The 72,089-nt window shown below is 28.2% G+C and overlaps 1 protein-coding gene across 3 annotated transcripts; it reads right to left on the minus strand.

Moving 5' to 3' along the window:
- Nucleotides 1–3,165: 3,165 nt before the first annotated feature.
- On the minus strand, nucleotides 3,166–7,854 carry LOC113863071 (nudix hydrolase 12, mitochondrial). 3 transcript variants are annotated; one of them, XM_027496475.1, is made up of 6 exons: nucleotides 7,445–7,854; nucleotides 7,203–7,297; nucleotides 5,343–5,457; nucleotides 4,974–5,057; nucleotides 4,243–4,392; nucleotides 3,166–3,759 (listed from the first exon to the last, which is right to left on the minus strand). In XM_027496475.1, the coding sequence occupies exons 2-6, from the start codon at nucleotides 7,271–7,273 to the stop codon at nucleotides 3,484–3,486; spliced, it is 696 nt and encodes a 231-aa protein (XP_027352276.1). In that variant the 5' UTR covers nucleotides 7,274–7,297; nucleotides 7,445–7,854; the 3' UTR covers nucleotides 3,166–3,483. The 3 variants fall into 3 exon arrangements, with proteins under 3 accessions (XP_027352276.1, XP_027352275.1, XP_027352277.1); XM_027496474.1 differs by having other exon boundaries at nucleotides 3,261–3,759; nucleotides 7,438–7,802; XM_027496476.1 differs by having other exon boundaries at nucleotides 3,261–3,759; nucleotides 7,203–7,278; nucleotides 7,445–7,487.
- Between the last annotated feature and the right edge of the window lie 64,235 nt (nucleotides 7,855–72,089).

A 72,089-nucleotide genomic window follows, 5' to 3' on the forward strand; every position in this document is an offset into this window, starting at 1 on the left:
TAGTAATAGGGCTTGAAATAAAATATAAGCAACCAAATACTTTTAGGTTTATGATTTTAGGAATTTTATTATGTAAGATATGAAAAGGTGATTTGTTTGTTAAGAACCTAGTTTGGTAATTTGTTTACGATGTAGATAGCATGAGAGACAACAAAAGTCCAAAAAATCTGATGAAGATTTGTTTGGAACATTAAAAACATTGGCAACATTGAGTATATGTTGATGCTTTCTTTACACTATCATAGTTTGTTGTGGTATAAAAACACATGATGTTGGATGTTGAATTCTTTTTTCTGCATACTAATATTTAAGCAAAAATTCTACCCCATTATCTGACCTTATTATTTTAATAATTTTGTTAGATTGGGTTTCAAACAGAAAAATAAAATTCTTACACAAGTTAGAGGTCAAGCAAACGGGAGAGTGATCTACACACAAAAAAGAGAAAGAAATAATAAATTTTTATTAGAAATAAAAAACATAAACCTAATTAATACATGCTAACAAGTCAAAAGAAAAGAAACTAAATCCTAATTAATCATGAACAAAATACTAACTGTATAAATAACTAACTATGATATTAAATTTAACTGTAACCGTAATCTCCAATACTATAGACGAATATGGTTAAATCAGAATTGCTAAAACGCACAATTCTTCCGTTTGCCATTTTGACACATTATCTCGTCCTAGAAGGTAGTTTGCAAATGTTTTGGGGAATTTGCTTCCAATGGTTGGTAATTGGCTTCAAGATATATAACAGTCTTCTCTTATATAATAATGTATATAATGTAACTACTAATTCATATTTCATAAATTAACTTTATTTTAATGTAATATGTTCTTCTCAATATATAAATAAATATTACTTATAAAACTTATACTTGTGAATAATTAATTTATTTAAAAATTATATATATTTTACATAAAGTTATTCAACAAAGTAAGTATCTAGGCTTGAGAAAAAAAAGACTTACAGAAGAAAGTGAATCCCTTTATTATATTTACATATATATAAACACTTTTCTTGCTATTGTTTGCATTGGTGCCATCATCTATCTTCCTTCCATCGCCGCAACTTCATTAGAAACAATGTGTTGTACTCATAGAACAAAGTAAACAAAGGTGAGGAATAGTGCCTAATATACCAAACAAACGAGGACCAGTTTTCAAATGTTAATGTCGAGGAACTTTGCTCTCTCTTAGTTATTAAGCAAAACGACAATCCAATCCGATTCATGCTTTTTGTCCTTGAGTGAGGATTTAGGAGGGATATGTTCATGGTGTCGTTTTCTGTGAAACACCCACCTCTTTGAACACGAATCTGTGCTCGTGGAATTTGCCTTTTCTTCATGTGCAGCATTTTATGGTTCCAGTTTCTTATGTTGCGAAGAATGAAAAAGCAAGAAGCTATTTAAATCTTTAAATATATATACTTTTTAAATTTCTTTTTTTTATCAAATCACGAGCAGTGAAGCTTAATTTTTCATTGTTTTGAAAAAACGTGAATCAGAGAAATAGGAAGTGCTGAATTGAATAGTTTGATTTGGATATTCAACTTAAGTGATCATTTCGAGGGATGGGGACCTGCCTACTACAACTACAAGCCACCAATGGCTCTCTCTAGTCATTATAGTCCAGTTTACTGGAAAATGTGAATCTTATTGGAATGTTAAAACTTCTAATCATTCTGCTTCATTAATTTCAACTTTTACTGAAAGATCACGATCACATGTGTCCAACTTACAGTATTAGATATTCCAAGAAAATAATAGATCATTCCCTTTCAATTAAATGTAAAATAATACTCCTTTTGCTAAATATTTTTGTTTTGTTGATCCTTCGAATAATAGACCATTCCCTTTCAATTATTTTTTCCACATATTTTTCCTTTATTATTGAGTTTTTTAATTTCTTAATAATTAATATAATAATAGAATTTGACTTTCACTGAAAGTAAGTTTGGAATGTTATAATTAATTTTTATAAGACAAACACAATAGCTACTTCTAAATGTGATTTAGATTTCGTTTATTTAAGATTTTTGCGGGAAAATATCACTTTTTTTTAAAAAAAAATCACTTTTTAGTTTTTTGAATTGTTTGGTTAAGATTTTGTCAAAAGTTGAAAATAATATGATTTTAGTTTTTTTAGAGAAGCTGTTTCAAATAGCTTCAAGAAATAAACCTAAAACTACAACAATTTATGGGTATAAGAATTACTTTTTATAATTATAATCAAATAAAAAATAACTTCTAATTTTTATAAAATCATTAAAAATAAATATTAGATAAGAAGAGTGAATTGTATAACTTTTAATTAAAGAAAAATCTAAAAAAATATTAAATGAAGTTATTAGAAGACATCTTTTGATTTATTAAATTTTTAAAAATTTAATTTTTAATCGGAATTAATTGTGTTGTATGCCTTTTAGTCCATTACTTTCGCCTAACATTTCAAGCTTTTGAGATGGTTTCATGGTATCACAATTTTTATGATTTGATTCTATGACTTAGGACTCTAGAGTTTGATCCAAATTGGCTCTTGCATCAAAGGGTGTGTCTTTGTAAAATAAAATCATTCATGTGTTTGAATTTAACAACTCAGCCTTTTGAGAAAGCTAATGACAACTAATATATGAGAAAAAGCTCTCTTGTCGTCTTAAATTGTTTTGGATGTATTTCAACAGGACACGTCTATTCATTTTAGGTGTGTGATTCTAAGCTTGTTTGCTCTAGAATTTGTTCTTTGCCTGTTGTGGAAGTTGATCCTTTGCAAATTTTTTATTGTTCACCATGTTCCAAGGTCCACCCTGGAAATTTTGTGAAAATTTTTAAGAACCTGCTTTACTCAACGAATCAATCGTTTTCATGTAATAGAGACAAATTTCTTGGAAAACACAGCCACTGAAACAGATACCCAAGGATAGTGACACTTGCCAACCATAGGTGTTGTTAAGAATGAAATCGATGGTGCTGAGTGAAAAGTGTTAAGTATCCTATGTTGGCTAGAAAAATAATTAGAATATTTCTTATAAAGTTTGGATTATTCTTCTTTTAAGCTGGTTTTTGGAAATTAAGTTCGATCCATTTCTATTAAAAATGACACGTTTGAAGAATATGAATTTCGACAAAAAAAAATAATAAAAAAGAAGAATATGAATTGAAGGTTGTCAAAAGTAGCACACAGTCTTTGCCTTTATGACACTACTCAATTTTCACAAATGGTGCTATTTTACAAGCATTTCAGTAACAGGGGAGAAGCAAATAACTGCTAAGTCTAGATACACTTGAGACATTCACCATCACATTTTACATCATTATCTCATAGGAAAGAAAGGGAAAGAACCTACAACAATGAAGTCCATGGCATTGGCATGTGCATTCAATCCATTACTTCATAGTTTGTTCTTTATAAATTTGCAGCAGTTAGTGCACAATATTATCCATTACAAGAACACATTGCAGAAGTGTACAGATAATCTCAATAACCAAAGTGGATGGCTATCTCTTGAGAGGCACGTGACAGGAGATTGGCTTTAGGAGGCATACCATGGTGCTGCATTGTAGAGGATCTTTTATAGCAGTTGTGAGGCATACTTTGACATTCTGACACATCTGCTACTATAATTGAAGGGGGTTCGACATTCTGGTCTTTCTTCTCAAGTTTTCTATCCTCTTCCATAACTCTCAAAAACTCCTCGAGTGCATTAGACATCCAGTCATATCGGCTGAGTCTGAATGCCTCTTCTATGTTTAACTAGGAAAAGCAAAATATGCATTTTGACTCAGTTAAAGATGTTCCATGAATGTAAATGTATTAGTATGCTTCATGTGATGTCAAAAATTATACATTGCAATCATGTTGAATTCTAGATCTAGTAATTGTTGGACTTTTAACATTTTAAACCCTTTATTTATGTAATTCCCCCAAGGATTTTTATTCATAGCACTTAATCGTTAATAATGTGATGATCTGAATCACGCAATCTTTTTTTAGGCTTTGTTTGGAAATTTGAAGGGAGGAGAAGGAAAGTTTGAAAGGTAAGAGAGAAGAAGGAAAGGGAAGAGGAGGATTAACACAAAACCCCCAAACTGGGAGAACTTAAAAATATGTGATCATGAAGGTTTTGGAAGGTTATAAATCTTCCCCTTCTCATCTAAAAACTTTCAAACAAAGATAATCATTACATAAGTCTTCTTCTCTCAAACAAAGCTTAAAGGATTTATTCATAACACTTACCCACTGGCGAGTACGGTTTTTCTGCTCCGGCCAAGTCTCAAGTTCTTCAGTCACCTCCAAGGCGAACATGTACCCTTTGCAACCTCCTTCCATGCTACACAAGTCCTGACTACTTTTGCTTCTGAACTCCCATATTCCTAAAGGAATTTCCTGAAAATGAAAAAAAACATGGAATTACTCCCATATGGCAAGGAAGAACATCATGTTTGCATTACCACAATCCCAATAGGAAATTGTTACATGGAAGAACAATTTCCATTTTTAACCAGTAATTTTTTAGTTACTAGCAGAAAATGAGAGGCGCAGGTAATGTGGTGTTAACTTGATTTTCAATCAGGTATATCTGCAGTTAACACTTCGTTACATAGCAGAAGGTTTCATACTTGACATATGATGTTTATTTACAAGTCTAATCCTTCTCATATCTTTGCTCCACTGGAAGGGTGGATTTGGGAGTAACTACATTCTATTACTAGTTTGGAGCTCAAATGCTCAACCAGGTGACTGTAATGAAACTTCATGTAAATCTATGTTACCAGAGATGTTTATTCATTAAGTTCAAGACCAAAACTTACTCAAAATATTTGAATGATATCTGGATCATCATTTCATATATGGATTATGGAATAAGGTACGGTTATTTCCTTTGTTCAGTAATTCTAATTGGTATGCTTAAACATTCCATGATGGACTATAACTACTTCAATAACCTACAGGGAAATTGAACCTACTCTCAGTACACCTTTAACTCCTGCTTCCTCTAGGGCTTCACGGCAAGCAGCTTCCGTAACAGTCTCATCATCCTCCCATCCACCCTGTCAAGAGAAGAAAGTGAAACCTTTTCAATATAGAGGGGTTTAGTAGACAAATTATATAAACAACTTATGATTCTCATAGGCTTTTTTTATCTTATTTTAACAAGTTTCTTGATATAACTTCTCAAAATAAGCTCTTTTGAGCGTTATTCTAATAAGTTTTATAGTCAAATTTGTGGTAAGCTCTCGTGAAAATAACTTATCAAATAAGTGCTTAATTAAATTGTATATACAAACGCACTCATTGTCTGCACCAATGAACTTCATTTAAAGTATATCAAGTACCTTTGGGAATACAAGATCATCGCGTTTTGGTGAAGAAACCATAAGTACTTCAATTATCTCCTCAGTTTCTCCCATTTGATCTGTGTTGTCCTTTGTCCATCTATAGGGAATACATCTGTTAAAATACATAAAAAGAATTAATTAAATCATGTGACTGATAAGATTCTGTAGCAAGTAGCAATTCTCATCAGATGTTAGTCCTCAAAACTCTACTAGCAAATATTATTATATAGCTTGAAAGGGCTTCAGCAGTCTCAACTCAAATTAATAAAAAATCTGTAGCCACAACAGTTACTCTTCAAAATGAGCCCTGAATATTTATCTAAGTATGATTATGTCAACATTCAGAACTCCAAAACATAGATTAACACTGGTGGTGGGCTCCTGTAGCTTCAAATTTTATTTCTTTAACAAATCACTCATAGTTCTATTGTTTTCAGGAAAGATATCCCTACATTGGTAGGCATTTGATTGTGAACTTGTGATCTTCGATTTTGAAAATATATCATTTGACATAAACTCAAGCTTACATATTTTTCTTTAGTGGCATATAATCATGGTGTACAATAATTTGTGCTAATGGTCCTGCTAGACGTTCAAGACATGATTCTTAACTTGAAAGAATAAATTATCTTATGATGTAATAAATAGGTCTGGTGTTCTTCTTGCTTTCTATTTTTCGCAATATGGTCTTTGAACTTTTAGGATCCACGCAATGTTTAGCTTTAAAATAAAATAAAATTAAATAAACAAAAGTAAAAGTAAAATGTTAAATTTGCCTACCTAGGCAAGACTATAAATTATTTCTTTTCCCAAATCCCACTTACCCGTTTCTTTTTTTTGTATAGCTAATAAAAGTTATAAAAATTTTTAAGTCTGTCTTTCCCATTCCTTAGTTTAATCTCTTATTTTCTGTTTACTTTATGGTCCACTTGGGCATAAGGGAATGCCGGAAATGAGAAACAATGATTCAAGCCTGATAAAAAAAGGAACAGATCCGAAATTTCCCTGCAACTGCTAATGGCAAGCTGAATCTAATCCCAGGACTTGCATGGAAACTGGCAAAGACAACACTTTAATAATTTTATAAACAATAATACTTCCCCAGTTAACTACTCTGCATGCCAATCAATGGTGTTACCGATAACTCTCGAAATTGTCCTAGTTTTATATTATGATAAAAGCCAAAACAGATCACGCAATTTGAAGTATTTTATTATACAGACGTTAAGTCAATGACATGGCCCACTATTTTGATATATGATTGCAATGGACACATCCTCATGAAATATACTTAACAATAATTATTTTCATATATTCATACAATATTTTTACCTCACTTTTATCTCAATTTTTTTATTATTAAATTTTTTACTACATCATATCATCTATTATATATATGTTCTTTTATTTTTCTCTTCTTTCTATATCATAGAACCAAAAATAGGGTGCATGAGAAACATTGTTCTATGATTAAATAGTTGAAAATCAAACAGAGAAGATAATCATGTACAAACAGTTTTTAAGAAGGCGCTTCTATTCCATAAGCAAAAATCATTTAGATTTCTGCTACTGAATACGACTTTAATAATTTTCTATTTGCATATATGAGACAAAAACATAGAAAGAGAAACAAGGGGGCAAAAACAAAACAGGAAATAGCAAAGAAGATAAATGTAACCCAGCAAAGACACAGATGTATCAATATCCAGAATTGGAACCATATCTTGAATAAGGATTATAAAATGCCTGGATGTAACAAAAACTAGTGATAAGTCAAAAGGGGGTGGTAAGGAACAAAAAGTGAAAAGGTGAGATTTTGAAGGTAGAGAAGCCATGGCCTTGAAACAAAAACCTTACCCAGAGACAAGGCGCAAGTTGTCTTCATAACGCTGTCTTTGTCGCCCCGTTCGTGCTGGCACAGAAGACATAGATTCTAGAAAAGACAAATCGAACTTGAAGAACACAAAGAAAAACAGGGGAGAATCAGAACAAAGGTTGTCAATTGAGAATCTTGGGGTATCTCAAAAAAAAAAAAAAAAAAAAAAAAAACAAAGAAACAAAAACTGTGGAAACATTAATGGGTCATGCTCACATCGTACCCAAACTCTAAATCTTGAGCACAACAGACATAGAACAAGCTTTCATAAGCATTGGTTGAGCATAAAGGAGCATCTAAAAGCTCTTGCATGAGAGAGGTGATGTTTTGGCCAACACGTGTTTTGTTTTGGGTAGTTCAATTGCTTAGATGAGGATTGTTTTGTTGTTATAGTTTCAAGACAAACCTTCCAAGATAATTAGTATTATTTTTTTTATAGCATGAGGTGCCTCCAAATGGTAGAATGAAACTAGAAATGGTAGCAACCCTTTATCCTTTTTGCAAGGATGGAAAGATAGAAGAAGAGATGCTTGTTTTAGCAAAACGAAAACAAAGGAAGAAAGGCTTCTACGGGAACAAAGAAAGAGGGGGGATAGAGCTTTCAGCGGGTGTAGCAATGGCATCCATTTATATAGTAACTAAATGTTCCAAATCTACTAGTTTTCAATACAGCTTGTATTATTCTCTTAACTTTTTTTTTGTTGGTCCTTATTTAAATGTTCTTTATTCTCGGAGAGGTTTTATTAAAAAATTTATTTACGTGCAGCTGGAATTTCTTGAGCATAATATTCACTATGACTTAAAAAAAGAATTGTGCTTGTTTTCTTTTTAGATGCAGTGATATGTTACTTAATGAAATGATATTCAATTTAGTTTTATTTTAGTAGATTCATTAAGATGTTAAAAATAAAATCGTATAATAACATAAATATATACTAATGCATTGAAATTAAATTCAATAATTCATAACATTATCATAAGCTTAAATTTTAACTTGAATTATCTCACCTAATTATTTTTTTACTTATAATAATTATGTGATTTTTTTTTGTTCGGATTAAGTTCTTCATTGGTAGGCAATAAGTAATTTCATTATATATTTTTGTTAAAATTAATGGTGTTTTATTTGATTCTAAAATATGTCGCACTTCTTTTATTTCTAACATTTTTTTTAACAGAAACAAGAGTTTTAAACTTGGTTTACCTAAAAGTTTTACAATATTAACCAATTATTATCCGAAGACAAGTTAAGAGTTTGCGAGGTCAATCAACTATTTGTAAGCGCTGAGTCAAGTATTACTAACAATTAAAGGCCTTTACAACTTCAAGAGTTAAGATTCACAGCAGTATATATACATACATACATTATATATTTGTTTCAGATAATAAAACACTTTTAGTGACAAGGTAGGGAGTTTTTCTCTTTAAATTGATAAAAATTACTCCTTCCGTTCTGTAACTTCTGTCTATTAAATTCGATGAATATAAATTAAAAAATTATTAATTAATTTATAATTTATTATATCATAACAAAAACACTTTTATCTAATTTCTTCTTATTCGTTTAATTAATTGAGATATATAATTTGAATAAATTATTTACATCATTATTACATGAAAAATAATGATTTATTATACTTTATTTTTTTTACGAAACAAATACTTATTTTTGAAAATACAATTATTATTTTCTAATATTTTAAAATAGTTGTAAAGATCCATATTAGTATTTTTAATGAACATTATATGTATGTATGTATATTACGTTGAAGTATAATTAATATATGCTGAAACGAAAGGCAATAAGTCAACTAATTAAATGGGTGTAATCCGGTGGTTGGAGAGACCTTTTTGATTTACTTCCTTCATTATAAGCGGTCCCTACACTTTTGATCCTTTCCAAGATAGCCTGCTTCTTCTAAGATAAAATAATAGAAGTAATAATTAAGGAAGCTATGTCCTTCAGTTCTTTTATATATATAAAATAGTAAATCTAAAACTTTTTATATTTAATCTAAATATTTTATTTAATTTATATTTAATATATTATAGTTTATTATTTTATTAATTATTAAATAAAAATTAAATAAAAAATTCAGATTAAATATAAAATTTTTTATACTTATACTAGTGTAAAAAGATTTTTTCCTCTGATTTATTATTAAAGTATTTTAACTTTAATTAGAGATAAATTTAAAATATAATTAAATTAATTTTGATAATTTTTTATTAATACGTGTAATTCAATTAAAATGTTCTTATAAAAAAAAGTTAAAAGAAATATTTATTTGATGATAAAAATGATATAACTAATTATTTTATTAGAATTTAGTAGATTTTTTAAGTTTTTATCAATAAATAATTTAAAGATTTGTTTGCTTAATTAAATAAGATAAAAAATAATAGAATATAAAAATTAGATAAAAACCACACATAATAAAAGTTTATAAATAGTATGTTCTAAAATTTGTTTTAATTTTCTATTGAATATTTCAATTTAACCACTAATCTATGAGTGATAAAGTGTGATTATCTAACGTATAATTTTATATTTTGTTAAAAATATATTAAATTATTTATTTACAAAATGAGTTCCATCTTCATTGATAATTTTTTTAGGAGTCTAAAATTTATAAAATTATTCTTTTTAAAAAATTTAATAACTTTTTTAGTATCATTAGTAGTTAAAGTTACAACTCACAACCTCAACTTAACTCACTTAGACACATAGTCAATAACAACTAATATATATTCATTATTTAAAAATTTAGGAAATAACTCTAAAATATTTGCATCCAACATACAAATTTCGCACATTCATATATTATTTAGAGGCATATCATGATTTTTTGAAATATTGTCACTTTTTTTACACTTATTACAGGATTTTATAAAATTATAAACATCTTTAAAAAGTGTGGGTCAATAAAAATTACTTTAGAGAACCTTTTGAACATTTCTAGAAGTGTCAAAGTGGTCACCCATCTCCTTGAAGTGACAATGTTTCAAAATAACATACATTTCTTTCTTAAGGAGACATCTTTTGATTGTTTTGTCTCCACAAATTTTAAATAAATAAGTTTCTCTCATAAATAATGTCTAATGTCATAAATGAACTTATTTTTCTATACTAACGAGAGGTTAGAGGAATGATATTACTTGCCAAATAATTTACCAAATCAACATACCATAGAACTTAAGTAATAGCCAACAAGTACTCATTGGAAAGAGGGGGTTCTTTTATGTTTCCTTCTTCTTCTTTAGAAGTGAAAGACTTAATATAAGATAGATGATTTATAACTTGACTTTTGTTTCTTTCTTGTCTTGTCCTTCCTTTATGAATCAAACTCTTGAAAAATGAGTACTCGCCTAATTAATTTAGGCTTAACATCTTGTTTAACAAACAAATACTTAATGAGGGAATGGTTTGTAGATACAATAACTTTAGACATTATCAAGTATGATATAAATTTTATCAAATGTATACACCACAACCAACAATTCCTTTTTTGTGGTGGTGGAATTCTTCTGAGTTTCATGTAAGGTTTTCCCAGTTATAGTGAATTTCCTAAATATATTATTGTTTTCTTTACCTAAGTATTGCCAAACAACAACTAGATTAATAGCATAACGCATTAATTGAGGCATAATAAACCAGTTAAGAGCAATCATAAGTATAGTTGTTAATTTGTCCTTAAGCGTCAAGAATGCATTTAAATAGGTATAAAAATAAATAAAATGAACATCTTTAGCAAGCAAGATAAAAAGGAGTCTTGCAATTTTAAAGAAATCTTTAATAAACATCTTATAAAAATTTGCATGCCCTATAAACTCTCAACATCCTTAACACATTTATAAAGGAGAAGGTTCATAATTAATTTAACTTAAATAGGATCTACTTCAATTTCCCTCTTAGAAATTTTGTGCCTCAAGACATTACTCTTATTCATCATTATTCACACTTTTCCTAATTCAAAACTAATTTTGTGTCTTTGCATCTTTTAAGTATTACCTCAAGGTTACTTAAACATTTGTCAAAAGATTGCTCATGAACAAAAAAAATGTCCACAAAAATCTCTAAACAATTTTCTAATAAATTACTTAAACATTTGTCAAACGATTGCTCATGAACAAAAAAAATGTCCATGAAAATCTCTAAATAATTTTCTAACAAATTACTTAAAAATTTATCAAAAGATTGCTCATGAACAAAAAAAAAATGTCCATGAAAACCTCTAAACAATTTTCTAACAAGACAAAAAGATAATTGTCATGCAATATTGAAATGTATCATGTGTATTACACAATCCAAAAGGCATCACCTATATGCAAAAGTACAAAAATGGGAAATAATTGTTTTCTCTTGATCTTCAATAGCTAAATTTACATATAGCCACAATACTCATCAAGACAATAATAATGTTCATGACTAAATAATATTTCAAGCATTTGATTAATAAAAAGAAGAAAGAAGTTATCTTTTTGGTGACATAATTTAATTGTTTATAATCAATGAATACATGTCACTTTGTTATTTTTTTTACTGCAATTAACTCTTTCTGGTCATTCCTTATCATTGTAGTACCTTCTTTCTTAGGTACCATTTATACTAGGTTTACCTATAAGCAGTCTAAAATTGGATAAATAATCTAGCATCAAAAAGTTTGTTACCTCTTTCTTCACATCCTCGGTTAGGCTTGTGTTTAGTCTTTGTTGTGGTTGGACCTTTGGTTTGTTCTCTTTTTCTACGTAAATCTTATGGGTGAAAATTAAGGAATGATCTCCTTAATGTCAGGAACAGTTCCCCCTTCTCCCAAAGGCTTCTTTAAGGTCTCAAAGAACTCTTAGTAGTTTTTCATCTATAGCTCATATTGAAGAAGTAGAAATAATAACAATTAGGAGTTAGGAGAAAAAAAAAAAAAAAGACATACTTAAGATTAAAAGGGGGAGGTTTATTTAGAAGGTTACTCTATTGATGGTTTAGGTTTTTGATTTTTTGAGCTTCTCCATTACTTCAAATTACTTAGTCCCTTCCTAAGCTCCCTTGTTTTGTTTAACATCTAAGGCCATGGACTCTTCTTTTACACCATAGATGATGTAGGCAATTTTCTCCAAGTTCTAATAATCTTCTCAATTTATCCTACATACACATATCTTGCATATAAAAAAGAGTTAAGACCACATAAGATATCAAGAGTAGAAATATAGTTACAATTGTCAAAAGAAGATGTATTTTAAAGAAGCATATGCTCTAAATATTACTTCATCATTAACCCTTAATGTCAATTTTCCTTGTTGTTCATCAATGAGGGCTCTTGTGATAGCTAAGAATCATTTCCCCAAGATGACTAGTATTTCTTCATCTTTCTCTATATCAAGAACCACAAAATCTGCAATAAATATAAATTTATTCACTTTTACATGTACATCTACACTATGCTCCTTGGATATGTGATTGATCTATCTTCTAGTTGTATAAAGATAATTGTTGGCTTGAATTAAAAAAGAGATATAAGGTTAATATTAACCCTTAGGTCACATAGGGCTGTAAAATTGTCTCCAATTAACACTTTTTCATATTTAGAATGGAATTGACAAAAAGGTGGGTCAAAAGTAAAATCATTGCAGCGAGAAAGAATGTAATTCACATATAATTATCAAATAATTTGAATTTTAAAATGTACATGTGACAAATTATGAAGGAAAGTAGCTTCAATGAATGCTTCACTTCCTATATAGTAAACTCTCATATATATGATGGAGGTTAATTGCACGAGAGTGTAAGTCAGATATCATTCTCAAATAATTTGAATACTAAAATGTATACATGACAATCTTTGAAAGAGAATAGCTTCAATAAATTTCAAATAATAAACTTTTATTTACACTATAAAGGTTGGATTGTAATAAAAGAGAGTATAATTCATATATCATTTTTAAATTATTTAAATCTTAAAATGTACAGTGAAAAAGTGTGAAGAGCAGTAGTTTCAATAAATGTTTCACTTTCAAAAACTCTCATTTATATCATAAAAGTTAATTAATGTTTGTACATAAATATTGATTCATCAATAGAAGAGAGAAGGAGGATAACAAATACAAAGAAGCAAATTATTATTATTATTTAATTAATTTTTCACCTAATAATTGGGTATTCTCATCCCTTGATGGTTGAAAAATCACTTTAGAATAATATCAAGAATCGTTAGTGAATTCTTATAAGAAGTTTTCCCTTAATTTCATTCGCAATGTTGATATCTTTATATATAAAAAAGTATTGATAACTTTTAGTTTGTGACTACGATATGTCAATTGGTCACGTTATGTAGTGTGCGGTTCCTCAGTGTGCATAATTGTAGAGTTCAAAAGTTTTGCTCATTATATCTTAAAGTTTTAACTTTAGATATTGCATGTAACTTTGAATTTTATAATCCTTACATTTTAAAATATTATGTTTCTTAGTCAATATAATTTTACATACCTAATTTAAATATTGTCATGTTAATTTTTATAGTACTTGTTAATTTTTTTTATGAAGTCAGTTATATAGAAAGGGATAAAATTTAATTATTTTTTAAAATATATAAACTAAAACAAAACATTAATTTATAAAGATCATAAAAAAAACTTTGGTATAATTTTTTAAAAAAATAATTAAGCAAAACTTAGATAAATGTAAAAAAAGTAATTGTAAAAATATAACCATTGGAATTGGAATAGTCAAACGACGTCGATTTACATTCAATTCTTTTTGGCTACAACACTGAATCTAAATCCGACAAACTTTCTTATAATGCGGCAAAATATTGCCGAGTGTATATATGAACGCTTATCCGACTTTTATGAAATGGGTATGTGACTCGCCAAATCACAAACTGTGTTCTTCTCAACCCTTTCTACCCATCCCAATCTCATTAAAATTATTATTACAAATATCACCGAAATTAGTGCCTTCACTGACCTTATTTTTCAGCATCTTTAAGGTTGGGAATGAATTAAATTTGTAAAAAACTAATTTAAATTTATTTTCAATTTAAATTAAATTTAAAATTAATCTATTTTTTTAAACTTAGATTTAATATGGTAAAATATACTAAAAATATTTTTATATTATTATTAAATTATTATATTCAAAATAATTAATATAAACTTATATTTGCATATATTTTAATCAGTAAATAATATAATTTTTTACATTCATGTTGAATTAAATTAAATCTATATTTTTTATTTTGCATTATCTATCCACTACATAAACTAATTATATTAACTAAATTTTAAACTAATATATTTTATTTTAAAAAATAAAAAAATTATATTTATATTTAAATTTGACTTTTGTTGAAATTAATTTTAAATTAAATATTTTATTTTAAGTTAGTTTTAATTTTAGTTTTACATTAAATTAATTTTAAATTCAAATTTAAAAGGTAAAAGTAATTTAGTGAATTGTACCATTTTGTAAATTTAATTTTTAAGGTAAAATTAATTTTTTATATTACACTATTGCATTAAATTAGTTTATTTTAAAATAATTTTAACAATTTTAAGAATTATATTATACTTTATAAAAATTTTATAAAATATTTATTATTATTTTTAACTTATTTTTAATAAATAGAGTTGATGATAAAAGTTTAAATTAAAATTGATAAATATTGAAAATAATAAAAATTGAGTGTTATAATATTTTTGAAAATAAAATTAAATATAAAAATAATAATAGTAGTCAATTTTAAAATATTTATTATATTTTTATATCTTTAATATATAATTATATTTAAAAAATATTTTAAATGTTTACTTTTATTTATAAGAATTAAGATTAATAAAAAAATTAAAAATAAAATATAGTCATAAATTGCTTTTATAAATTAATATAATAGAGAAAAGGTCTAATAAATTAATATGTAAAATAATATTTCCATTTGCCAATATGAATTTGAATGAATTAAAAAAATTAGTTTTAAAAAGTATACTTAAAATACTAAATCAATTATGAAAATATAAGAAATAAAAAAAATTAATTTTATATGCATCTAATTTTTTAAAAACAATTTAACGTTTTAATTGAATTTTTTCTTAATTCAAGTGATTTTCAAGTTGAGTAATTATATAATGGGAAATATTAATAATATACTCTTTAATATATTTTTTATTTTTTGTTAAAATTAAGTATAAAATAAAAATATATAATTTTTATATTTTTTAATAAACTTTAGTTAATAATAAAAGTGTTTCACATATAATTATTAAACAAATATGTTAATAATGTATGTATATTAAGACCATGTATAGGTATGTTTTATCTTTATATTTTTTTAATTAAGTATTAGTTTTTTTTTTCTGTGTATATAGGTTTTGAAATTTTCTTGAACTCTCTCTAATAATATATGTTTTATCTATAAAAAAAATATTAAAAAAATGTTGTAAAAGCTAAGGATCAACCCTTGTTAACCTCTATTTTTCTTCAATCTTCAAGTGATTCTCCTTGTCTGTGAATGTGATTATCTTTGTTGTATGACCATGACAACATATTACTAAAATTCATCGATTTAAACACCTCTCGCGACTTAACTATATTATTAATATTAATTATTATTGTTTGAGCAATTATACTTTTACTCTAAAGGAGTGTTATGTTCACCATCGTGTGTGAAAAATAAAAAAGCCAAAACATAAATAACATATTATTAGAGACACATAAAGTAGGAGGGTGTGAAATGTAACACCTTGATTTTACTTTCCAAAATAATGAATTTCACAAAAATAGGAAGAATAAACTTTTTTATTCAAATAAAATCCTCATTAAAATGTTTCAAATTTAACAAAAGGGTTACAAAATTCATACCAAATCACTGCTATAGGATTAATTCCAATACATTAATTTCAAAATGATATCCTAAGTCCTATAGCAGTTCCATCCACCCCTTCACTGAGACCGGTGCTGATCGTCTTGATTACCTGAAAAATGAATGTAAGGGTGAATACTTTATACTACTCATTACACAAACAAACACAGGCAGCAATACTATTCCATTCAATTTAATTCAAACACCGACACACTCACGACATCAAACAGTTTACACACAAAATTAACAAACACTAATCCCGTGCACTCGCTGCACGTCAGCCACGCTCACGGTGGTACTGTAATCACAGATTTTCACTATGAATGGTCACTGGTTAACCCCGCCTCACAGATACCACGTGGACAATCACGGGTCGCTCAGCAAAAGTAGTGGTCAGAGGTCTAGTTAGGAAGAGAGTGTGTGGCCCGTGGTGCACCCATGCTCACTGTTGGTATCACCACCACTCTCTCTTCCCTAAGGTATTTCTATTGTCCCTATCTTCCACACTCTCAGTGTATTGCTGAACCACTCACAACATAATATAACGGCGTTAACACGCCTCATCCACACACATTTCAGCATTTAGTCACAATTCACGGCACAAAGCCCACAATCATTTATTTTACACGACTCTTAGGCCCACATTTGTTTGCAATAATCGTTCTCAATACATGGCACAAGTGCCCACATGCATCTACAACATTCAACCACACACACAATACTCACCATTGTACAAAGCTCTCGGCCTACACTTATTCACATTGCGTGGTACACACATAACCCTTATTTACTCACACAATATTTTCAATCATAGTTCACATTTACATTCCTCATTCATCAAGTATTAGCATACTCACACAATCACCCATCACGGGTTTCCACATGCTATCACACCTCACAATATAGCAAATTTCATCAAATACAGATATCCTATCCTCTATCTCAAACACATTGCAATATTCATCAAAATATACGACAATCAAACCTAAAAAGATAGGATAGAGTCCTCCCTTATCTTGGATTGAAGACCCACACTCGAATTCAACCACAGAAGTGCTCTCTACATGAATTTCGACCTAAATGCATGGAAGAACTCCATGAGAATCTAAGGAAACTGAGAAACAGAGAAAAGGAATGAAAAACGAAAACCTTAACCATTAAAACTCACCTCCAAGCGTTCCCAACACAAATCCAACCTTCAATCAAGCTCCCGAACGACTTTAGAGGCAATTTAATCGGTGGGATAGGGTTTTGGGTTGAGAGAATCAAAGAAATTTTGAAGGGAAGGTGAGAAATAACCTTTCTCGAACCCTAACCCCCTTTAAATCCTCTCTGGTCGCGACACTCTCACTACAACGAGATATTCTCGCTGCAGCGAGGGGACTCCTTCTCTCGCTACAAAGAAAAACTCAGATAAAACTGCACTCTGATTTCTGCAGAATCTCGCTACAGCGAGACCCTCTCGTTATAGTGAGACTACATCCAGAAATGCAGCCCAAACTGTGGCTTTGTCGCTACAGCAGCGACAAAGCAACAGTTTCATCCTTCTTTCCTAGTGCTCTCTCGCTACAGCGAGAATGCCTAGCAACAACATCCATACTTAGCTTGTTTTCAGCCTAATCAATTCAATCCAATTATATATATATATATACACACACACACACATCCATATACATTATACCCACAAACATCATCATTATAAATTCAAATGCAAATTACATCTTTCACATTTACACGTACATATAAACAAATATACATATATCGATAATAATTAATATTACAAAATTTGGGGCGTTACATGAAAATATGAATGTAAAAAAAAAGAAGCTTTGTTTCATTTAATTTATAACTTATATATTTTTATTTATTTTAGTATTTTTTTCTTTAATCACATCATTTATTATTATTTTTTTTTATTTCTCTTCATCTTTTTTTTTTCACTCATTCTACGTTTCAAAATGGATATCAACGTATAAATTAATTAAAATGATGCTTTTATATCTAGATACGCTTTTGAGAGAAAAAAATGTGAAGGAGTTGTTTAGAAAAGACAAAGGAAATGATAAATTTTTTAATTTTAAATAAATATATTTAAAATTAATATTTTTAAAATAAAATATATAAATTTATATGTTAATATAAATTTAATATATTAATTATGAATATATAGTTATAAATAATACATAATTCTCATAATTTAAAACTAAAAAAAATTGATTTCCCTTCCTTTTATTGTAACATCCTCAATTTCGTATAGAAGTAAATAAATAAATTTTTATAATAAAAAAAAAGATTATTTTATTTTATTTCGTGGATTTAAGAATTGAATAAAAATAAAACTTACATTCTTTCTATGAAAATTTTATAAAATTTCACCATATTTAAAACTTCCAAAGAAATAATTTCAAGATTTTAAAGTAATAAATAAAACTTAAATTTACATTCAGCAAATTATTTGGTTCACATTGGATACATATAAGTTTAGAATACTACTAAGAACATTTCCAAATTATTCATTACAACAAAATTTACCCAAGTATTATAAATTCTAAAATCTGTCATTGAAAAATATTTACAGAACCTGATCAACATAAAATATACTATGAGTAAAATATTACAATTTCTCAAGATATTCTAGTTCTTACAGAGCATTCTTTCTTCCAATCTCACTGGACTATGATCTTAGAACGAATCAATCATCTTTATTTCTTCACTTTCACTACCTGAAAACATTAGTAAGGGTGAGTATCTCCCGCCTCATTAAATCTTTTTTTTTTTTTTACAGAAGAAAGGTGTATATACATACAAATATAATATTGAAAATATTATCTCATATATATATATATATATATATATATATATATATATATTAGATTAATAATAACATTCAAAGCATATAAATCATTATCACAACGGAGCATATACATGATAACTACTCAATAATCTTTATAAATATGTATGACATGCATTTTCACACTAATATGTATGTCATGATACATATATTATATAACATCAATTAATATGTCATGATACATGTATCTTAATCGCACCCGTCGATGTATTACAACATATATATTATCACAATATCAACCGATATATTACAATGCATATATAATAATAATACACTTTCTATACTACATATTTATCACACTTTCATATTCATTACACTTTCATATTTATTACCCGTTGCAATCCCTTAAGGACTTCATAACATAGATAGCTGCTGGTTAGCCACAGCAACACGGATATACACGTAGACCGACCCAGCCCCTTTTAGCAAAGGTGTAGTCAGGGGTTTAGGTCAGGAAATGAGTGTGAGGCTTGTGGTGTCTTTCTCTCTATTTTTATTAATTTTTGCACAATTATGGAAAGACATCCACCACCCTCATTTCCCTTACATTTCTCAATCGCCCCCGTCTTCCACACCCCCAGTGTATCTCTGTGACTATCTATACTTATTCCATTTCTCATTTCATTCTCATTCTTCTTTATGTCCTTTTCATAAGTCAACATGTCATAATACGTTAGTCTTGAGTTAGTATTTATAGCTACAAACAACAAAGCATCTATAACTTAATGTATTACAATACATGTATTATGAGTACACCTTTTGATGTACCACAACACCTGTATCCTAATAACATCCACCAATCTATCTGACTCATATACTATGATCACATCTCTCATAATTCCTTCATCATGTCATATCATTTACTTTTATACATAAAACTCTTTCTTCGTTTGAGAATAGTATAACACTTTTCATTAACAACATAATTTCACCTATTCTAACATGCATCAGTCATCAACAAACATTCATATTTATAATATCATATCCATATCCATCTAACACAAAAGGTCCTCAAACAATTTCACACTATACAGATCAATATAATGTATCGGAGATCGGACACCTCTGGACTCAATCCAATCATACACATTTTCTTAGCATTAATAAGATCGTCTATCCTAAAGTTCAATATTACTTATTCATATATAAATAATAGTAAAATCTTAAAAATTTCTCAGAAGCTTAGTTACTCATCTTTTCACTATAAAATTTTATCTAAATAATTTTTGGATTAAATTATTAGTTCCTCGTACCCAAAATTTAATTTTTAGTAATATAATTTAAAGAATCATTGGAGTTCTATTATCCAAAACGAAATACCAAAGTTAGGGTTCAAAATGGGGGTTTTCACATAGGAAATCTGTTTTCTACGCCATGATTTTACGAAAAAACCATACAGTTTTGCCACTTAGAATCAAGTAGTTGAGTTTTCTATGTTAAACTACATTAATAAGACTTAGGGTTTAGGATTAACTCCCCTTATCTGAAAATGAGTCTCTCAAATCGAGCTTTCTTAGAGATTCAAAAGAGAGACACAATATCCTGGTAGAGAATATCGCCTTAAGGGTTAAGGTTTTCTTGAGTATCATAAAGTACAAACCTTTAGATCAGATAAGATAGAGAAATAAGAATGAAGTTAAAAAATCAAACTCAAAGAAACTTATTTAGATATGAATGATTGAGTTCCCAAGCCCAAATTAGAAAGAAGATTGAAGTTTAAAGAAGGAAGTTAGAGAAAAGAGGGTGAGAGATCTGAGAAAACAGAAAAAAGGTAGAGATTTTGGATTGTAATTCAAGTTTTATATTGCTGTCTTGATACTTAATATAGTATATATTCAAGGTTTACATTACATGACTAGTCAAATAAAAATGAAAGAAACAAACAAGAATAAAAAATATAGTAAAAGTATTTTTTTGTATACATTCAAATTTATCTCTTATCTTTTAATAATACTTGCTTTTATTGATGTCATACTTAAATACTTAAATACTTAAATGAACTTTTAATTACATAGATTTTAACTCCTAATAAAATATTTTGATAAAAAAATTTATTTTATTATAATTAGTAATTTTATTAAAAATTATATATTATTATAATTATTTAAATGACAGACTCAGATGAAGTATAACCTTTCTAACTTTGAATCTGGCGAAATGACGGTGAGACATGCATGGACACATTTTTTAAAGGAACACTACCACAGTGACCATGGTTGGATTATGATATGCGCTCGCGCAGATATTGTAAAAATAATGATAAAAATGGCAACATGTGATTGATAATTTCAAGAATTAAATTAATAATTAACCTTCGTACCATTCACATAGAAAATTGAGGGGATGATAATAATAGATATTTATAAGGAACACAATTAAAATCAAGGAAGAATATATAAGTACTATTTACGTATATGAACCTTTAATTAAATATTTAAACACAATTTATAATAATAGATATTGTTTTTATTATAATAGTCATCAAATAATTATCCTTTATTTTGAGGAATGTTGATGTCCTTCGTCATAACGTCAAATAAAATCAAACGCTAAGTTGGTGTTTAACTTTTAGATTTGTTTTAATTTAATTTTTAATTAATTTATTTATTTGATTTTAGTCCTTTATCTTACAAAAATATTTTAAATAGTTTTTTTGGTCAAAAATATTAATTTTATTAAAAGGTTACTATTTATATTTTAATAAATATAAATTATTATCTTCATACCTAAAATTAAAAGATAAATGAACATAATTTTATATTAATAATGTTTATCATTATAAATAAAAATGTGCGCTAATTAAATAAACTCTCCCACACATACATAGGTGACACATTAAACAAGATACTTTTTTATTTGAAAGTGAAAAGAATAAATTTTGATTACTGAATTTAATCATGAATAATTGAAATTAAAACAATAAACTATATAATATTTTAAAATAATCATGCCATAGTTTAACGTCTTTTAATTGTATGATTCATATATATTTGTAAATTTTACCTATCATATTATAAATCTCCTTTTACTGAATATGTCACACGCTAAAAACTAAAAGTGGAAAGATATTTTAAAAACTAAAATATTTTATTTAATTATTTGCAATCACTAAGCAAATACAACATTCTGATCACATTGAATTCGAAATTTCTCATGAATACAAAAACAAAGACTATTTCCTCTGAAATGTCAATATTCAATATCAGTTTGATGAAAATAATAATAATTAAATGGGCCGAAAGTGGATAGTTTTAAATTGCCAAGTAATAATAGAAAAATACATTAAACAATTTTTTTTATTATTTACGTTCGTGGAGCACAGTTTAATTGGCATAAAATTACTAAAATTCGTTGCATTTTATTGGATACCATATACTTTCTGGAGTTTTATAGCTGGTAACAAAAGAAAATATTTAACTTTAGTTATTTAGAATATCAATTGTGATAAAAAGAATAATACTAAAAGAAAAACTTAACTATTGCAAATTGAAGCAAGATTTATTAACAAGAAATAAAATATGTATAGAGTCTAGCTTTGTGTGATAATTGGTTTTTGAGCACGTTTGGACTGTTATTGGTTACATGTTAGTTGGAGGGGTCAATTGTGGCATCATCAAAGTCATATCAAATATTTATTTAGGGTTAGTTTGATGTCCGGATAAAAGTGGATAGACAGAATATTTGTTTTTAATTAAATAATTTGATAAATTATAAGAATAAGATTAATTTATTTTATTACTTATCTTATATTATTAGAATGAATAATTATGTAATGAAAATATGATTGGATTAAAAGAAAAGAAATGATAATAATTTTTTTAAATATTTTTTATTTTTTATTATTTCTCTCTCCTCTCTCTCCTCTCTCTATTTTTATATATTTTAAAATTTAAAAATATTTTAAATTATTTATATATTTTTATAAATTAAAAATAATAACTTATAAAACGTTAAAAATTAAAATTTAATTTAGTACATAAAGACAAAAGGGTAATTTTGTTATTTTTTACATATATATGTCATATTATTTTTTCCAACTTTAGATATAATAAAAAGTTATCATACTTTTATCATATCTACCCTTATCCAACCTTTTTATCTTATTCATGTTGACTACCAAACATACCCTTAAGTTCTCTGATTGCATGATTAAAATGAATTACGATTTTCTTCTATTTGCATTATTTAATATTTGTAGGTAGAATGCTCTAAATTATGTTAGGTTTTACAAGATTTATGTCTATTTTAAAAAAAAAAAATTTAATAGGAGAAAAGTTATGTTAAACTAGAAAAAAAAGTTATGTTAATTTTTTAAAAATAATAATGTTTGTAAATGGAATGGTCAAGTGTGGAAGACTAGTTTGGAATTGCAACTCTCTTTCTAAGCAATTAATGATTTTTATAAGTTAAATCTTGTAAAAAAAATGTCATTATGGAAGGTGGGGTCTAATACTTATGTTTGGTTTCATTGTGCTTTAGTTTTTGCACTAACATTTATTTTGAGTAAATTTTATAGAGAAGTTCTTAGAGAAAAAAATTAATATAAAAAAAATCAAATTTTTCTTATAAGTTATAAATAATTTATCTTCTAAAATTTCTAAGAAGTTTAATGAAAGAATTTCTCAAAAATTAATAGAGTTGTGTAAATCATTTCTAACTTATGTGTCGCAATCAAAGTTACAATAAGGTGACAACCACGTAAGAAAAAAAGTAAAAAAAGATTGCAATGCTAATAAAAAAAAGTAGTCATTAAAATTTAAGCATTAATTGTATTATTTTTTTTTATCATTCTCTAAATTGTTTTTTTAAGGATGTATATCCTTAAAAATGAAATTTTTTTTTCAAAAAATTTTCTTTTTCTTTTTCTTTCACTTTCTCCTCAATTTTTTTCTTTTTCTCTTTTTGTTTGCTTTTTTTTTGTCTTTCTTTTTTATATTTTTCTCCTCATTTTCTTTTTTCAGAGGACACCTCCCTTTTAATTATATATATCTTCTTGATTTTTATTTTTTTAAATAAAACCACCATTATCTCTTCATTTGTTTTATTTTTTATAATAATCACTGATTAATTATTTCTCCATCATTCTAAAAACCTATCCAGCATCTTTGACTAGCTTAAAATTTTTCAAATCAACTTTTGTAACACCCTCAATTTTGCTGCTATTGTATGGAAAAATAAGAATTTTGATACAAGGTATCTTGCTATAGCGAGAAAGAGCGTCCAGAATCAGGCTTTCTGATACTCTTTCATTGCAGTCAAAATTTTCTTGCTGCAGCAAGGAGATCTTGCTATAGCTAGAATTGTAACGCCCTGAACTTTATAATATTAATTATTGATAATTATATAAATATAAATATATATTCATGTGTGTATTTTTAGATATATGTTGTGAATATGTATGTGTGTATATATGTGTATGTATGACTGGATAGACTGAAGATGGGCTAAGTGCCTAAATGCAGGGGGAGCACTTCTTGGTGAATTTAGCGTATGAGACGTCAATTCGAGGTAAGGGGAACTCTACCTTACTCTTTGTATGCGATTTACCATTATTTAGTTGAATATTGTGATGTGGCTGACTAGAGGATAGGAAATTACTGTGAAATATGATGTGGGCCATGTGCCGTGATATATGAATATTATGTGTATGGATGAGAGAATATGTGGTTGATGAAATTTTGCTATGTATTGCGGTGTGTGAACAAATATGGGCCCGAGGACTGTGTAATATAGATGAATGTTGGCTATGTGCCATGTAATGTGAAATGAATGTGGGCCTAGTGCTGTGCATTTGAATGCAATGTGAGCTGTGTGCTGTGTGTAAGCATGATTATTGCATGCGGAATGGAATATGTGTGAATAGGTGTGTTAGCGCCGTTGTAATGTGCTGTGAATGGTTCAGCGATACACTAGGGGTGTGGGAGATGAGGGCGGTAGAAATACCTTGGGAAAGAGGGAGTGGTGGTGACACCGACTGCGGAACGGGTGCACCACGGGCCACACACTCTCTTTCTGACTAGACCTCTCACCATTACCTTTGCTGAGCTACCCGTGACTGCCCACACGATATCCGTGAGGCGGGGGTAACCGGCGACCATTCATGGTATAAATTTGTGATCACAGTGCTGCAGTGAGTGTGGCTATTGTGCGTATGCATGAGTTTGTGTATTGTGTTTGTGGGTGTGATAATGTTACTTGTACTTACATCTGTATAAATGTATTAGAAATGAGTTAGAGGTGAGACTTTATGCTTGATTGTGGTTTGGTACTGTAGAGTACTCACCCTTACATTCATTTTTTAGGTAATCAAGACGATCAGCACCGGACTTAGTGAAGGGGTGGATGGAACTGCTATAGGACTTAGGATATTGTTTTGGAAAACTGTTGTATTTGAATAAGTTCTGTAGCAACTGTTTTATATAATTTGTAACTCCTTTTTTATTTGAAATGGTTGATGAAACTTGAATTAAGAATAAAAATTTTATTATTTCAAAAATTTACGAAATTTCTTATTTATTAAAATTAAATTTAAGGTGTTACAAGAATGACAGATAATAAGAGAGAATTTTGTCTGGTTTTCTCTCTGCAGCGAGAGAGAGGCTCACTGTAACAAGAGATAGCTCATTGTAGTGGAAATATTGCGATTTAAAAGGTATTTAAGGGTCTTTAACCTAGAAAATTTATATTTCAATCCAAAGTTTCAACCTCTCCTCTGTTCTCTCTAATCTCTCACCATCTTTTCTCAGAAATCCTCCTTTAAACTTCAATCTCCTTCGAATCTGGGCATGGAAGTTTAATCATTCAGATCCAAGTAAGTTTTTTGGTGCTTAGTTCCCCAACTTCATTCTTATTTCTCAGTTTATCTGATCTAAAATTGTACGCTTTGTAATACGTAAGGGAAACTTAACCGTCAAGCTGATATTCTCTCAGAATGTTGTGCCTCTCCCTTAGATCTCTAAAAAAATTGATCTCAGAGACCCATTTGAAGGTAAGGAGAGTTGATCTCAAACCCTAACTCCTCTTTGGTATTTTGATTTGAAAACACTAAGTTTTTCTATTAGAACCAAAGAACTATAATATTGTTTTTAAAATCTAAAGAGTAGGAATAGAGAGGTGGACATGAAAAATCCTTGATTACTTTTAGGCTAAATGTAAATTGTAGTAAAAGCGCTAAATAAAACTATTTTTGAGGAATATTATGATTTTTCTAACCAAACATTGTTCAGGAGTGGTCAAGATTTGCTATTTTATATTTTTGAAATAATAGACATATTATGAATTTTGGATTATGTCAAACTTTAGGATAGATAACTTCATTAATACTGAGAAAGTTTTATATTAGAGTGTACGATTGAGCTGAGTCCGAAGATGTCCATCCTTTGGCATATTGTGTTGGTTTGTATGGTATGAAATTGATTGATGATTCTTCTGTGATGAACTAATATAATATGATAACTATGAATGTTTGTCTGATGATTGATGTATGTTAAAGTTAGTGGATTTGAGTTATTGAGCTAAAAGTATGTAATATGACATGATTGTGGAATTATAAGATGTGTGATTGTAATACGTGAGTCTTAACTGACTAATAAGTGTGATTATAATACATGTATTGTAATATATCTAAAGGTATACTTATAATACATATATTGTAATACATGGATTTATATAAAGCATAACTCATGCTGATTGGTGAAAAGGATATGGAAATGAAATGAGAAATGCTGAGAATAAGTATAGATAGTCACAAAGATACACTAGGGTATAGAGTTTAGAGAAGATTTAAAAAATCTTGGAGAAATGAAGGTGGTGAATGCTATTTGTAAATGAGTGCACAATGATTTGCTAAAAGTAAAAACATTTACAGGCCACACACTCATTTCCTAACGAGACTCCTGACTATACCTTTGCTAAAAAGGGTCGGGTTGACACATATGTATCCGTGTTACTACGGCTAAGCAGCAGCTATCTATGCTATGAATTCTCAAGGGATTCTAGGGATAATGAATATAAAAGTATAATGAATGTGAAAATGTGATGAATATGAAGTAGTATAGATATTGTATGATTATAATATAAGCATTGTAACATATCGATTAATGTTGTTATGATATATGTGTTGTAATACATCGACGGATGCGATTAGGACACATGTTTTGTGACATATTGATTGATTTGATAGAGTACATGTATTATGACATGTAGATTAGTGTAGAAAGGTGTGTTATAAATATTTCAAAGGTGATTGAATTATTTATATGCTCTATTGAAATAACGACTTATCTGATTTAAGTATTATTGTTAACCAATGTATGTTAGAAATTCGTTAGCCAATATTTTTAGTATTAGATAAATTTTATGTCAAATAATAGGTTTAGTGGGGTAAGAAATACTCACCCTTACTAATATTTTTCAAGTAATTAAAGTGAAGAGGTAAAGGTGGTTCGTCTGTTCTAGGTCCATAATCCAATGACCTTGTGAAAGAAGACAACTTTGTAGGGTTTAGAATAATTTGAAAGATTGTAATGTTTTATTAGATTTACATTTTAAGTTGACAAAGTTCTATAAATACTTTAAATGTCTGTTTTAGAATTTTAAAATACTTGATAAATTTTGTTGTAATTAATAATTTTTGAAGTGTCATTGATTATGTCTTAGAATTATATGCATGCATTATGAACTAAATAATTTACTAGACGTAAATTTAAGTTTTATTTATCACTTTAAAGTCTCAAAATTATTCCTTTGAAAGTTTTAAATACTTTTGAATTTGGTAAGATTTTCATAAAAGGAATGTAAATTTTGTTTTTATTCAATTCTTAAATTTATAAAATAGAATAATTTTTTTTTCCTTTTTGCTGTAATTTTTTTTATTTTTAAATAAGAAATTGAAGATGTTACAACTTTTATCCACTAGTCCATTCACATGAAAACTCTGCCTATTTTTATATTTTTTTTAAATTTAAAAATTGAGTTAAAGTTTTTTAAATTGATTTTTATCCACTGTTTTACCCTCTTATAAAATTTAATCACCATCTTTAATTTTTTTATTTTTTTATTTGGAATGGAACCTACTAAAATTAGTTATTCATTCTAAGAATGAAATTTAATTATTTTTTATACTAATCTTTTCTACGAAGATTTCTTTAAAAATTAATCTAAACTATGACTTAGATTATTATGATAATTGAAATCATCATTTCTAATAATTATTTTGTGCTAGTGATAGGAAAGAAAATGACGAAGCTAGAAATGATTACACTGTTCTAAGGAATATAACTTAAGTCTTACTTGGTTTATATCACTTCTTCTTTTTGGCCATGATTTATGTTATCGATATTTTTTCATATACCGATCTAGTTCTAATTAATTGTCTTTAGTGATGAACCAGTGAACTTGCTTTGCAAAACACAAATATGGATGTGTTAGGTAGACCTAGCAACCTTTTACCTTTCAAATTCATTTAAGATTCGTGTTCAGGAGTTTTAAGAATATTTTATTATATATATATATTCTTTAATGTTGGAAGATATGACCATTATTTTTCTTAATTGAAAAATAAAATTGTGCAGATTTTGAATTGACGTGCACAAGCTTTGTGACCAATGGCTACTGTCCAAAAACTTAATTATAAAACCCTGAAAGACACACATCTGATTATAGAGAAAAAAAAAATCTAGTTTTCTCTCAAAGATTTTTGTCGTGGCAAGTTCCTGTTCATCCTCTCTTATCTTTTCTTGTCTTTCTCTTCTCTTTTGGTCGAGTGCACAAATTCTTGCGTGACAAGTGTTAATGATACTCCATTTCTAACACATTTGACTGGCTAGCTAGTGCATGGCCAATTTAAATTCTTGAAAATATAGTGTTATTTTTAAATGCGGATGAATATAGTTAAAGTCATGAAGATAGCATAACCTTTATACTCCTTTTTGCTATATTCTTTTTTGACGATAGAAAAGAACAAATATAATAGAAATGACACTTGCACGCAAAAATATTACATATGCAGATTATTTTTTTCTTTAGTTGCAAGTATCGGTGCTGCAATATGATTTATATCTTCTGCTTTTTGATCATGAATATTCATCGAGTCATTTTGTAATTGTCTTCTGAGGATAATTCTGGTGGCGACCACGGTTTTAGTTGCCAAAATAGGCATATAATAAAAAAACTTACATATATTTTATTCTTTATATTTTAATAATTTTTTTTAATTTTAATTTTTCACTGATAGTTTTTAACAAAAAATTAACACTTGATAATATTTTAATAGATCAGTTTAGCAGCGAAAGACTAAACATAAAATTTTACAAAAAAGTAGACATAAAAAATAATTAAAATATGAAAAAAAAAATCAATAATCTTAAAAATAATATTAATACACATTTTAATATATTTTTCAAAATATTTATTATTAACACTCTTTCCTTGTGGAAAACTACACAGGAGTCTTTGAAACAGGGCCGTGTAACGACAAAAGTAACCTGTACAGAGAACAAGGCCAATTTTCCTACAGTTTCTTTCTTTCGCGATTAAAGAAGCTTTATCAAAAGGGATGCAATGAAATCAAAGTCTCTTCTTTGATTAATTTATTGACTTTGCATAATTTCGACAATAAATGATAATTTTATATTACAATAGTAATTATTGCGCCTTGCTCATCAATTCCTAAACGAAACTTCTAAATAAATTATTGGGATAAACAATGACAATGGATAAGACTCAGTTTAAATAAATATTCATAAAAAATTAAAAAATTAGTTAAATGATATTTTAAATAATTAACTTATATATCTCAATAAGGTAAACGAGAGAATTCCTATAAAAAGTAAAAAATATATAAATTAATTTTAATTAATAAAATAAGTTTGATATTTATTTCATTTTTTATAAATATTTATTAAAAAATTTATTTAAATTAGATCACACTCTTTTAAATGTTTTAATAAATGCACTTTAGCGTGTGTTTAGTTACAGAATAACACATTAGATTTGATGCATGTAAATAGAGAATGTTTCTTAATAAATTGAAGTGAACAAATGTTTGCTTATTACGATTTTGGGAGAAGGGATCGTATCGTATTATAATAAGGTAAAGAAAATTGTCAAGTTCAAGCAATATTGGTAAAATATCTACATTTATTGGTATTCTAGAAAGACAAGAGTTTGAACTTGCGATGCATTAAATATAAAGCTTTTACACTACTTAATCAACATCAAATTAGTCTTAAATCATCGTAAACTAACTTATTTTAATTTTAATTTCAAATGTTTTTCTTTGTCGTTAAAAGTTAAATCTCCTTTTAAAAATTGTAACTGTTTGGTATATAGACATGGTCTAATTAATTGCAAGAGAAATATTTCTGCAACACTTGAAATCTCGCAACATACACAAGTTGATAACAGTTTTTTTTTTTCAAAGTATAGAAGCATAGTCAGTGAGTTTCTAGCCCAATTATTTGAAGGTGATTTTTACATTTTTACTATACTTTATAAATTAAGAGAATATTTTATGTATTTTCATAAATAATATAATTATTACTGTTAATTTTATATTAAATATATATAATAAATAATAAGATTAGTAATATATTATAAAAATTCATAAATATTCTTTAATTTTTAAGATAATAAAATAATCATAACTGTTGATTTAAAAAAATATAAAATATCATTTTAAGTTCATAGAAACAGTTATAAGCACTTTTTTATATTTTTTTATTTAAATATTTTCTTTTGTTATATATATAAATCAATAAAATTTAATTAAAATAAATAATATTTTAGATGAATTAGAAAAAGTTCGTATTAATTTTTAAAGTAGTAGAAGTTATCAAAATCTTAAGACTTTACATATAAGTCTTATTTCATAAAAGAGATAAAAATATATTTTTTTATAATTTAAATTTAATATTAAGATAAAAATTAAAATTTATATTTTAATAATTAACTTACTTTGAGTTACATATGTATTAAAAGTTTAAAATATAACAAAATTGTCTTCTAGCATATTAAATTTTTAACTAAAGTTAAATGTAAACTAAAATTAAAATAATTAAATACTAAATATTACAAATATATTTCAAATCATCAAACATTATAAGTTTTAAAATTAATATCAAATTGTTTACATATAATATCAATTTCTAATTAGGACTTAATTATAATTATTACAATCTTAACGTAACTTAAATTTTAATCGAGCAAATTCTTCCTTATAACACCACTAAAAATATGATCATAAAATGAATTGATCTTCTTTTATTTCTTCATTTCAATTGCTGAAAATAATTGTAAAGGTGATTATTCACTGTTCCAATAAAATTTTATTTTATGAATAAAACAAGTAATATAGAAACATCATTAAATACAATATATACCAAAATAATGCTAGCTCGCATATTATATTAATGTATATTCAGTAGATGAAATATCATAACAATCACATTATTAATATTTCAAAATATACATTAAGACCATGTCATTTCATATATTTTTACATTAATCAATATGTCATAATAAGTGCATTCTAATTATATTAATCAATGCATTAAAGTACATGCATTATAATTATATTCATTGATATATTACAATACCTGTATTATAATTACACGAATCAATCTATTACAATATATGTATTATAATTACACGATCTTTATGTTATAACACATATATCATAATTCTACATTTATTACTCCCGAGATCCATTGAGGTCTTCCATAATATAAATAGTTGCTGATTAGCCATATGAGCACAGATAGCCAAAAAATGAGTGAGGCATGTAATGCTTTCATACTCATTAATTATGCGCAACTAACAAAAAATTGATTACCCTACATTTCTTCCAAAATTTTCAAAATCCTCTCTATTTCCACACTTTCAGTATATCTCTATATCTATCCATACATATTCTTATCACTTTTTATGATAGTACAATTTTCACTCTTTTTCATTTCTTATCATAATATGGATTCATCATTTTCACTAAATAATACATTTTCCTCCATCTCTTTCTCATCATTTAGTTAAATAAAATGTGCCTAAGGTCACACACATCCAGACTTAGTTTAAGTCACATATACATAATAAAATTGCATTTTACCATTCAAGAACAATCAAACACTCTTCGTCAATCTTATACAAACAATCAGAATTCTCATTTAATTGTACAATTTTCTCTCTTCTCCCTCTTAGTTGGTTCTATTCGGACTACCATCGTCCAACTTTCTTCTCTTCTCCCTCTACTAGATCTGTGTTGATTCTACCGCCGTTCTAGTTTCTTATGTTTTAAATTTCTTTATTTATTTCCTGCACTTTACATTCTGTATTACATTTAGTAGTCCTGATACTGCATACTTTTCCTTTCAGTCTCCATTTTTACTCCTTGATCCACTTCGGGCCATCTGATATATATATATATATATATATATATATATATATATATATATATTCAGACTCAAACCAATTGTACATTTTAAAATACGTTGAAACTAAACCATAGATACATTGTAGGATATCACACTCTCTCAATCTTAATAAAATTATTTATTCTAAAATTTAGCCCTTTTTCCTGTACACATATTATTCAAAATAATAATTTACAACATTAATCGTACATACATAAGAATCACTATCAAAATCGTAGAAACTTTTTAAATCTAATTTTATTGATAACTTTTACTATGAAATCTTGTTTAGGTAGTTTTGGAAACAAATCATAGATTTTTCATGCCCAAAAATCTATTTTTAACATTGTTATTTTAAGAAAACATTAGGGTTCTATTATACAAAAGAGGAAAAATTTGAGTTTTTAAGCAAAAAATATATAAATAGGAGTTAGAGTTTGGAATTAACTTTTCTTACCTGGAATTAATCTCTCACAACAATGAGATGAGAGACAATATCTCTAAGGCTAAGTTTTCTTTGAGATCCAAAAGAAAGGTGCAACGTTTTTTTATGGAAGATATTGTTCGAAGATCAAGATCTCCTTAAGCATTATAAAGTGTAGTAACTTTTACAAGAAAGAATATGATGAAATAAGAATGAGATTAGAATATTAAGTTCTAATAACTTACTTGAAATCAAGAGGAAAGATATTCCAGCTTAGATTCGAAAAATGTTTGGAGAGTAATAAAGTTTTCTAATTAAAGGATGGAGTGAGAGAACAAAGATATGGATGAGAATGGTTACTTACTTTGAAATATATGGTTACTTGCTACTCTTTTGTTAATACTTTCACTTAAGTGAGAGATTTTTCGCTTGAACGAAAATTTACCAAAGAACCACCCATTTTCGCTTAAGTGACAAATTTTTCGCTTGAGAAAATATACAAATAAAAAATTCTTATCTATTTTTACTTGAACTAAAAAAAATTTGTTTTAGAAAAATCTTCCATTTAAAAAAAATACAAATTAAAAAAATTAAGATGCTACATTTTTATACATATTAATCATATCTTTTACACTTTATTAACAGATACATAAAGAGTAAACTCAGTCATTAGAAGAATGAAATAATAATAATAATAATAATAATATATTTTCTTAAACAAAAGACACTTTAAACTTAAGGGTTAAATATTTTTAATCTTTATAATTTTATAAGATTTTAATTTTTTAAAAATATTTTGAATTTTTGAAATTCAGTATTTTTATAGTCCCTTTCAATAATATGGGACAAACAAAAAATACAGTATGACAACTTTTTAATTAGTCTCATCATTGTTTTAAAACAAAATTATTGCATTCAAAATAATTATATGCTAAAATCAAATTATTATTTTGAAAACCTAAAATAAAAAGCTAATAAAAATATATTTAAATAAAAACTGAAAATGTAATGCTATAATTAATTTAATTTTATAAATAAATAATTAAAAATTTAAACCTGTATTGAAGGACACAAATAAATTTGTATTGAAAATAATAAAATATCATATAAATAAGGTTAGTTATTATATTTTTTTTTTAATAAAAACTTAATATTTTAGAATTTTAGAATATACACCCTTAAATACACATTAAAGGAATAATATTTAAATCACTTATGCTTCCTATAAACTTAAGGCTATAATGATACAAATCCATGGTTACATAGACAATATATATTTATTATTGTATAATTTTCCCTATTTGTATTTTGTTGTAGCCATTCTCAGTTATATTTCAGATATCCACAATTTTATTATGCTCCTCGTGACCCATATGCCAGTTGATGTAATTAGACATTTTGCCTTGTATCATTCCTCTTTTGTCGCTTCTCCGGAGACTTTGTTTATATATATATATATATATATATGCTCTTACACCCCTTAAGTCAGTGTATTTGACTTCGTTTCTAATTTGTAATCCATGAGTCATCTATATAAGGGCGGTACGTATCTGACGTTAAACTTTTTTATATTATTATTCTAATACAAATCTAGAAACCGTTAATATCCTTGAATGAGTAATATTTTCCCATTTATATGCATCACGAACCGTTAATTTCAAAAACTTGATACTGTCATACACAAATAATTTTTATACATTTTTCTAACAGTGTGCATATATATATATATATATATATATATATAAAAGAAGCACAACATAGGTTTTTTTTTTAATTTTAGGAAAAATCGTCAATAACTTTTTTGTCAGTAACAATTTTAAAATATTAAAATATTTTTTATACATTTAGCGAAATTTTAAAAAATTAATTTGTGATTATAAAAATTGTCATTAGTGAATTTGTAAAGAAAATAAAAATTTACACTAAAAATTTCCATTAACAAATGTTTACTCTTTAAATATTTTTTGTTTCATCCGGTATAAATTTGTTATTGATGCTTTTTGAGAAGAAAAATTGTTATTTGTGATTGTTGATTGATAAATGCCTCATTTTTCATTGGTAATAGATTGCAAGTGAAGGTTTTAAGAGGATGCTTGTGTTTTATTCCTTTGTTTTTGAAGAAAAAAAGAATATAAATATATTAGTATATTTTAATGATGAGATTCTTACAAATACGAGTGAAAGTGTAACATTTAAATACAAGAAGCTAACATGTTTGTATATTTCATATAATATATATATCATTGAGAAAATAAAAGAGTATTACCTATTGGTATCTCATCTCGATATTTGAAAATTATATACAATATCAAACAATTCCAATAAGCAACAATAATGATTTTCAACAAATGTTTCAAATGCATCATTAGTGTCATTCCTACTATTGAGTTATATGTTGTTTTCAAAGAAGTTTCAGCTAACATTTATCAAGAAAATGACAAGGAGAAAGAAGCATATGCCAGCATCGTGCCAGACAGAGAGGTAGGATAAGAACAAAATAGCACCAAAATTGATGACAACAACTTTGAAGGGAATCTGGAAGCATTAGGGGAGCCATCCTTCATTTACGCTTTAAATCTTGATGTTATGTATCTGTCTAAGTTTCTGGAGTATGCAAACTTGAGTACATGAAGTTAATAATTATTTTAATTGTTCAATTTAATTTTAGTTGTTTTAATTAGTTTATGTTTTATATTTGTAGATTATTGTGATGTAGATGGAGAATTATATATTGGAATGCAATTCAATGACAAAGAAGTTGTTATACAAATAATTAAGCGGTACAAAATGTCAAAAGGAGTGAACTATGTGCTAAAGTTAGAATTAAATATGTTTTATTGTAAATATGTTAGGTATGATAAAGACGATGGATAAATTGTTCAAGCTAGTTTAAAGAAGAATAAGTATTTTTAAGAAATCAAAAAGTATAATGATCCACATAGTTGTACTAGGGCAAGAATTTCATAGGATCATAAAAAGTCAGATGCAAAAATATTTGCAAAATGTATCAAGCCAATGGTAAAATATGATCATTCTTTTAAGCTAAAACTCATGATTGGTGAGCTTCAATCTTGGGATGGATACACGACAATGTATTAGAGAGAATGGATGACAAAGCAAAAGACAATTGGAAAAGTATTTGGTAAGTGGAAAGTCTCATTTTAAGCTTTGCCACAACAATTTGTAGAATTGTGTGATGTTGTTTGAGGATCAATTGTTCAATTGAATGTTGCAAAGGCCTACCATAATGATGATTTGGCTCCTAATGTTCAAATATTATCTGCACAATTTTGGAGTTTTAGTTCCTACATTAGAGCATTTAGACTTTCCAAACCCTTTGTGTAGGTTGATGATACACATTTCTATGGAAAATATAAGAGAGTTATATTGTGGTAGTTGCACAAGATGACAATTAGAATGTATTGTCAATTGTGTTTTTTTTTATTGATAAGTCTGTATTTTAATATGCTTTTACAGCCTATATCTTTATGCGTGATTGTTATTTTATTAGGTTTTTACACTAATTTCTATATTAATTGTGTAGTTTAATATGAGAATGTTACAATTGAGTTTTGGGTGCATTTTGGGTCTAAACTAGATGAAAAATAGGTTTCATCACAACAAGCATACCCATACCTCAATAGCCAACACTCGGGGGTTGCTCTGAGTAATATGCATGGCCATGCTTTATGGCCTCACACAACTGTGCTTGCCTTTGACATAACTACTTTGAAGAAATATCAGGGTTTTAAAATCTTATTTAAAGAACGTCTTAAGCAGCAACTTAAACACTTGCATTTTGGTTTTGACTAGCCATTGACAATGATTGAAGCTTTAGGAGTGTGTGTTGGGATCAAGAATTCTCTTCGTCTCTTTTCCATTGAGGACTTTTTTAATTTGCATTTACTTTTCAAAATGACTATGGATAGATTTATTACTATTTTAGTTTTCTATTACATTATGTCTAGTTAAAACCATATGTAAGATTATAGTAGATCCTTTGTATGACTCTATGTGACCTTTATGTTTCATAATAATTTTAATTTCCTTTATTGATTGTTATTTATCTTATTGTGCTATATTTGTATGTTTAAAATTGACAACTCTTAAACATATCATAATTAATTATATTATAAGCGACTGTACCACATATAGTTGATGGATCTATAGGGTAAAACGAGAAAAAATATTAAGTGAACTAAGTTTAATTCTTCTATTCCAATTGTTAATAAATTAACAGCTCATAAATTCTTTATACTTTTTCTTTCTTTTGCCATGCATGACTTTGGAGGTAATAACTTAAGGAAAAGACTAACATTACTATTGAATGTTAATAAATTTAGTACCAATGGTTCACAATCATAAGGGAACTAAAATTACAATTAATTTAAAAGTGAACATAGAAAGATGTAAGTGTGAAACCATATGCCCTAAAATTTATCTCGATTAGTTTATTATTATTGGTTACACTTTTTAATTTTCTTTTAATTACTTTTATATTTTAATCATTATTTTATTTAATTTTACATCCTTTAAGTTCAAACAATTGAATTAAAATTATGCAAAGTTTATAAGAATGAGGTTGTATTGACTAGGAACGAAAGTACACATAGGCATTATAGAGGCCCAAAACTTTATCTTAACCTTAAAATGCACAATATAATATCTCAAATTATCTTGTTTTCTTAATAAAATGGATATGCATGAGATAAAAAATTCTTGACAATTTAGTCTTTGTTGAAGCAAAGATCATTATTCAAAGTGATATTTTCATACTTTAAACTTAGTTCACGGTATTAGATAATAACAACGTGATTATTCTAATATTATGTTATTTTTTTAGGTATGTTAATATAATTTTAATTTTATAATTGTTAATTATTTTATATTGAACCTTATTTTAATCGACGACTTAGTTAAATTATTTTATTATCTAGTTTAGTGTTATATATCATACTTCTTTTTACCAACGTAATGTTATTGAATTTCTATTGAGTTAAATGCTTCTCTTCTGTATTTAGGGTATATTTTTATAATAAAAAATATAAAAAAAATATAAAAGTAAAAGATAAAAATAATAATATATAATATTAAAGTAATTAATATCATAAGATTAAAAAATTTTAAAATATATTTAAATTATGAAGATAAAAATTGTTTGAAAAAAAAAATTTGTGTAACATAAGAAACTAAAGAATTATTAATTGTTAATTTAAATTAAATTATTATAGTCAATAAATTTGTGTTACTTTAAATTTAAAATTTCACCTTCAATTTTCAAAAAGAGACTTTCTATAAATTTTAGTGAGATATAATATATTATTATTAATACAAAATTTATAAAAACATGTTAAAATGAAAAAATAAATTATTGATATAAAATCAAATTGATATGCATCTTTAAGTAAAGGATATTATTATTTATTGAAATGATGAACTTAATGTCTTTTTAGTTTTTAATTAATTTTATATCAGATTTAATTTAAGTTATTAATTTGATTTAAAAATATATTTTTCTTAAATTATTTTAGATAATGATTTTTTTAAATTCTTCAACTATTCAAATTATTATTAATATTTTTTATTGAAAGTAATATATTATTTAATTTTATTATAAATAATGAAATAATATTATTTTAAAATTATTAAGTCTTGAAATATTTAAAATAATAGTGCAAGAAAATTCAATGTTTTTTAAAATAATAAGGCATGATGAGAAAGGAAATTTCGGTCTAATAAGGTAACTTACAATGAGAATGGGTATTAAACTAACAAACTATAAATTACAACCAAATATGTAAGAATACTACAATAATAAATATGAGATAAAAATATAAATATTTTTATTTTTTTTCTTCTTGATTAACGAAGGACTATATTTATCAAGGGCATGAGATCCTTATTTTCATCTATCATCTCCCACACCTGAACTATCTATGTCATCATTTGTTCCACCCATGTTTAGGAAATTGTGATATCTTGTTGCATGATCTCCCATAACACTTGACATTGACAATTGATCACTCGACAAGAATAATGCCTAGGAAGTATCACTATACTCTAGTGTTACAAGTTGTGACCAATACACATCCTTCTGATGTATTGGCACTTCTTTTATGGTTGCCTCCTCGTTGAGGTCAAAGTCACATTGGGGATTCGTTCAGAAGATTGAGCTTCATTTGTGGTAATTCTGTTACATCTTCTGGAGAAACTTCCATAAAATTTTGTACTATTGGAATATGCTCAGCTTTTATGGCCATGTTAATCTCAGGAGAAAACAATACTATGAAAGCCTTAGTTTCAATCGTATTTCTTGCTTCACCCATATCTACAAGTGTAGATTTTCCTGGTGTATGATCACCAAAATTAAAGCTTTCTCCTTACAATCTAACAGAACATGATTGGATGATAACCAATCCATGCCCAAAACGATATCGAGTTGAGAAAGCTGTAAACAAATTAAATTCACATAGAAATTCCTACCATGAAACATCATAGAACAGCTGAATTTTGTGATATCAATTATTATTATTTATATAAGTATAAATGCATATATGTATGCGTAGGTGTATGATTGATTGGATTGGATTTTCTAATGTTGAAAATAGGTTAAGTGTGTAATACTAGGTTGTCCTCGCTGCAGCAAGAGGATTCTCGTTGTAGCGAGAGGGCCTTGGGAGGAAGGACTGAAACTATCGCCTTCTCGCTGTAGCGAGAGATGTCTCGTTGTAGCGAGAGACGTCTCGTTGTAGCGACAAAGTGACAGTTTGGGGTGCAATCTTACTGTAGCGAGATTCTGCAGAAATTAGAGTGCAAATTTCTCAGAGTTTTTTGCTGCAACGTGAGAGCGTGTCGCTACAGCGAGAGTGTCGGGACCAGAAAAGATTTAAAGGGGGTTAGGGTTCGGGGGAGGTTATTTCTCCCATTCCCTTTGAAGTTCCTTGGATTCTCTTGACCCAAAACCCTTTTCCACCGATTAAATTGCCTCTAAAGCCGTTCGGGAGCTTGATTGAAGGTTGAATCCGTGTGAAGAACGCTTGGAGGTGAGTTTTAATGATTAGGATATCCGTTTTTCAACCCCCTTTCTTTGTTTTTGTGGTTTCCTTGGATTCTCATGGAGTTCTTCCATGTGGTTAGGCCGAAATCTGTGCGGGAAGCATTTCTAAGGTCGAATCTGAGTGTGAGTCTTCAATCCAAGGTAAGGGGAGACTCTATCCTACTCTATTATGTGTGATTTGCTGTTAATTGTTGAATATTGTGATGTAACTGAGTTAGAGGGTAGGAAATTGTTGAGAAATGTGATGAAGGCCATGTGCCGTGAGATGTGAATATTATGTGTGTTTACCCAAAATTTGTGAATGTGAATTGTATGCTAGATGTTGCATGATAGAATGAATATTGTGAACAAATGTGGGCCTGAAGGCCGTGTAGTATAGATGAATATTGGCTATGTGTCGTGTAATATGAAATGAATGTGAGCCTAATGCCGTGCATTTAAATGCAATGTGGGCTACGTGAATGGAATATGTGTGAATGAGCGTGTTAACGCCGTTATAATGTGCTATGAATGGTTCAGCGATACATTGGGAATATGGAAGATGAGGACAGTAGAAATACCTTGGGGAAGGAAGAGTGGTGGTGACACTGACTGTGGAACCTCAGGTGCATCATGGGCCACACACTCTCTTCCTGACTAGACCTCTGACCACTACCTTTGCTGAGCGACCCGTAACTGCCCACATGGTATCCGTGAGGCGAGGGTAACCGACGACTATCATGGTGTGAATCTGTGATCATAGTGCCACAGTGAGCGTGGCTGGTGTGCGCATGCACGAGACTATTATCATTATTTGTACCTATGAATGTGACGTGCTGTGGATGCTGTGAGTGCATCGGTGTTGCACTGGAATGGACTGTGTGATAATGCTGCCTACGAATATGTCTATGTAATGTGTTAAAATGATTTGGAGGTGAGACTCTATAGTTATTTGTGTGTTTTGAGTAGTGTAGAGTACTCACCCTTAAATTTATTTTTCAAGTAATCAAGACGATCAGCATCGAGCTCAGTGAAGGGACGGATGGACTGCTATAGGACTTATATTTTATTTTGAAAAATGTTGTAATTGAACTAGTCCTGTAGCAGTTATTTGATATTAATTTGTAACCCTTCTCCTATTTTGAAATATCTTATGAAAATTTGGTTATTTGAATTTGCAAAATTATTATTTAATTAAAATTAAAATTTAGGTGTTACACACAATGACATCACATAGCAAGGAAGATATTGGTAGTCCAACACAATTCACACAATCCATAGAAACAAAGGAATGTGTGGCACCAGAATCAAACGTAACATCACATAGTTTATTATTGATGATGCATTTACCTCTAATCAACTCATCTGACTTGGATGCCTCTTACCCATTCATAGCGAAAACCTTACCTTGCACACTTGGCTTCGCTCCACTACTTGATCTGGATGCAAGTTGGTTGCTTCCACTTGCACTCCTACTCTGTTGAGAAGCTGACCAACAGTTATTCGCTGAGTGTCCTGTCTTCCCACAGATATTACAAGCTGATGGTGGCTGCGAACATTTCTTCGCCAGATAGGGTCCTCCACATCTAAAGCATCTCAGTGGTCCTTTTAAGAAATTGGAACCACTGCTACTCCCTCCATGAAATATAGTCCCCCAGGACTGAGACTGATTAGCACCCGAGTAAGGTCCTCTAGGGAACCTTGGAGGTCTTCGATCTTGTCTCACCAGTCCTCCAATCCAACTATCTACACTCTTGCCTTTGAAATTTGCCTAAAAAATTTGGCATTTGTTGACCAGGGTTGCAAATCAATTAGCTGGAATACACTGAATGGTGCCTATATCTCAGGCCTTAGCCCATTCTCAAACTAGTCGCATAGATCTTCATCTCCATCATCATACTAAAAATGAGACCAGTACTTCATGAGCTTGTGAAATTTCGCAACATACTCTCCCACGGATATATTTTTTTCCTTCAGCCTAAGGAATTCTTGGGTCTTTTGTTTCTTCAAGTCTCTAGGGAAGTAATTCCCTAAGAAACATGCCTTGAAAGCTGTCCAGTGAATGTACCCTTCTTCTTATGGCAGAGTTTGACTGAGAAACCTCCACCAGTCCTCTGCTTCTCCTCCCAACATATAGGTGGCATAAACCACCTTGTGCTCCTCACGACATCGCATCGCATTGAATATTTTTTCTATATCCGCTATCTACCTCTGAGCACCTTCGGGATCAAATTTCCCTTCGAACTTTGGAGGATTATGGTTCGTGAACAAAGAGAGTCCATGATACTCTGCCGACTCCGCATCTTGGTTTTGCACCGAGTTCTCTAAGACTTGTGTCATGTGGGCCAAGATTTCATTCATAGCACCAGTAGGTCTACCTCTACCAGCTATAGTTCTAATTTCATAAAAATAAAGATTTCACACATCAGCTTTCATTCCAACACATTTTAATCAAGTTCAAATCATACTAACATTTCAAACATCTCAACCAAATCAAACAATTCACAGCCATTAGGTTGTATTAACAAACAATTCCTAATCAATAGCACATAACACATCATCTCAATGAACTAGTCCCATACCCCAGGCTGGTTTGGATGAACTGCTATGCTACCAAATTGTAACATCCTAAAACTAAAAATCCGTACAATGTATATTTTACCCTGTTAATTTGACATAAAATGCGAAATTCGTGTATAATAGGCTTTATTATAGTTAATCAATGAAATTTTCTTTAAGATATAGTAATTTATACAAAAATTTCCATAATCTGTAATATAAATGCTATGACAATAATAATTAATAATAAATATCATAAAGCAGGATTTATTAATTTTATTATAACAGATTAATAAAAGTCATTTTATAATTAAATTTGGTGAAAATTAAATTTTCCACATGCAAGCACTATAAGTGGAATAACAATACTTTTCAAGATTGTAATAAAATATAGTCAAACATTCAATTTATGAAGCCGAATATGCATTTCTTGGATTAAATATAATAATTTATATCATCAAAATAATTACATCATATCTGCAAAATTACAACCCAGAGCAGTCTTAAATAATAAACCAACACTAAAGACCAGTCCTATTCTTCAACCTCGTGTCAGCTCTCTATCTCAGCTAAATCCTCTGAATCCAAATCATCATCTAATCCCAGGTAACAATCGCCTGAATCAGCCATGACTTTTGTGCCTGTAACGCGTTCGAAGGTCCATCTGGACAATCTTTTGATGATTCATATTTTGTACTCACATTTATAGCCTTATTGCATCTTCCAAAATACCTTTCCTTCTTTATTTATTTCATTTAGCATATTTTTGTATTTCTTGCATTGAATTAGAGTTTTCATGAATACTTGTTATCTTTACTTTTATATTTCATATTTTTGCTATTTTGACCTTTGTCCACTATTTTGGCCATAAATTTTTCTGTAGATATCCTTTTTAGTTAATTTTTTTTGCAATGGATTCCTGACTTCTTCAATTTGGACACATGGATAATGTTGTTTGGAATTTGGAGCTATTTTTTATTAATTTTTGAAGTTCAGACTTAAAAACATACCTTTTATATTTAGGATTTTTATTTAGGGCTTTTATTTTTGCGGTAGCCTTGGCCCATTTATTTTCATTTTTTTTAAGACCAGTATATATAGGAGTCAAAAGGTTGATTTTGAACTTCTTCTTTTCGTAATTTTGAATTTTGAAAACACTTTCCCATTTTTAAGAGAAAAACCCTTTTTTCGTTACATTTACTTGCCTTTCCGGATTCTACACAATTCAATTTTCTGCTTCCGTTATTCTTTTCGTTGCGAATCATCTCATCTCAAGCGTGGATTACATGATTGGTTGATCACTCCAAGTTTGTCTTTTTACTTTCTCGCAATTCTTGATTAAGATTTGTACATGCATAATTTGATTGAATTTAGTTTTTATTCTTGAATGTAATATTGATCGATTTATTTCTTTTGCATTTGAGTTTTAGATAAATCCGATATAGTAATCCTAGTTTGCATTTGTAATTTGTGGATTTAATTCGCTTTCATTTTTCATTTTCATTTTCGTTTTTGTTTTTGTTAATTAATTTTTGTTTTATTTCATTTTGTTTTAATTGTTTACAATTCGTTTTCAATTTGTTTTCAATTTGCTTTCAATTTGTTTTCAATTCATTTTATATTCGCTTTCAATTCATTTTAAATTTGCTTTTATATTTAGATCTATTTCTGTTTTTAGATCCATTTTCATTTTTAAATTTGTTTTCATCTTCTGTTTCTAGGTTGAATTATTTTGCGTTTTTAATTTACGTTTTCGTTTTGAATCTGTGTTTACAGTTTCATTTTCATTTTGGTTGATTTCATTTTGATTACTTTCATTCTTTCTTCAATTATTTTTTCTGAGTTGATTTAAATTGTTGCTAATTTCATTTTTGTTTAATTTCATAAAAACTACAAAACCCCCAATCTAACCACTGTTGCATGTTTAAAATTAGAAACAAAATGGATTTGTGTCCTTATTAGATGACCTAGGTTTGCTCCCTATATTGCGAAATTATTTGAGGAATCTAGTTTTGTTTGAAACCATTATGACATGGTTGTTAAAATGATGTCTTTGCCGGGGATGCAAGTCATTTTGTTTTAATTTTATTGTGAGCGCTAATTGCTTTGTTTAATTTCCTGCGTTGTTTATTTGCGTCATTTGCGTTTGTGTTGCTTTCGGTGTGATTTGTTTATGCGTGTGGTATCCTGCATCGTTGATCAAATTAGAGAACAATTGCATGCCCAAAATAGAGGAGTAGTGGGCACGAAAAACAGAGTATTTGGTCTCCAAAGTAGTCGCTAGTGTAGGTTACTATTCACTTATTATTCACCTGATTTTAGAAAAATCAAATAAAATAGTTAGAGATTGAATTTTGAGTTAAATTTTTGTGTCGACATTTCTTTTAGTGTCTTTTAGATAGTAGAGTTGACGGATTTACAAAAATAGTTGTAGAAAAAAATATATAGGTGAGTAGCAAAGAAAAAACTGTGAAAACTTAAAACGAGCATAACTTTTGCTAGGAAACTCAGAATTGACATTATTACCTATGCATTTGAAGTAGAAAAAATTTTCCTGTTTTCTAAGTTTTTAAATTTTCTATCATTTATTTACCTATTTTTCTTGATTTTAAACATGTAGTTTATATAGTTGTGTATTTCCAAAATTTCTGAAAATTTTTGTGGTATTTTCTTATACTAAAAAGAGATTTATCAAGGCTTCACTTCATCCATATCTCATATTTTCATGGTACTTGCTTTGTAAACTGACATTGTTCACTCAGTAAGTGCTTGTTAAGTGTAGGATGTTCTTGGTGATTCTAACCGTGCATGACCAAGTCTAGACCAGGTACACTAAATCCATTAGATCCTGAGATTGAGAGGACACGTTCAAGGCTTTAGAGATTACAACAAAGAGAGTGCAGTACAAGACATATGGCTGCAAACAACCACCAAGAGAGAACTTTGAAAGAGCTGACTGCCCTTTATATTGGCCACCAACCATTATGCATCCAAGTGCTTGGGCGAGATTTACCTCTCCCGAGCAAGGTCTCTTGCACTACCATTCTTCTAAAAATCCTCTATACTTTCTTCTAAATGCACCCTAATACTACTTAATATTAAACAAAACATAAATTATTAAAAAATGAAAAGAAGATGGTTACATTGTGTCTGTCGCGTTAATATAATTTCTTATCCTTTAATATTGTTTGATCCAAGTCGATTGTCTAATAACTCTTCATACATATCATGAATTGTTATTATATAGAGTTTAGTTGAACCAATCATTGGTACACCATTGATCTAGAGTTCAAATAACACAAAACATCTTATAATATAATTGTGCATTTTCTACAAAGTAGATAAAATATATGTCTCAAGCCTAAACCCTAAATTAAAATGATTATGACACTTAAATTTCTAACTAATTATATGACAACAAACATGTTTGCGTTATATTTTTAAGTTATAACATTTTAAGAGAAATGTTAAATTTTAAAAATACTAATTACACAATTTAAGAAATTTTTTAAATTAACCTAAATATATTATAAACATACTTAAGAACTAAAAAATATAGGTTCATAATAATTACTATATTACTATAACATTTATACTTTATTGTAATTACTCAAAAATTAATTTAAATCAAATATCATAATTATAATATATTGAATTTCTAACTAATTATATCTCAACAAATACATTTACGTTATATTTTTTAAATAAATTTTTTAAACATAAATTTTAATAAATTTCAAAAAGACTAATTAAAAACTTCAGAAAAATATATATATTTTAGCCTTTATATATTAAAAATATTTTTAATAACTAAAGAAAATACATTAATATCAATTATTATAACATTTATAATTTTTTATAATTACTATTTTTTCGCTGCAATAATTACTATTTTTTTCAATCAATTAAAATCATTGCGGCATATAAAATTTCTAAATCACAGGAAATACCGGTATTTCATACTTTTCTGGTAATAAATACTTTTCTAAACATCTAAACTTCAATATAATTACTATATATCAAATTATAAATAAATTTTCATTATTAGGTCATATTAATTAATAAAAAATTTAAATATTTACTAATAAATAGTTTGAAAATACTAATTAAGATGTTCAAATTTATATATTTTCAATTGTTTATTATATTAATATTTTTTAACTTCAAAAAAGACGTTAAAAATAATTTTTTATATGTCTACTTCATTAAAATTACTATATATGAATAGCATTAATTCGTTTATGAAAATTAAACTATAATTAAAAAAAATAGCATTAAAACTATAGAGATTTGAGACATTGAAAGACGTGAGCTTTAGAGATTTGAGACAACTGCATGTAAAAATTCTTTTAAGTAAAAATAGCCATTAACATTTTTTGCAGAAGTCAAGGAGACTTTAATGGAAGTCTGAACACTCAGTTCCAGGTCTGTTCATGAAAAAATCATCATTTATATTTTTTCAAACCTTCTGCTGATCAAAGGAGGAGAAGTAGGAAATAGACAAAATCATGGACCATTGAGTTTAAATATAGGATCCGTGCATTATTAACTGCGTCACATTGACTTTGAATCTCAATTGTGCAGAGCTCACATGTATGCCGACATGATTTCTATCATCGGCTCAACATCATAAAGAAGCCTTATCAAATTTATTTTCATACTTTTTAAGGAAATTTTTCACATTTTAAGAAAATTTATAAGAGAAAACGTTTCTTATAATAAAATAAATTTAAAATTTTTTATTTAATCTGAATTTTTATTTAACTTATATATAACAGTTAATGAAATAATAAATTATAATTTAATAAATATAAATTAAATATAAATTTTTTTAATCTTATATTAATGTGAAAAGATATTATTATTATTATATATCACGCTAATCCAACCCACCTTTCATTTTAATACCCTTTGCAGTGTCGGTTGATCCTAATCACAACGCGTGACCAATGGCAATATTCAAATTACCAACTCGTGGTTCTTATTTCATATATACGTATAATTTATTAATCAAAGAAAGAATTTTTTTTCTTTCTAATGCCAATGAAGATGACATTTTATATATAGTATATTCAACCATTAATTAATCCACTTATACAGATTCATTTTAGGTTCCGTATTTAATATGATAATAAATTGTGGGAGCGTTAAATGCTGGATATCTTAGTGCACGTCTCAACATGCAGTGTTTGACCGTTACTTGATGAGATGTAATTTCAGAATATAAATATTTATTTTTACCCTTTTTAAATGTTTTTATGTATATTTTTCTTAGTTGATTAAATCATGAATAACAATATTTAAATAAAAAAATGAGAATGACAGTAAATACTGCGTTGCTGAAGAAACTTCAATGTTTTGAAGTTCACCATTAATGATGGAAGTAGTTGTTTGAATATCCAGCTGTGCATGTGCTAGTTCTTTGCTTTCTTTTTTTTTACTTTAATATATAAACACGTTGGTTGTTTTCAACTAATAACACATACAGAAGGTGTAATTGCATGTACTGAGTTTGCCGCTCCATGGCCGGCAGGGAGCGTTCTTTATATAAGTAATATGAGATTTTTCATAACACCTACTTGAGCTTTTTAGACTGCTCATCTTTATTCTTAATTACTATTGTTATTAAGTTCTTCTCGTGTTGATATCAAACACTTTTTATTTTTAAAGCTTTTTCTTTTTCTTTTTGAAGTTTGGATAGTCTATTATGATATGTCCATGTTTTTTAAAATTAAAATAAATATATCATTTTTAAATGAACATATTCCTTAGTCTTACCTTTTTCATCCCTCTTTGAGACTCTGAACTTTTTTCTATTTTTCTTCATTAAATTATTTAGTCTCCTAGAAATAATATATAATTTCTTTGATGATTTTTCAAAGTAAAATCAAACAGTTTTTTGAGTCATATGTCTTAATAGTCTTAGTGCTTGCTCCTTTATCATAAGCTTTTTCTTTAAATGTTTTAAAGGCTATCCTATAATTCTTCTTCTTTTCGTTCCTCTAATACTGGATAACTTATGTATTATGAATGAGTTAAGTAATTCCTCAAGATTAATAGCCTTTTGTATGACTGTAATCTTTAGCTCCTTAATTAGGAGACTTCAGTAATCTTTAGATTATTCTTCTTAGTGGTGTATTCCTTTCCAAGGGCTTTCAAACCCTTGACAATAGTTTGAACTCTCCTTATCATCTCTTGGAGGGTTGGAAACTGGTACTTCTTTTGGAATAAGCTATTTTTGAAGATATACTATATTCATTTGAGAATCTTTACCTCTTCAACTCCTAAGTTAGTAATTAATTGAAGTAAGGAGATTGAAAACAATATTTATATCTAAATTTATCTAAATTTGGAATAGGTATTTTTGCATTGTTAAGCATTCTTGCACTAACTTGCTTTTTTTTTTTTTTTTCATGGAAGTGTCTTTAATATAAAGTTTATGTTACTTTCCATTATATATCTATTAAATTAATTGAACTTCTCTACCCAAAATTTTTTATGAGTGTAGAGACTTTTCTAAGTCTAGAATACTTTTTTTTTTTTTTTTCTCTTTTGTCTTTTTTCTGTTTTGGTGTCAGACATAGGGTTAAGAAGTGAAAATGTGCTTTTGTCTTCAATAAAGAAATGTGGTATTATTCTTCTTGATAAATGTTTTACATTTATGGTCAACTCTTCATGTTTTAGTGCACCTCTAATTTGAAAAGTTAAGCTTTACCGTAGTAGCTTTCTACTTGAACAAACTTGTTTCTAAATTAGTCTTTGCATTTAGATGTCTTTTAAATCTATCCTGTCATTTGCATCATAATTTGATATGTTAAATAATTAGTTTATCATCTGCAGATGACGCAGTCTTTACTAATTGTTTGAATATATCATCTTACATACACATTTGAAATGTTTCAGCAAACAAATTAGTAATATCAAACATTCAAATTTTAAACTAAAGGTTACTTTTCTTTCAATCAAGTAAGGATTGTTGCATTTATGTTACTGTGTAAAGATCCTAACCATAGTATGGGAATGCTGGATCTACCAACAATATATCTTCGTTCTTTATATTGAATAAACATCCTTTGTGTACTCAAGTTTGACCATTTTACCAAGAAAACTCCTCAAAATTCAAATAATAAATGCTGGCCATTAGCTCCAAATGAAAACTCAGAATATTCATGTAAATAAAAAACTCTTGTTTAGCATTGATGCTCAACTTGTTTTTCAATAACAATTTTCATTTGATATAAATATATGCTATTTCATTCATTTATGATATTGTGTTGTCATTAAAAATTATGTTCCTTTTCTATTTCAATTTTTTTTATAAAAAAATCCCCATCACCTAATAAATTTGAATTGGTGCAGAGATACTAATAAATGCTTACCATTACTTTTACAAGAAATAGATTATTTTATAACCCAATGTAAATTTCACTACATAAAAAATACAATTTATTTATTAATTATATAAATTAACATAAACTTAAAGCCATATAAAAATGGTTTTACTTAACTAATGGTAAACAATCTACTTTCAACAAATACTTGGCTTTGATTGGTTAAATCTTATTAAACCAACATTAAATAATAAACAATGCTAAGATCCCTTACAATAATGTAATTTTTTTAATATAAATTGATGAAAAATAATAAATAATCAAAATTCGATTACTATAACTTTGTCATTAAAACTTTTAGACCATGCAAAAATTCTTAAAACACATCAACAATTGCTTATATATATAATAGGATAAAATTTATACACTTATTTCATCAATCACATAAATAGTCATATTCAATATTTTAATTATTTTAAAATCTTCTAAAATGTGTGCATTCTAAATTTCTCTCATTTAGCTTGCAAATCTCAATATTTTAGCTGTTTATTATTTATAATGACCATTGAAAACATTTGTTTGTTTTAAGAAAAAATGTTTTCTCTTTCTATCAATCAAACAAAACACTAATATCAAACAAAACATGCTAAAAATATGTAATATCTTAGTGAAGAATGAAGCTTATTTGGATTTTTTTTTTTTTGTCTTGCACGCATTTTTATTATCATCTTCTACAATGCTAGTTATGCATACTACAAGACTCCTCCTCCATTTGAAAAATATCTTAAAACTTTTGTGGAAGATGATGTTTTTCTTTATAAGAGGGTCATCTTCTTTGATTAAAATATTTGAGACATAAGATTTTGTATTAACTTCAACCTTCCTTATTAATCTTTGGTTTATCCATGACATTGGACTTGTATTAATTGTTAAACACATTTTAGAGTGTACTTTTCTAGTGGAGTTACTAATTATTTAGAACTATTTTTACAAGATGATTGAAACGATTTGGATAATACATAGAGATTTTATAATTGTAAAAGAAATGGAAGCACATAAACTTTACTTGTAGGATGAACCGTGTAAGTGTAACAAGTGTTCTTATAGGAAGAATGAATATGTTATTTATATCTTCAAACACGTCATTTATAACATAACAAGAAAAGTAATGATTAGCAACTAAATTTAATGACTAAAAAATGTTAATAACTAATTGTGACCAAATTAGAAAATGATAATTGTTATAAATTAAAAAAAAAAAAAATTAGTAACAAACTTTTTTGTCACAAAAATTAAATATTAATTCAATCGCTAATTTAGTCACTAATTTGTAGAAAGTTGTTTAATTATTAAATTAGCAACCAATTATTTTAGTGACAAAACAAGAAAAATTGCATCATTGTAAATTTGAAGATAATTTGTAAAATAGGTATTTAGAAATCGAATTTGTATTTGTTTTTTTTTTAAACTAAACGAGTTTGTTGCTAATTTTATGACTAATTTATAGAAAAGTTATATAGCAACTGGAATAATATTTGTTCTTTTTGCAACTAAATAGTTGGTTGAAAATTTGATCATTAAACAATTTTTTACCTTTCACTAATTTTTACTTGCTAAATTTACTTTATTTTCATTCAATTTTTGCTTAAGCAAAATGAGCTAAAAAAATGGAAGGTTTGGATAGATCTTTATTCACTTAAGCAAAAGTATTTTTTTTTAAGTGAGATTATTTTTGTTTAAGCAAAGTTTTGCAAAAAGAAAAATAACTATCTTTACTTAAGCAAAAATAAATTAGAAAGAAAGATTTAGACAAAGCTTAATTTGAGTAAACGAAAGTATTCTCGCTGAAACAGAATCATGTTTGCTTAAGTGAAATTATACAAGAAGAAATGCAATCAAATCCTACAATTTTTTTTTATTTGAACCCAATGTTTGCTTAAGTAAAGATGCTCTTGAAAGCAAAGTTTGGATAAAGCTTAATTTAGTTACAAAATTTTAGTTGTAAGATGAAGAATTCTCACCTACAAAATTTGCTTAAGAAAATTTAATATTCACTTAAGAAAAAATGCTTTGGAAAGTAAGGTTTACACGATGTTTAATTCACTTATGCAAGAAAAGTGTCACTTAAGCAAAAATTAAAGTAATATGGTAAATTTTTAGTTTTGTTTTAAGGAAGCTTGTACCCTTTAGCAAATAAAGTTTCGAAGACTCACAACCACGCTCTACTACTTCATCCCTTTCAATTTCACGCTAACCATAGCTTGCCCAAATCCACACCTTCTCTTTGCACATTACTCTATTATCTTTGTTATGATTTAAATATTTAGGGTTTTCACATTTTATGTTCATCAAATATTTCATTCTCACAAAAATAGAATGTGAACCCTGAACATTGTTAGTTCCTTGCTTAGTAGGAGAACCAAAGTTTCACGAAAAACTTCTCAACATGGGAAAATACGTATCTTTATGTATGTTGGCTTTTAAGTTTCTTTCATTTCTTTTTATTAATAAAAATAGAACATTACAAATCACAATGTGACATTGTCATCTTTAACAATTGTTATCTGAATGATTCTTGCACTCCATGTTTTTTGTATGTATACTTTTTTTTATTTCATATACAAAGTTAAATACATATGGCTATAGATTGTATAATGATTTTACTTCTTTCAATATATTTCTAATCATTATCGTGATTTTGGAGTGTTTTTTTTTTAATTATAAGTATATTTGTTAAAAAATAAAACAAATTACTTATCTAAATTAGCAATCAAATTTGTGACAAATAATAAAATTCAAACAACAACTGAATTAGCATCCAAATTGTGCAACAAAGTTAGTAGTCATCCTCTATTAAAATTTTAGCTACTAAAATTGTGACTAGTAAGTTGGTCACAAAATATTTGTGACCAACTTTAATGACCAAAAAAGTTGGACTAATTACCAATAAAATTTGGTCTTTATTTAACACATTAGCAACGAACTTAAAATTCAATTGCTAAATTTCTTAGCTACATATGAGTTTGATCGCTAACTAATTCAGTGACTAAATTTTGGCATTTAATAATCAAATTAGTTGATTGCCAATTAATTTTTTGTTGTAAATTTTTGGTGTTTAAAGATAAAGACACGTTAATAATTAAGAAAGACAAGATCATTTTATGTCACACACTAGACTTGCTAGTTGTTATTGCAACAAGATAAAAGCGACACTAACTAAGCTTAAAGGAGAAAGGTCCAACTTATTAGTTTTCATTGAACAAAATGTTAGTCTTTATTAGTGCAATCTATTACTTTTATTAGATATCATGAAGTTGCAAGAATATTTTGGAACCATCATGCGTGATAAGGAGAAGCAGTGTGATGAAGAAAAGCGAGGAAGTTATTTGTTAAGAATCACACCTTTGGTACATATCCATATTTTATGGATCTCATAACCGTCACCATTCTTTTCTTTCATCTTTTTGTATTATTTTTTTCCCTTTACTCACACGGATAACACTCTATCTCTGTATACACACACACACACACAAATTGATAATCAATATGGTTGTAAGCAATTTCATTTTGCTTCAATTATTATTCTCAATATGGCATGCACACTCAAGCCTTTGTAAGCACGAACAATAATGGCAATGACCCCTCACAAAATCCAACAAGTCCCTATTACATTCATCTAGCTGAAAATACCATAACCTTCACCATTAAAACAACCCTTACGGGACCAAACTATCACGCATGGGCTTGAGCCATTAGGAGGGCTATCATTCCCAAAAATAAATACAACTTCTTTACTGGTTCCATTCTTTAACTAGAGGCCTTCCATCCTTTGTACTTGGCCTGGGAATGGTGTTATACCCTACTTCATTCATGGATTGCCAGCACAGTCTCACTATCCATAGCAAAAAGCATTGATGCAATTGAGAACATAAGCGATGTCTGGAAGAATCTTCGTGAGAGATTTGGGCAAGGAGATCTAACGCGCATTGCCAAAATTCAGCATTAGCTGTTTGTGCTTCAACAAGGTGCACTCTCTATCAGTTAATTCTTCATTGAATTGATAGGATTATGAGAGGAACTGGAACACTACATGCCAGTCCTACCCTGTGCATGCCTATTGAAATACACTTGCCCAACTACTAAAAACACATCAATTCATTGCGAACAAGACTATATTATCTATTTTCTAATATGACTCAATGATGAATATAAGAATGTCCGATCTCAAATCCTGATGATGGATCCTGTTCTCCCTCTAACCAAAGTTTTTTTCCTAATCCAGTAGTAGGAGATGTAGAATCAGCTCAGGGGTGGTCAAATTGACGACAATATTGTCAATCTTGCAGAGCAAAATAAGGGGATGGAGTGTGGCCGTGGACGTTCTCACCGTCTCTTTGGGGGAGGAGGTGCAGGAAATTTTTGCACATATTGTGGAAAAGCCAGCTACACGACCGATGTTTGCTATCGGAAACATGAGTTTTCCATAGGGTTGAAACAACGTGATGTCGGATCCACCACGTATAATATCATTGGAGACGATCCTAAGGTATATAGTGAAATTGAATCTCCTCAGATCTAAAATGTCCATGCTCATGATTACTCAAGACCAATATAACCATCTAATAGCCTTACTCCAACAAATTGCGGTGCAGGCACCTTCACCAACATCTGCTTTGGCAGCAGCATCTCATATCAATGTTGTTCTTAGGTAGGTTACACTCACTCACACACCAAACATTAACACGGGTAAGGGCCTATTAAGTTTCTTCCAACAATGCAATCAATCCAGTTCATCTCACCAAACTCTTTAGATTTGGACTCAAGAGCCACAAATCATGTCTGTGTCTCCTTGGGCTAATACTCATCATATTTTAAAGTTCAACCAATTAACATTAAGTTGCCAAATGGTTCTCATGTTGTTATACAGTATTGAGGCACAATCACCTTTAGCACATCACTAACACTCACGAATGTCTTATATGTCTCCATTTTTTCCTACAATTTAGTTTCTGTTTCTAGCTTATATCGTTCTTCTTAGTGTTCACTTTTGTTCCTCTCTGACTGTTGTCTCATATAGCATTTGAGGTCTTAGAAGACAAATGGTTCGGGTAGCTTGGACAATGGCTTGTATTACATGAAAGTAGTTTCTTCAGGATGCCAACTCATGCATTGTAATAACACCGTAGTCGATGCTTATCCACATATTGTTGCTAGTTCTGAAATATGACATTATTGTTTGGGTCATTTATCCCCTCATAGATTGATGGTTTTGAATGAAAAGTTTCCTCAGTTAAAGATACAATTGCATACTAATCCTAATTGTGATATCTGCCACTTTGTCAAACAACAACAACTCCCATATAATTTTATTGCAAATAATGCAGCGTAGATTTTTGAATTAATCCACTTTCACATATGGGGACCTTTTGGTACTACATTAATTCATGGTCGTCGATATTTTTTAACTGTTTTAGATGATTATAATAGACACACTTGGATTTATTTGATAAAATTGAAAACAGAGGTGTCTACCAAGGTTCGCGATTTTATTACTTTTGCCAAAGTACATTTTAATTATTACATTAAATACGTGTGAACCGATAATGGACCTAAATTTAATGTTATAGATTTCTACTCTTCTTATGGCATTATTTATCAATAGAGTTGTTGTGAAACCCCACAACAAAATGGTTGTGTTAAGTGTAAGCATCAACACATTCTTAATGTTGCAAAGGCCTTTTTATTCTAGTCACACCTAGTAAAATGTTTTTGGTCCTATGCAATTTTGCATGCAGTTTATTTAATCAATCACATACCCACTCCAATTTTGATTAATTCATATCCATTTGAATTGTTGCATGGCACGACACCAACTTATGATGTTTTAAAACCCTTTGGGTGCTTGTGGTATGCATCAACCCTTTATAATGGGAGACAAATTTGATCCTAAAGTAGCTAAAGGCATTTTTTTGGGTTATATGTAAGGTGTTAAGGGTTTTGTTTTTTACAATGTTCAATCTTGAAAGATTTCTGTTATCCAAAATATCATGTTCTCCGAACTCACCTTTCCTTATTCTATAAGCCCATTGACCTTGGTCCACCCACACAACTCTGTGCCAACCATATACCCAATTCTTCCTTTAGGGCAGACCCAAAACCTAGCCCACCTCCATCTCTCCTTGCTCCTCAACAATTTGATTCGTATCCAACTAACGACCCACATCTATCTACCCTTTCCACCCTCGCTTTGAATCAGCCTCTAAGCCCACATCCATAACATCCACCTCAGCACCTAAAGGATTACATTTGCTACAATGCCATTGCCATGCCACATGAGCCCATCTCCTCTGGTTCTTTGCTTTCTCCTCTTCCACGACTTACCCAATCTCTGTTTTTGTTTCTCATAACAGTCTTTCCCCTTCTTATTGTCAATATTCTGTTGCCCTCCTCACAGAAACCGAACTAGGAAACTTTGCTGAGGCCACCAAGTTGGAATGTTGGCACAAAGCTATGGCTGCAGAAATTGCGGCTCTTGAGTAGAATCAAACTTGAATTTTAGTGAATCTCTCTCTTCATATTACTCCAATTGGGTGCAGGTGGGTCTATAAAATCAAATGCCATACAGATGGATCAATTGAGAGATACAAGGCTCGCTTAGTAGGCAAGGGATACACACAAACTGAAGGGTTGGATTACCTTAATATCTTTTCCCCTATCACAAAAATGACAACCATTAGGCCACTACTTGCCTTGGCCTCCTTTAAGAATTAGCATATCCACCAACTTGATGTCAATAATGCATTCTTACATAGATATTTGCATGAGGATGTTTACATGCAACCACCACCTGGGTCACCACAATAAGTCCTACTCAAGTTTGCAAATTGCTCAAGTCCCTTTATGGACTTAAGCAAGCTAGTAGGCAATGGTTTGAAAAGCTTTCTAATTTTCTTGTTAAACATGGATATGTGTAGTCCACTAGTGAACATTCTTTGTTCATCAAATCAACTGAAAATTTTGTCACTATAATTCTGGTATACATTGATGACATTGTTCTTACAAGAGATTCATTGAAAGAGTTCGATGACATCAAACGAATACTAGACAACAATTTTAGAATCAAGGATTTAGATGTTTTCAAATATTACTTCAACCTTGAAGTGGCCTACTCCAAAATGGGAATATCTATCTATCAGTGCTGATATTGCCTTGATCTACTTACAGAAAGTGAACTTTTGGGCACAAAACCGATGCATAGCCAATTAGATTGCAACATCAAATTGACCCAAGAGGGAGATATGCCTATTCCAAACCCAAGTTCCTATAGAAGACTAGTGGGTTGATTGCTATACCTAAATGTGATGAGACCAGATGTGTGTTTTGCAACCCAACAATTAAGTCAATATATGCAGTCCCCCACAGACCCATCTTCGTGTAGCCCATTGCGTACTGTGTTACTTGAAAGCCTCCCATGGATGTGGCTTACTCTTTAACAGGGACTTAGAACTCCAATTCATGGAGTTTGCTGATGCTAACTAGGCAAGATGCCCAGACTCTTATCAATCTATCTCTAGACTTTGTTTCTTCCTTGGAAGCTCCCTCATGTCGTGACAGAGCAAGAAGTAGGCCATAGTTTCATGCTTACCCTTTGAGATAGAATACAAAGCCTCAGTAGTGGCCACCTGTGAACTCTAAAGGCTCACCTTCCTCCTTCTTGATCTTCATGTTAAGAATGCCAAACAACTAAGTGATTTATTGTGACAACAAAAATGCACTACATATTGTGGCTAACCCAATTTTTCATGAACGAACAAAACACTTAGAGATAAACTGCAACGTAGTAAGTGAAAAGACACAAGTAGATTTGACGAAGCTCTTGCCTATTTCTTCTAATCTTTAGGTCGCTGACATGTTTACCAAGGGACTCAAGGCTCTTACATTGTGCTCTCTGCTTCCCAAACTTTGAATGCTGGATATATTCTACCCTCTAGCTTATGGGGGAGGGGTCGTGAAGTTGTAAGAATATTTTGGAACCACCATGCGTGATGAAAAGAAGCGAGGAAGTTAGTTATTGAGAATTTTGGTGCATATTCGTATTTCATGGATCTCATAACCATCACCATTCTTTTATTTTATTTTTTTTATTATGTTTTTTCCCTTTACTCACATGAATAGCACTCTATCTCTCTGTGTATATACACATAAACATAAATTGATACTCAATATAGCTTTAGGTTCATGTTGAGTGACATGTCTTAGAACGTGAATTGCACCCAAGAACAAGACATTGCCCTGCTTTTTAAAAGCATAATTAATATGATTCTACAAAGTAAAGTGTGCTTGAAAATCAACCGAACTTGCTAAATTCTTATTTATCACAATAGTCTTTAAATTCCACTCGAGCATCATTCCTTCTAAAGTTGGTTGCCAACACACATTGTTCTAGAAACTAAACTAGCTAGTTTGAAGAATCAAATTAGAAATTAATTGTTAATGTGATTATTTAAATTTATCATTACAAGAACAAATAATAAATTGATAAAAATAATCGTGAATTGAGAAAATATTCACACACTAATTATTCACGAGGTTCAATTAATATTTTAATGATGGTAATTAAATCTGACATTTATTTGCATTATCAAATCTATAAAATGTTGATTAAAAAATGTCAAAAAACTTTAACAGGATAGTTAGAATAGCAACTACCTCAGCATTCAATTTTTTTCTTTATTTCTTATAAAAAAAATATATAGGAGGTAAAAGAAGCACATCAATCTATAATGCAAGTACATCAATAACAAATAGTTCAAGAAAATCTTATGCTCATCTTTCAATCAAGATAACAGAAAGAATTATCCTATCATATGCATTTATCCAAGTCAAGATCTAACAAGAATTCAACAAATGATTTTTTATTCTTATATTAAGTAATAGTGGTGCAAAATTTACTTTTAATATCAATTAAAAATAATATTTGACATCAATTAAAGAATCGATATAGGTTCAACAAATATAAAAACTAATGATATTGTACATTGGTTGTTATAACTGATGTAAAAAATGTCACATTAGTTTTAAACAACCAATCTAAAAAGTTCTATTCTTGTTAATGTTTGTTAATGACATAAATATTTATCTAATAGTTTAACAAAAAAAATTTAATGGTGTCAATGTTCGTTAATGTTATCAATGACGTGAATGTTTGCAAATATTTACTAGAGATTTAATCTTCGTTGAGACTATAAATGAAAAGCATACAATCACTAGTAAAAAATACTTAAATTACTGACAAATTTTTTTATTTGTACTGTAGATAAATTTACAAATGGTAAATAAAAAATTATTATTTTTTTAATTTTTGAATAAATCTATCTATAACATAAACATACAAAATTCATTTGTAAATATTCTATCATTTATTGCGTAATATCACAACTAAAAATTTGTCTTCAAATTTCTTCGACTTTAATTTGTAACAAAGGTGGGAATTCTAGGTGAAAATTGTAGAAGAAAAAATTTGTCTTTAATTTATGCAAATTATATGTTTATTTCATATAAAATTTTGAGATCTATTAAATAAAGGAGATTTATACAAACTTTTTTTTTTGTTAAATTTCAATGTTTTCTATTTTTTTTAGTGTTTTTTTTATAGAAAAATGTTTGCCATTTGTTAATTTTCAAATGCGTGAATTATAATTTATAGTTACAAAGTGAAATGAAAAGTAATTGTGTTTAGTTATATAGTCGGTAGTGAAAAATAAAAGGAAAAGAGAAAGTAAAAAATGAAAGGAGAAGAGAAAATGAAAGATACATATTAAATTTTAATATATTCTTTTGATAAATTTAACTTATATCACTAGTTTTTTATTTATATTTTTAATTATTTAATTTTAATCAACCGTCGATGATATTTATAAGTTTTTTTAAAAGATATTTTTATTTTATTTTTTAAAATTTATGAAATCAAAGTTATTAACTCCGGAAGTATGAATCATTTCAGAAATAAAACCAATAATTATTTTTGCTTTATATAATTTATTTTTAAGAAAAAATGTAAAGCTTTTTTATTTAAAATATATATATATAGGTGTTAAGATAACACAAGACCCCATTGCAAAGAAAAGAAAGCCTTTGGAGTTGGAAAAGCAAACCAGCAAATTTAACGCCCAACCATATTTTCTCCCGCGTTTTCGTGAGAGGGACACGCGTGAAAAGACAGAACAGGGGCAGCTAAAGCCTTGTTTTGGCTTAATGTATGTTTGATGTTTTGGCCACATACAATTGCGAACGCAAGCAATTGTTATCCTTTCAATTTTGGTACGACACATAAGCATGACACTGAAATTACAATAAGCCATCTTTTTGGCAGGGACGCTCCTGCCTCCTCCTTTATTATATACGTACCTACATAACTTCCAAAACCTGTTGACCGCCCAAGTAAACGCCTTTTGTTGTTCACTGTTTAAATAAATATGTTCAAACAATCATGTCTTTTGAATTTTAGTGCCTTGGTCTCTAAATATTATATATGTCATCACCTTAAAATATCATATTATTATTTTCATTCTTATAATAATTACATCTTTTTTTCTCCTTATCCTTATATATATATATATACACATACACACACACCTAAAGTATGCTAATATATACATGCTAAAATATAAGTATATGGATATTAATATATGCAATTCTTAATATATATACTCGTTTACATTTTAAAAAAGCATATTAATAAATTACAATTTTATTTTTTTATAATATATCTAAAAGTGTATGTAATTATTAATACACCCCACACGAATATAAATGAAACACACTGTTGTTGCAAAAGTTGTATAATTTTAGTTTTTTTTATTTATTTAAAGTTGTATTTTTTTCCACACTATATTTTAAAGTTTTCTAGTGATAATATTAAAATAGATTAAACTCCTATTTTGCATTTATAAAGTACAAACTTGAATAAATTAAATGCACTGAACCAATTACATTATCAATTATTAGATAACTATTATGATTTCAATTAATAATCTAGCTATTATGCAAACGAATTATTTTAAAATATATATGGCATAAATTTTTCTATCAATATCATTTTTTATCAAATTATTTAAAATAAAAAAATTATTTTTTTGAAAAACAAAATAATATATTCAATATTATAAAATCCTGACTGATGTTGTTGATAAATAACTAAAAAAAAATGCGATAGTTTTATATGTACCAAAATTTGAATTTTGAAAATGTATATGCTTTTGTAGACAGTACAAAGATTTTTAAGTAGCTAGAGAGGCCCTCTTATATAAGGGTGGGGATTTACTTACTCAGGGTTCAGGGTTCAGGGTTTAGGGTTTAAGGTTTAGGTCCTGAGTAAGTAGTAAGGTTTGGTAAACTTACTCCAATTAGATGCATTTTTATGGATATTAAATTTTGTTAATCTAACTGTTAATTAAATATATGATTAAATAGATCAAGTTTATAAAACTTTACATAATTTAAAAAATAATGTTAACTGATTCATTTCGTTTAAGTGAATATTATAAAAAGTAACTATGGTTTTGATTTTCCACACCGTGTCTTGGACTACGGATAAGATCCACCTATGGGCCAAATGGATTACAAGTTGATCACTCAATGCATTATCATCCATTGAGTTGTATCCAAATAGGCCAAACCAAAACGGTGTTTTGTCTTGTAATGACGTCGAATGGATTGGAGCATTGTGTTAGTTTTAAGCAAAGGCGATAAACTAAGAAGCTTTCCTATTCAGTGAAAACCAACGGTTGTAATAAGTTTTTGTAGGCTAGAGCATGACTATTGAGGGAGACACATTTAAGAAACCATTGGCATGTGAATCAATATCTAATGGGATTATTAGTGGGTATAACAAGTGACTAACTAAAGCCAAATTCATGGCTATTTGATTAATTTGAGTTGGGGAGACTATTTTGCCACCTAGTTGGTAGAAAGCTCCCTCTTAGCATCCACGTGCTTTGATATTTGGAAAATGCATGACGTTTGATTTGCAAAAGAACAGGGTGTTAGCTGTTTAGAAACAAATAGTTAAGTGTGATACGTAAGCTGAATTGGAAATAATAAATTATTTGATGATCATGTATATACAAATTAACTCGATTTAAATATTTATAGGTATATAATTTAATAAGAGATATTTATTTATATTTTAAATAATGTATTATACTTTAAAATAAAATAATAGAATATTCATTAATATTTAAATTAAGTAAAATTATGTATATTAATATATTATATCAAAATGTTAATTGAATTTATCCATTGATTTAATAAAATATATTTTTATAAAATGTTATTAAGAATATTATTTTACTAAATTCAATATCTGTCAGTGTTTGATCTTATACGTGTGTATATCTACGTATATATGTACATATAAAAGAAAAGTTTATTTTTAAAGAAGATAGAAATTTAACTTCAGATAAGTTCAACATTATCACTGTATAGAACAAATTTTGGATACTATTATAATTTGATTGTATTATTTCTTTGACATTTATTACACTTAATTTTATATTTTAATTTTTAAAATATTCATACATATTATGTATGATAATTTTAATGAAAGAAATATATGTTCCTTGAATACTTCTCCTTCCTCTTCCTACATAAGGTTAAATCGATAAAATTTAGTTTTAATAAAAAGAAATTAAAAGTGTCGTTTAACTAAATTTCATATGTGCTAGTATTTGATTTTAACCATATATATGCAAATTAATTAGCACCTATACTTGCTAATGTAAATTTACTTATTTTTTTTAAAAGAGTATTTTATTAAGTTATCCTCAACTATATTTCGACAACATCATAGTTATAACTTGATACCACACTTCTTTTACCATAAAAAATAATATTGCGTATGATAATTTTAGGTGAAGGAGTATCATTTTAAAGAACAGTGTTAACACTCAAAGGACTTAAAAGAATTTATATTTATTTTCTAAGGAGAATGTATTGGTTTAGGATTTCATAAGATTTTAAAAGACTTTTTTCAAGTAAAAAAAGTATGTTGATATTTAATTAGGATTTTATGTCATTTAAAAACAATCCAATGATATTCAATCTGGATTTTTAAGATTTTTTAAAGAGTCCATTAAAATCCATTGGTATTCATGTAAAACTTTTTACATTTTGAAAACAATCTATTGGTATTAAAAAATATAAGGATTTTAAAGGATTATTGTATTAGAGGAATTTTGAAGGACTTTTTAGTGATATCTATAAATACCAAATTCATAAAACAATCCTATCAAAATCCATTAGATTTTGAAGAATTGTTTGAAGTGACTTTCAAGTACTTCAAGAATTTTCAGGTGAGTTTTTCATTTTTTTTTTCTATGTTCCTGTCTTCTCTATTTTTTTTCTGCTAATATATTGCACTACTGCTCATATATAATAATGTACTACTACTGTTCTTATATATAAAACATTTGAAATTTTAACTTTTAAATAGTAATTTTTTTTATAACACACCTTGAGAAAAGGGAAAGGTGAAAGCTGAAATTGATATCATGATCTTTATAATCAACTGTAAATCTTCAAATAGTTAACTAGCACCTTTAACTTTAAGTTTGAGATATTTGTCTATACCATATAACATTTTTTTAATTGAATAAATGGATATTTAAATATCTAAAATATAGAAATAATAATGTATACCCTATATATATATAGCAGTTAAGCCTTTTACGGAGTTATAATATTGTTTTTAATTATATAGGTACCTATTAGGTAAGAAATAAATTTAATAAGTATTCTTATCAATAATTATTTATGTAAATATTTTTCAACATATGTTATTTTAATAATTCAAATGGGAGATTCATAAGGAAATAATAAAGGAAAGGGAAAAGAGAAAGAAAACTATGAAGCTTAAACCAAGGAGGATTCCGATGAATTGTTACAGCTGTAATAGATGTTATAAAAAGTGGACCGCATGATGCTAATGGGTCAATTAGCAAACTAAATGTGGAGAAAGTCATCCTTCCTCGTCTCAATATTAATATTTTATGCAAATATGTAATTAGGTAAAAATTTCTTGGTAGATTGTGGATTTCCTAACTGATGTCAATTTTTAGCTCCATTTCGAGGTGTAAGATATCATCTACAAGATTTTGTAAGTCAGGGTAATAACCCTAAAAATGAGAATGAATTGGTCAATCTTCATTATGTGTCTTTAAGGAATGTGATAGAGAGAATATTTGGTATTTTGAAATGGAGATTCACAATTTTTATGTCAGCACCTCCATTTTTATTTAAGACACAAGTAGAACTTGTGTTAGCATGTGTAACACTACATCACTTTTTTTGAAAAGAATGTCATTCTGATGAATTTTCAATTAAACCGATGAACGAACCTTTATCTTCAACATTACTAGTTAATGAATATCATAATTTGAGCTTATTATTCAAACCCACGAGAAAGAGCGAGAAGATGCTAATGCTTAGAGGACTAGTATAGCTATGGATATATGGGTGAATGCTATTTAGAAGGACATGATATTATGTATAATTATTATTATTTATTCAGACATTGTTATTTTTTTTATTATTTTTGTCTTTGACTCTTTTTAAATTTGAATGTATAAAAAAAATCTTGAACTCTTTATGTCAAAAATCCACAAAATTCTGCAAAGTCCACAAAGTCTCGCAGAATCCATTAAAATCTTAACTTAAAAGTCTTATAGAATCCATTAAAATCCTAATTTTAAAGTCTTGCAGAGTCCTGCAAAGTCTTAAAAGTTATGAAAATCCTACAAAATCTTTTAAAATTCGCAGGACTTTTTTCAACTAAAAAATTCATTTAAAATCCTAATCCAACACTCCCTAAAAATATATATGAAAACTCAAACTTATATCCTATTATAAAATCCTACCAATTAATATATTAAAAATAGTTTTAATTAATTGATAAAAAAAGTTTAATCTTTAATAAGATGAAAGAATTATTAAATTCGCTTTATTGATTTATATATATATATATATATATATATATATATATCCTATATATGGAAGGATCTTTTCACATTAGTGTAAGTCTGAACTTTCATTTAACTTATATATAACCGTCAGTGATCTTATTAGATGTAAATTAGATGAAAAATTCAGATCGAGTATAAAATTTTTTAAACTTATTTAATGTAAGAATATCTTGCCATATATATATATATATATATATATATATTGTAATAAGAAAAAGAAAAAGCAAGCAAAAGCTAAACAATAACGGAATACCATTTTTTTTTTATTTGTTTTCCATTTATGTGTTTGGTAACACTACATGAATAAATCCGAACATTTGCTAATGTGGTGATGTCATGTTTTATTATCTTGAACTAAATAGAAAAGAACACAAAATGTGACTTATGAATTATGACTTTATGTAACAAGAAAATTAAAATACAATGGTAATGCAGCGTTAAAATACAACATAGACTCTTCTACACTTCGAAGCGATATATGTATAATACTTCGTGAGCATTTGCAAATATTCGTTCAATGGATTAGTATGGATGTTATAAAACTTGTACTTATCTACTTGCATTCTCTCTCACACAAAAAAAGGATTTTTACTTAAATTAATAATTAATTAATCTCATAAAAAATGTGACAACAATTTTTTTTAAATAATAAAAAATTAAGATAGTTTCCAAAATAATCAATAAAAAATATTATTTTCAAGGTCAATTTAAATTTGAAAAATTGATATAAAACTAATATCTTTTTAGATGAATTAATTTTTTAACAATAAAAGATCAATTAAATCTTAATTAATACGAAACTAGAACCTAAAAAATATTCTAATACAGTTATTTTTTACAAAAATCATGAAATATAAAAACACTAATAAATATAATAAATAATGAAGAAAATATTAAAATTTAAAAAAATGTTTAGTCCAAACCTTTTTTAAATTGTATAAAATAGATATATAACTTGCATAAATTTAAATTCTATGTAAAAATTTATGTCTCTACAAAGTTTAAAACTATAAATTTTAGATATTATAACTTTTTCGATCAGTTGCTAAATGACTGATGTAAAAAATGTACAATAAAAAGATCTTTTAAAAGTATATATTCTTCTGGGAGTAGATTGGGGCTTGGACATAAGGGTCCAGTGTGCTTCGTGACCATGCAGGGTTATGTTAGAAGCTATACACGACCGTGCTTATAAATCTACAACTGATTTTGAATTTTAAATTTTAAATTTGAATCTAGGTCTAAAATTTTGAGATTGACATATCATATATCTCTCTGTAGATAAAATATATCTTTTGAAGGTTAAGTAATTATCTTTTTTCCATATTCCACACTCTATTTAAAGACGCTTCACCCACTTGAAAGAGATACACCTTTTACTCTCAAAGAACTTTTGACTTGAAGACTTTTGCTTAGTTGACTTTTGACGACTTGTGAAGTCGATTCGGAGTGGAGATTATTGGTAAAGATATAGAATATCTTTTCAGAGTCTAGCAAGTGATAAAGAGCGCTTTTTGGGGACAAAACCTCTTCTTATCTCTTTTCCCTTAGAATTCCTCTAGTTTGTGTTTCTATTTTGAATAGCTTTAGATTTCATTACAATTGTTTTCCTTGTTTATTTCATTATGAGTAATTACATCCATAATTAGGATTATGGTAGATTTTTTGCACGTTTTATGTGATCTTTATGTTTTGATAACAATTGCCATTTCCCTTTTTTTTTTATTGGTATTTATCCTAGTAAGTTTATAGTTATGTATTAAGAATTGGTCACTCTTAATATATCATAATTGATTTCATTAAAGGCAATTGTACCATAATTAACATACACAGATTATATTTATGTTTTCCTTTTCTTTTTTCCTTGCATAATCATTGGGAGTAATAATTTAGAAAAATATATTAACTTTGCATGACCATTAGGTGTTTATAACTTTAGTATGAGTGGTTAGCGATCATAGACAAATTAGGATTGTTAGAAGTTGTGTAACACCTTAATTTTACTTTCCAAAATAATGAATTTCACAAAAATAGGGAGAATAAACTTTTTCATTCAAATAAAATCTTCATTAAAATGTTTCAAATTTAAGGAAAGGGGTTACAAAATTCATATCAAATCACTACTACAGGATTAATTTAAATACAGTAATTTCAAAATGATATCCTAAGTCCTATAACAGTTTCATCCATCCCTTCGCTGAGACCGGTGCTGATCGTCTTGATTACCTGAAAAATGAATGTAAAGATGAGTACTCTATACTACTCATTACACAAACAAATACAAAGTCTCATCTTGTGCATATTCTACATCATTTCTAATATAATTCATATAAATATATTCACAGGCAGCATTACCACTCAATTCATTTTTAATTCAACTCTGATGCACTCATGACACCAAACAATTTACACACACTTAATTATCAAACAATAATTTCGTACACTCACTACACACCAGCCACACTCACTGTGGCACTGTGATAACATATTTTTACTATAGATAGTTGTCGGTTACCCCCGCCTCATGGATACCACGTGGGCAGTCACGGGTCGTTCAACAAAGGTAGTGGTCAGAGGTTTAGTCAGGAAGAGAGTGTGTGGCCTGTGGTGCACCCACACTCACTGTTGGTGTCACCATCACTCTCTCTTCCCCAAGGTATTTCTACCGTCCTCATCTCCCACACCCCAGTGTATCGCTGAACCATTCACAGCACAATATAACGGTGTTAACATGCCCCATCCACATACATTTCAACATTTAGTCACAATTCACGGCACAAAGCCCACAATCATTTATTTTACAAGGCTCTTAGGCCTACATTTGTTCGTAATAATCGTTCTCAGTACACGACACAAGTGCCCACATGCATTTACAACATAATTCATTTCAACCACACACACAATAGTCACCATTGTACAAGGCTCTCGACCTACACTTATTCACCTTGCATAGCACACACATTTCCCTTATTTACTCACAATATTTTCAACATAGTTCACATTTACATTCCTCATTCATCAAGTATTAGCATACTCACACCACACAATCACCCATCACGAGTTTTCACATGTTATCACACCTCTCAACCCACATCAAATTCCATCAAATACATATTTCTTACCCTTTATCTCAACCATATTGCAATACTCATCAAAATACATGACAATCAAACCCAAAGAGATAGGGTAGAACCCCTTTACCTTGGATTGAAGACCCACACTCGAATTCAACCACGGAAGTGCTCCCTACACAGATTTCGGCCCAAATACATGGAAGAACTCCATGAGTGTAACGTCCCGAATTTTGTAATATTAATTATTGATAATTATATAAATATAAATGTATATTCATGTGTGTAATTTTTTTTATATATGTTGTGAATATGTATGTGTGTGTATATATATATGTGTGTTTATGAATTATACTTATGGATGTGAAATGCTGCTTGTGTTTGTGCTTGGTTAATGTATTGGAAATATTTTGGAGGTGAGACTCTACGTTTATTGTGTGTTTTTGGGTAGTGTAGAGTACTCACCCTTACATTCATTTTTCAGGTAACCAAGACGATCAGCACTGGGCTCAGTGAAAGGGGTGGATGGAACTGCTATAGGACTTAGGATAGTATTTGAAAATTTTTGTAATTGAATAAGTCCTGTAACAACTGTTTGATGTAATTTGTAACCCCTCTCTCGCTACAGCGAAAAACTCAGACAAAACTGCACTCTGGTTTCTGCATAATCTCGCTACAGCGAGACCCTATCGCTACAGCAATACTGCACTTAGAAATGCAGCCCAAACTGTGGCTTTGTCGTTACAGCGAGAGACCTCTCGTTATAGCGACAAGGTAACAGTTTCATCCTTCTCTCTAGTGCCTTCTCGCTATAATAAGAATCCTCTCGTTACAGTGAAAATGCCCTGCAGTAGCATCCACACTTAGCCTGCATATAGATACTTAATAATTAAACAATGTTACCAAAAATTCGGGCTGTTGATGAATCTACATTTTACCACATTTTTATACATCATTTATTACTTTTTATAGAAAAGAATAGACTTAGATAGTGTAAATAAGATGAATATTCCAATTAGGCTAAATAATATAGGTTTCTTAGTTTTTTGTTAATTTACATGAATTTTGATAGTTTATTTTACATATTTTGATCATTTGAATAATATGGCAGGAATCCCCAAGCTTATTTTGAAGAATTATTGGATTTTGAGGAATTTGAGGTGAAAGTAACTACTTTCAATATTGATAGTGACAACTACAGCAAGCCACTTCCAGCAAAGGGACCAAAGTGATCACTTCCAAAGCTTAAAGTGACAACTACAGCAGCCCAGAATCAACCAAACCTGCGCGTGGTTACTATGAATATTCATAGTAATCACTCCAGAGCATGCAAAAATTGAAGGTGCTGCGCGTAACTACTATGAATATTCATAGTAATCACTCCAAAGACCCAAAATGTCCCAGTGCTGCGCGTAACTACTATGAATATTCATAGTAATCACTCCAGAGAGGAAAAACCCAACTGATGCTGCGCGTGGTTACTATGAAAGAATGAGAGTAATTACTTTGGGCGGCGTCAGCTTTAGTATAAATAGATTTTTACGAAATTAGGGTAGGGAGTTCTTACACTTTTTTTGAACCTTTTCTCTTCTTTACTCAATTTAGAATATTTTCCAGAGCTTAGGGCAACCTTGGGTGACAGCCAAGGGTCCAACCTAGGGTTTGGTTTCTCATTTCTCTCGCTTTAACATTAATGTTAATGAGTTTTCTGCATTTCCCAATTGCGTTTTTGACCCCCATTTCCATGGAGGGCTAAGTTTGTGTAATCCTTAGTGAATTCACATGGGTTCTTGAGTTCCTTGAATTTAATGATAATATAATTCCTTTCTTTCATGAATTACTTCTTCCTTATCTCTTAAATTGAATTAATGGTGAATGAGGGGGGTATTGCTCAATTAACCCTAATTTCATTTTAAGGAGATTCTAAACTAAGGGTTGCTTAATCCTAGGTTTAATTCTAAGGTTGCGTAATTTTAGGATGAGAGATTAGAGCCTAACAAATTGCGTAATTTCGTTGGGACCATAAAGTTAATTTTCGCTTGTTAAATTAACCTAATTCATGGAAGAGAGGATGAATGTTAAATCTTGAGTGGAATGAGGATAGAATCTATGTGGATGAACTAAGGATTGCTGTTTTCTATTGTTTGAATTAATTAAACTCATTTGCTTATTGCTATTTATTTTGATTTGAAACCACAAAACCCCCCATTTTAATTGCTTGTTTAATTAATGCCTTCAACATGTTTAATGAAGATTAATAACCAATGTTCATGGGAGACAATCTAGGGTTACCCTAGTACTACATTAATTTGTTTAAATTTTGATGAGGATTTACGACAATCTTTTAAACACCTCGAAAAAAATCATCATCAGCTGTTACAAGTTGCGTTGTTTTCTTGATCTTTTAATTATCTTTTTGTTTAATTTTTTTATACTGTCATTTTACTTTATTACACACTATTTAGGTTCAAGCAATTAAATCATGATATTCTTAATAATTAAAAGTAATTTATGTGAGACGATATTCTGGAACTCAATTTGAGAACCCTTTTTAATACTATTCTAAAGATACATTTACCCATGAACATAAGTGAAATAACATAAATTAAAGATGACGAACATAATTCTTTACTTACATTTTTAACTTCTTTTTAGCTTCTGTTAGTAGTTTTGGCTATGTTATTAATGAACAACAATCTTAGGTAAGATTCTAGGCACATTGATGATGAATTTCAATTTGTTGTGTTTTCTTCTTCATTAGCTCATTTATTTTTAGTATATGACATTGACAAACATTAAATGTTCTTCATTTACAGACACAAGATAAAAAAAACATCTAGCAAACATTAATGTAAAAAAAGAAGAAGCATTTTCTGAATGTTTTATAACTGATATAAAAGTGACATTTTTTATATTAGTTGTTTTAAAATTAATGTAAAAAATCTTAACTTGAGGTTAAAAGTAATTTATACACTAATAAATATTTTTTTATTTTGATTTTAGATAAATAGTATAACAATTTATAAAAATTGAATTTAATATCTTAATATTAAAAGTTTGTCTTATATTTATGATTTTAGCACTTATCATTGTATATAATGTGTTTTCAATTAACGCTTTTAATTAGTTTATAAAGGAGTGTAACAATCATATTTTAATCAATTCAATTGCACGTAATGAGAATAAATATAAAAAATAAAATTTTAATATATGTAGAAATGAAATTAAAGATTGCTACTTGACAAATATAAAAATATATAAATAATTTTTTAAAATATAGATATAAAAAGAAGTACTACGTAACCATTTTTACTATTCATTTTCAAAACCTTTTTGTTTGATAAATATTTAAAAATTTTGATAAATATTGAAATGTTGTATATATTTATTAAATTATTAAAAAATAAGATTAAGAATGGTTTATTACATTAAATTTTTACTTAAATAATTAAAAGTATTTAGATAATATTACAAATTAAGTACAAGGAGATATATAATTATTTTAATATTCACCGTCACCCCATTTAATAAATGGGTTATAAAAAACTATGTCTATCTTGAAAGAAAGATACATGCTCTTAAATTCAACTTTTATGTTTCATTTTATGATAATAGTAAATTACTAAAAGGAAGTAATTTTTTTTATTGTCTTAATTTTTTAACAGCCTCTTAAATTTAGAAACAAGAGAAAGAAGGTTGAATTTATTTTTAAAAATGATTTTTTCACTCTTTTAAATATTGATTGGTTTTTCAAGGTAGTGAATTTAAAAAATCAATTATACTGGTTCATCTCAAATACCAAGGCTATGTACAGTCTTTGATATAGATAAATATTTTCACTAAATTTTAAGAATTTACAAACACAAGTATTATTGTGTTTTTAGTCTCAAATAACCTTAAGTATTTTGAAATGTCTTTTTAGTCGATTATATGCCTCCAAGTATTTTCTACACTTATTAAAGTTACTCTAAACATATTTAAAAAAATGAATTTAACATAGAGAATAAAAAAGACTTTAAAGCTTTGATTGTTAAAAAAAACTTACTATGACACATCCATCTAGCTGTTACATATTACAGATATGTGTTTTGGTTTTCCATCTATCTATTAGACTAAATAAACTTTTTTTTTGAAAAATTCTTTGATTTGTTCACATTCTTTGCTAAGGCAAAAATGTTTTTTGTTTTTTATCTTCTTCTCCGTTTTGCTATTGCAGTACTTGGTGTTAGAGAATAGAAGAATTGTGTTTTTGTCTTTTTTAAATGAATGTAACTTTACTCTTTTCAATTATGATTTTGCTTTTATAGTTAATAGTTTA

This window comes from Abrus precatorius, unplaced genomic scaffold (genome assembly GCF_003935025.1).
Source record: "Abrus precatorius isolate BTA unplaced genomic scaffold, Abrus_2018 Scaffold3, whole genome shotgun sequence".
Classification (NCBI taxonomy): Eukaryota; Viridiplantae; Streptophyta; class Magnoliopsida; order Fabales; family Fabaceae; genus Abrus; species Abrus precatorius.

Bases quoted from the DNA above. Each gene is read 5' to 3' on its own strand.
- LOC113863071 (XM_027496474.1), bottom strand. From the start codon at position 7,533: ATGCAAGAGCTTTTAGATGCTCCTTTATGCTCAACCAATGCTTATGAA. The intron at 5,058-5,342 runs GTACTTGATATA...TTCTCTTGACAG, and splicing joins ATGATCTTGTATTCCCAAAG to GGTGGATGGGAGGATGATGA. The intron at 4,393-4,973 runs GTAGGTTCAATT...TTTCATTTTCAG, and splicing joins GAGTTAAAGGTGTACTGAGA to GAAATTCCTTTAGGAATATG.